We start from the raw sequence: 72,089 nt of genomic DNA on the forward strand, positions 1-72,089 counted from the left end.
AGGTATTGGAGGTATTGAAGGTGACTAGTATGGCCAATCTAGGATAGTTAAATACGGTATGCGTACCGTTTTATCTTTGAATGTAAAGTTCTAAATATGGTATGCGTACCATTGAAGTTTTGATGTAATTAAGTTATTATTTCAAGTTCTTCTAGAATATTTAGAAATTTAAGTTAGATTTTGAATGAAGTTCAAGACGATGCCAAGCTAAGAAGGTGCCGGAAGATTGGATGCTTCAAGACCAAGTTTTGGGCCACACTAGTTCACCGAAGTTATTTATGCTTTTATATATTAGTATATGTATATTATGCATGAATGCGTTCACTACTACAAAAACACCTTATGGAGTCGGGCTTTTCGAGTCGGCTCAAACAAATAGGCGACACATAAGCTTTTGGAGTCGCCTTTTATTTAGTAGGCGACTCTAAATATAAACGTTTACGAGTCCCCTCCACTATAAAGTGGGACGCGTATACTTTACGTGTCACCTTGTACATTGCATGGGACACATATAGTTTACGTGTCGCCTCTTATATTATAGGCGACACTATATAGTTTACCTTATGTGTCGCCTTCTATTTATAGGCGACTTGTTAGATTTAAATTAATTTCTTTATTATATTCTCGCCTTAAAGAGACTATTGAGCGCCTACTTAAAAAAATTATTAAAAATACTTAAAACCAAAAAAGAGTTTCCCTCGAAAAACTTTCCCTCAACAAAAAGTCCTACTCCTAAATTGATTCTAAGTAGGAAAGCCTTCCCTTAAAAAAAACTCCTTACAAAAAATTTAAAGAAACTAAATCAACCTAAACCCTCGATCTCCGCAAAAAACCTCCATCAGCGAAAACCTTCAGAAATTGAAACCCGGCCTCCATTAGCGAAAACCTCCACCCACGAAATATTCCAGAAATTGAAACTTGACAAAGCCGAAAACCTCCATTAACAAATTGCTACGAAAGTTTCTGACACAATCGGCACCGCACGAAGCCGACGGCGAACCTCCAAAACCGTCTTCGGTTCGTCCTCTTCCTCTTCTCTATTTGTAATTTGATTTAGTGATTTGCTTTTATTGTGTTAGTTTGTTCATTATTGCTTCTTATAGATTACAATGAGGAGCAATTTTATGATTTGTTGCTTAAAACTTCAAATTTTAAATTTGAATGGATTAATGATAGTTGAGGAGTTGCTATATTGTGTACCTTATTAACATTGTTGGTGATTTAGGCTTTAAATATATGTTATGTGTTTTAATGTAATTGGTATTTTAGTTTGAGCTTAATTAATCGGTGATTGTTATTTCTGTATCCAAAGAACCTTATTAGTTGTTTATTTGTTATTTGTTTTATTATGAATGAAGTGTGTGAAATTTGGATTTTATGTAACGTTGTTGCAGTAGCGTTTGAATACCGGAAACAATCTCTGAGATTTATCGAATTTGCTTCACTCGAGCAGTCGATCTTGCCTTGTGCTTCTAAATTGCTCATGTCTATATTTGCTTGCTGGAATGTGGGTTCAATGGGGAGAACGAACATGACCTTGTTTTTCTAAGTTGCTCATAGAGGTCTGCTTAAAGGTGAAGCCAATCAAGCCATCTCATTTACAAAATAGTAGTATACTTAATTTACTTTAGCTCTTGTTGTGCTAGTAGTTGTCATCTCATAGGGGTCTGCTTGTTGTGGACTGGAAATTACTATAGCTCTTGCTGATGCTGTCTGATGTTAATCTAAAATAAAGATCTTGTAAGATGGACTTCAAATTATCGAGAAAGGTTATGTTTTACATGTCATAATCTGAAGCTTTAGAGGTCCATTTTTTTGTTTGGAGTACTGTGAAGTACTGATGTTAATCTATGCATTTGATTTTGTGTATGTAGCATTTCGCTCTAGAGGCATATACTCAAGAAGTTATCGATGATGTTCGTGAAAGATGGTGTAGATTTTTCATTGATAATTGTTTATAGTTAATTAATTTCAGTTTGACACTTAGTTGACATAAGCTTCTTAAATTCGTGTCCAGGTTTTTCTAATATGTAAAAATACAAAAGTATTATGTATGAATTTTATCAATTTTGGATATTATATTGCAGTGGTCCGAATGTGGCCCATTTAAAAAAAATGTGGCGCATCTACAACATCGTCGACGTCCATTTTCGTCGCTTCTCAGCTATATAGGAAAAACCGTAAATCACTATATGAGTCGCGTCTTAAAAAACAGGCATCACCTCAAATGAAGTAGGCGACACTATAGAGTATCATATACATCGCCTCGAACAATGGAGGCGACACCATAGAGTATCATATACATCGCCTAGAACAATGGAGTTGACACCATAGAGTATCATATACATCGCCTCGATGAAGGAGGCGACTCTAAATAGTACCATATACGTTGCCTCTAAACAAACAGGCGACATCATAGAGTACAATTTGAATCGCCTCAACATAAGCAGGCGACACCATAGCATACCCTTTGAATCGCCTCAAATGAAGCAGGCGACACGATAGAGCACCATATGCGTCGCCTTAAACGAATTAGGCGACTCAGAAAAGTACACACAAATCGATAGATTTCCTCTTCGGAGTCGCCTCCAACATAAGAGGCGACACATAAACCGACCTACAGTGTCGGGTCACAGGCGACACGTAAAGGGGGTACCTATAGAATCGCCCCCTGTGGAGTCGCCCATGAGGCGACTCTATAGGTGGTTAAGAGACGAATCCAAAAGGGTATTTTGTAGTAGTGGTTGTTTGTATGTTTGATTAAGATTTAGTTCACTAAATAATCAAACCAACATAGAAACAACTAGGTCCAAATTAATATTGAGTTTATAATTGCCTTCCAAATCAAGCACTTACAAAAATCTAAGGACCTAAGATAGTAGGTTTCCGCTAAAGTGAGGTGTTTTTTTAGTAGACTTAGATGGTAAGGCATCCCAAAGGAGCACGTTGATTGTGGTTGCATCTCAAGCAATATTGGTACATATTGTGGCAAAGGAATAAATTATGATATTAGTTTATTAACCAAGAGTAATGTGGAATTACTAGCATAGGTTTGCTTACCTAGAATATTAAAAGACTTAATACAAGCCAAAGCATGCTTAAGGATTTAAGACTTTTAGGGTGTTGGAATCGTTTCATTCATTATGGACCTTGTTTTATTGCATGAATAAAATGTTTAATAGCTTTAATGATTGCATGAATTCTTTTATTTCAAGTTATTAAAGTATGATAAATGTTTTCTTTGCTATTTCATTTTGTAGAATTTGAATGCATATAATTGTAAATCTCCGACTTTATTGCGTTCGGATAATAGAACTGCGATATTTCCTCGATCATTTGGTAACTAATTTTGAGAGAAATTCTCAAAGAAAAGGAGAATGAGAGCTTATCTTGGATGTTATTTTCTTATAATGATCTTCATGGTTGTTTTCAAACTAGAATTTGAATGGTAGACCAATTGGACCTCATATATTCACAATACTAGGTAGTTCTGGAATAATGAAGTATTGAGTTAAAGGCTCATGTATAACCAAATGTTAACAACCAATTTTCTTTTGATTCAATAATGAACTAGAATCATTCGATGTGGTCAATCAAAGTGAATAAAATAAAGGGACTTTGTAAACATAACAAAGTAAGAAGATCAAGCAAAGAGTAATATCTTTTGGCCTTTAAGAAAACGTGTTAGAAAGGATAGGAAACGGGAACAAAAGAAATGAATTCAGAAATTCTATTTCTACCTTGAAATTTATGTTAAAGAGAAACGACTTAACAAATAAACTCCTGTGGTATTAGATTACCGCTTGAGGTTCTAGCTTTCGTTAGGAACTCAAAATCCAGGACCTAAGTCTGGTTATTGACCTACAAGTGGGAAATTAAGCAAACTCGTGCTACATTAGCTGTAGGGTCATCATGTTTGTTTTAAAGTCCTTCTAAAGGCTTGAACTTAATGGAATTATATTCCATTAATCATCATACACAATTTATGTTTGGACAACAGAAAGACTCACATTCAAAGTAAACAAAAACATTCGTTGAGTGTTTATTTGAATAAGATGGTCATTTAAGGGTTGAGTCATATGATTGAGTAATAAACAAATAAATCTCTTCACACTCAAACTTTAGAAGGTTCAAATCAAGTATTTTGATTTGCGTTCCACATATCTTTGGCAATGTCATACGACCATATCAACAAGACAACATTCTAAGATTCCATGGCATGGATTTTTTAAAGTTGGTTAATTTAAGACACGTGGATCTTGCTTTTGAACATGAGATCGAAATGGACTATTCTTAGAAGAGTCTAGACAATTATGTTCATGGGCCAAATATGGATTTTATGACTTATCTATTTCACAAGGACTTGAGAAAATATGGCTATATTTACTCAAAGTGAAATGTGTGAAATGCTTAAATGTAATTCACAAAAGGGTATAAAATCAACTTGGCAAGAATTTTGGAACATCTTGATTGGTTCAAGATGATGTTTGCATGAGCCAAGAAAGATTATCTAGATTGTTTATATGGAATTATAACAATCGAAGCTCCATAAGAATATGGTATGTCCAAATGGAGAAATCGGAATCTATTCGATTAACGATAATCACGACTATTTTCCTATATGGTTTCGAAATGATACTCTAAAGTGACTATCACACTAAAAAAAGTTGTCAAAGCTAAGGAAAAGATGTCACAAGGATTGAACTTCGGTTCAGTACATATTTTCAGTATATATATCTAGGGTTGTCAAACCCAGTTGGAGTTAGTGTTTACATCAAACAAAGTCAAGAATAGATATATGTTTCTGTATGAGCAACTCATAGAAACACATGGTATTGATTCTACCACAAATCTGAGAACATATGCTTGTTTCTCTAGATAATTTCTTTTAGGAAACCATCTTATTTCCAATAAGGCAAGTGGGAGAAAAATGACCTCGAAGTGACCTCAAAAGAACTTCGAGTCAAGCAACAAACAAATGTAGGATACTTAGGAGTCTTTGGAAAAGCTCCGTACTGAGAAGCCTTTGGAAGAGCTTCAGGAAGACTATGGAAGTGCTTCAAGAGAATCCTAATACTCAAAGGACTTGAGTAATGTCTTTATAGACAGTAAAGTTTGATGTTCAATACCTAGGTAAATCGTATAAGGCATAGAATTCGACCAAGATAGATACACATATATCTTGAGGAATAAAGACTATGAAGACTTTGGAAGTGCTTCAAGAATATACGAGTTACAGGTTAGCTACGACGAATTAAAAATTCCCAAGTATGGTTTGAGGCCATCAGAAACATTATTATGGTTCGAGGCCATATAAAATGGTTTAAGGCCATTAATCCGAAATATCTTCATCTTAAGAATCAAATCTTTGATTTGGTTGATTTTCATAAAGGGTTCACTCCCAGTGGTTACAAACATGTTTTCAAAACATACAAAGATGATATTGTATTTACACACAAAAGAAAAGCTAGATTGGTGGTTAAAGATTATAAACAACTTCACGGAGTTGATAATGTTGAAATCTTTTTCACCAAGTCGGAATGCTTGAACTATTTTGGATAAATCTAGCAATCATTGCAGATGGCAATATGGCAATTGGAAAATAAAACACCTTCCTCAATTGGACTTGTAGAAAGGAATTATGTACATCACAAAATGTAAATGTTTTGGATACTAGATAAAAGAACAAGCTTAAGAAATCTATTCGTAGATTTAAGCATGCAAGTGGGAATTGGACCATATTTTTCAACAAGGCTATTGAGAAATCATACTTCATGAAAATATGGATCATCTTGTAGATGAGGAGTTTAGTGGGAGCTAAGTCAAGTTTATTGGTTCTACATATGAGATACATATCTCTCTATTGAAAATGACATTCAAATTCTAAATGGATAGATTTGAAAGTATTTGTCAATATTAGAACCATGGCGAAACTTAGAAAATAGTGGGTTTAAGATCTATTGGATAGGATCTAAGCGTTGTTTGGGTACTATAAAAGTCATTACTAAATCAAAAACAAATGGGAGACTCAAAAGAGACTCTCAACCCATATGAGTAAGTCTAGGTAATGAATGTTATAACTAAGTATAAAGCTAGGTTGTTATTACTAAAGTTAAAACATGAAGGACCTTGAAGAGGAACCTTCGCCTTATGTCACATGGGAATGCCAAAGATTTTAGCAAGATTCAGTATCTCTTGAAACAGAATAAGCTAAAAGTTACATGGATAGATTTCAAAATGCGAATGGTTTTTGCATTACAATCAATCATATATAGTGTGATATATGGATCGCCAAGATAACTCCCAAATGTTAGATCGTGACGAATTTATACCAATATCTGTTAATCTAGATCAAATATCATTAGAATAATATCAAGAACATACAATATATTTGGACATGTAGGATGAGCACTTGATACGAGGAAGTGAAGATGAACTAAAGTTTTGATGCTACATGCATAGCCTAAACAAAAGTTGGATCTTGTTATTAGGCAAACTACAAACATACACGAGCAATTAGGCGTCGTGATTAAAAGGTGGTAACATAGGTTCTAAACCATATGTGATGCATGGGAAACTGAATCAATGATTAGTTTCCAAGTTCTCAGTTGAAAGTTGTATCTCCCACATCTCTGTGAACTGGTTGGAATATTCCAAAAGGGAAGCATCTTTTGCAACTCTACATAATTGAAATTAATTGCCTAAGAAGCAATAAAAGGGAATTGTTTCTAGTGGGAGTTGTTCAATGAACTCAGGTTGATCACAAGTCTACTATCTGGATGATTTTCTATTTTGAATATGAGAATCATTCTAACAGCAATGAAAGACTAGATTATTCTATAAACATATTCAAAGATCTTTTCATCTTACATCGAAAGGCTTTCGATAGAAAGGATGCTAAGAATAGCAAAATATGATAAACTAAACCTCTGCAACAAATGAGATACAACACTCATATGCAGAAATGGAATCAAGTTTGAGTTCCATGAATGTTTTAAGTATTGGGTGAAAGGCCCACATCTTTAAAACATTAAATGTTTTAATTTTGGGTTCGAGGCCCACAAATTGGTAAGCATTTGGTTTAAAAATTTATCATTTATGAATTATATTTCATATTTCATTTAATCTTGGTTTAGTATTAAATGATGAAGTCCAAGTGATTCAAAACATTCGAATTGGATATCAAGATGGATTCTTTAACAAAGAAACACCCATAAGTGAACTTGAATATAGAAATCACAAAAGGATCCCTAATCCAGGTCATTGAAAGTTTGGACGACCAATGACTAATGAAGATTAGATTGCAAGTTGATTTATAGTTCAGTTTCTTGAACTAGATGGACTGTATGTCAGAAATCATTTGCATAGATACTTATTGGATTTTGTATCGGATTGACCATGAGAACACTTTAAGAGTAAAGTCATGTCATAAGTAATTCTAATTAATGGTGATTGGAACCTATTCCTCATAACCTGAGTAGTTATGGCTGCTTGTTTGAGAATTAGTCCACTTTGATGCTCGCTAAACGTCACACCGTATAAGGAGACTATAAAAGCAGTTATTGGGAGTACTATGAATCAAAGTAAGTTGTTCATAAGTTACAAGAAGGGATTGTCCTCCTATCTTTGATAGGATATGTTATTGTAGTTGTACAAGGCCTCTCGAAGAGTTAGATACTGTGAAAATGCATGGCCGTGCTCAGAATGGTTAAGGCTCAACCTTCTGTAAAAGTTTAACAGTTGAACTCAGTAATTCGAGAAACACTTATGGACATAATAAGGATGGCTTGGATCTTACCTTATGTTCAGTAAGTAACACCAAGAGACAAAGGAATCGGAAGGCACACTTGTCTGAATGACAAGTGGGAGACTGAAGGAAATATGTCCTTCACCAAAGGTGCATTAGTCCAATACCAAGGTTCAGATTAATTACGAACAATTAATTCAGTGAGATCAAGTGATCGGAACAGCTGGCTGGAGCAATGCTTCCGATCAATGAGTTATAATCTATAGGCTCACAACTTACTCTTGACTGAACCTATAAGGTCACACCATTGGCATGTTACAGATCACCGGATTAAATGAATAGGAAATTCATTTAAAAGCTTTTCGGGAAATTAGTTCGGAAAACATAATTATACGATTTAACATTGGATCGTGAAATTGTATATCGTGTTGCGTATATTCTTAAGCAAAGCGAAACGAATAATTGTATCGTCAAGTACGAAACGATAAATAAATTGTAGAAGGATAATTTAATCGCAATACGAAAGCAACCCACGAGCCGGAGCGCACAAGCGCAAGGCCCATGGGCGCAACGTGCATGGCAATGCAGCGTTGGCCCATAGGCCTCGCTGCTGTGTGGCGCGCACGGATAAAGCACAAGGCAGGCCACAACAGCTAGCGACCCGCGGCCCAGCTAGTTGTGTGCGCATGTAATGCTCTTCGTAGGCTTGCTGGCCGGCTAATGGCTTTAGGCCTTGGTCGATTGGCTTGCTTACGGTTTAGGTTATATTAATAACCTATGTACATGTTTTTTCCACACACTTTTACGTAATCAGTTTTAACCTAAACAAAAGAGAAAACCCTAAACTCTCTTTGTGCCTTCGTTACAAACTGTTCTTCCCAAAAGCAAATATCTTGAGTGACTTCTAAGCCATCGATCTCAAGACGGATCTGAACGTGTCGGTGAACCAAGTAGAGGAACGACATCTGGAGTTCGTGTTCATGATGGTGATGTTAGGTTATGATATATATGAATAAACATAAATCATGCGGAAAAACCATAAAGCCAGGAAACATATTATTTACACATAATCATTTAGCATAATTCAGATGCATACACTTTGTAGCGTGCCCTCCCTAGCTGCGCCCGAACCGAACAAGAACAAGTCTTTAGGAATCCAAGTGTCGTCCCTCCGTAGATAGTCCACAGCACGTCTGGATCCGCCTTAAGATTGACCAACTAGAATCGCCCTTACGGTACTATATATTTTCGGCTAATAGGGCAAGAATATGGCTGATTTTTCTACTTAAAAATCGTAGCTTTTTATTGTTTGAATACTTGAAATTGTACGTGTCTTATAAATTGTGACCCTAGGCACCTATTTATAGAGTTATGGAAAAGGACTTGGAATCCTATTAGGATACTAATTTATTTAATTAAAATCCTACTAGGACTCTAATTAAATAAAATAAATCTTTTAGGATTAGATTTAATCATATGACGAATCCCGGTAGCCTTCGGATTCGAGTAACACACTTCGAGTGATACGCTAGCACCGCACGCAGGCCTTACGGCCCATGCACAGCGCCAGCCCACTCGTCGCAGCCCATGTCGCAGCTTCGCGCGCGCGCCAAGGCCATTTGATGGGCCTGGCCTTGCGCTGGGCCTCGCGTGGCTTGGCAGCGTGTGTTTGGGTGCTTGGGATTTCTGGGCGTAGGCATGGCTTCGTGTTGGGCATTCGTCTAGCAAGTCTCGTCCAAGGCTAATTCGTACGACGCGCTTCCAATTAAATTCCCGATTCCGGAATTCATTTCCGATACAAACAATATTTAATATTTTCGATTCCGGAATTAATTTTCGTTTTGAACAAATATTTAATATTTCCGTTTCCAGAATTTTTTTCCGATTCCGATAATATTTCCGATTCTGACAATATTTCCGTTTCCGGTAATATTTCCGATTCCGGCAATATTTCCATTTCCGATAATATTTTCCGATACGTACCATGTTTTCGTTTCCAGCAACATCTACGACTTGGATAATATTTATATTTCCGATACGATCCATATTTCCGTTTCCGGCAATATCATCGTTTCGGGAGTATTCATTTCTTGCCTTTGACGATCTCAGCTCCCACTGAAACCAAGATCCGTCGATTTCAAATATCCTCTGATGGAGTATTTAATTCCATTAAATACTTGATCCGTTTGCGTACTATTTGTGTGACCCTACGAGTTCAGTCAAGAGTAAGTTGTGGATTAATATCATTAATTCCACTTGAATTGAAGCGGCCTCTAGCTAGGCATTCAACTCACTTGATCTCACTGAATTATTAACTTGTTAATTAATACTGAACCGCATTTATTAGACTTAACATTAAATGCATACTTGGACCAAGGGCATTATTTCCTTCAGTCTCCCATTTGTCCTTAGGGACAAGTGTGCATTTCCTAATTCCTTTGTCGCTCGATGCTTGCTCTTGAACATAAGGTAAGAGTTGTCATCCTCATTACGTCCAGAGGTGTTTCTCGGTTTCAGAGTTCAACTGATCAAATAAACAGATAATCATAACCTATGATTCATCCGAGCACGGCCATGCATTTTACAGTTTCTAGCTCTCCGAGTGGCCTTGTACAACTTTTAGCATCTCATCCCGATTTATGGGAGGACAATCCCAATCTTGCGATCTTGAGATTAGACTTCGTTTGATAGGTGATTACCGAAGCGTTGCCTTTGTAGCCTCCTTTTACGGTGTGACGGTTGACAACGTCAAAGTAAGCAGTTCTCAAACAAGTAATCTCAAATCACTCAGGTATTGAGGATTTAGTGTCTAATAATGTTAATGAAATTTACTTATGACAGATTTTCATCTCTTACAGTAAAGTTTCATAGGTCTGTCCGATACTAGTCTTCCCAAAGTAAGTATCTATGCAAATCATTATGACATTGCCATGTGCACATAGTTCAAGAAACAGAACTACTAGTCATCTTGCATTCTAGTCGTCTAACGTTTTCTATGCGTCCATCTTTATAGAAAACTCCGACCAGGGACCATTTTCAACTTTTGACATTCAAGTTAACTTGATAGACATTTCTTAGTCACAGGACTGGTCCTAACAGTCTATCTTGAATATATCGTCAAACTGAAGGGACTCATCATTTAATAAACCACAAATTAAATGGAAAAATGAATTCTATTCATTTATTGTGAATGATTAACCAATAATGTTTTACAAAGTATTAAACTCTAAAACTTTAAAACATTAAACAAGGACATCAAAGCTATTCTCCAATATGCTTGATTCCCATAGCTGCAGTGAGCGAGTTGTGCTTCGCCTGCGGCAGAGGTTTAGTCGATGGATCTGATATGTTGTCATCAGTTCCAATCTTGCTTATCTCGACTTATTTTCTTTCAACGAACTCTCGTAGAAGGTGAAATCTACGAAGTACATGCTTGACTCTTTGGTGGTGTCTAGGCTCCTTTGCCTGTGCAATAGCTCCGTTATTATCACAATATAGGGCTACTGGTCCTTTAATGGAGGGGACTACACCAAGTTCACCTAGGAACTTCCTTAGCCATATAGCTTCCTTTGCTGCTTCATGTGCAGCAATGTACTCCGCTTCAGTTGTAGAATCCGCAATGGTGCTTTGCTTAGCACTTTTCCAGCTTACTGCACCTCCGTTGAGGCAGAAGACAAACCCAGACTGTGATCTGAAATCATCTTTGTCGGTTTGGAAACTTGCGTCCGTATAGCCTTTAACAATTAATTCATCATCTCCACCATAGACCAGGAAGTCATCTTAGTGCCTTTTCAGTTCTTGGCAGTAGTCCAATGTGCCTCTCCTGGTTCTGACTGGTATCTTCTCGTAGCACTGAGTGCGTACGCAACATCCGGGCGTGTACATTTCATAGCATACATTATTAAACCAATCAATGATGCATATGGAATCCCACTCATTCATCTACGCTCATCAAGTGTTTTTGGGCACTAAGTCTTGCTTAGAGTCATTCCATGAGACATGGGTAGGTAGCCTCGCTTGGAGTCTGCCATCTTGAACCTCTCAAGCACCTTATTGATATAAGTGCTTTGACTAAGTCCAATCATTCTTTTAGATCTATCTCTGTAAATCTTGATGCCCAATATGTACTGTGCTTCTCCTAGATCCTTCATCGAAAAACATTTCCCAAGCCAAATCTTGACAGAGTTCAACATAGGAATGTCATTTCCGATAAGTAATATGTCGTCGACATATAATACTAGAAAAGAAATTTTGCTCCCACTGACCTTCTTGTATACACAAGATTCGTCTGCGTTCTTGATAAAACCAAAGTCACTGACTGCTTCATCTAAACGTATATTCCAGCTCCTGGATGCCTACGTCAATCCGTAGATTGATTTCTTTATCTTGCATACCTTTTTAGCATTCTTTGGATCCTCAAAACCCTCCGGTTGTGTCATAAACACAGTTTCTGTTAAAACGCCGTTTAAGAAAGCGGTTTTGACATTCATCTTCCATATTTCGTAAGCGTAATATGCAGCGATTGCTAACATTATCCGAATAGACTTTAGCCTTGCAACTGGTGAAAAGGTTTCATCGTAATCCACACCATGGACTTGCCTGTAACCTTTTGCAACCAATCTAGCTTTGAAAAATTCAAGTTTCCCATCCTTGTCCTTTTTTAGTTTGAAAACCCATTTGCTTCCAATGGCTTGGTAGCTACCTGGCAAATCGACCAAATCCCATACTTGGTTTTCAGACATGGAGTCTAATTCAGATTGCATGGCTTCATGCCATTGTTTGGATCTAGGGCTCGTCATAGCTTGTTTGTAAGTCGCAGGTTCATCACTTTCAAGTAATAGAACGTAATAGCTCTCGTTCGTCAAAATACCTAACTACCTTTCCGGTTGAGATCTATATCTCTGCGATCTACGCGGGGTTACATTTCTAGATTGACCATGATTCTCACCAGATACTTCTAAAGATCTCTGAGTTTCATCATGAATGTCATCTTGAGCTTTCTCTAGAGTTTGTTGTTCGACTCGAATTTCTTCGAGGTCTACTTTTCTCCCACTTGTCATTTTGGAAATGTGATTCTTTTCCAAAAAGATACCATCTCGAGCAACAAACACCTTGTTCTCAGATGTATTGTAGAAGTAATACCCCTTTGTTTCCTTTGGATAGCCCACAAGGATACATTTGTCAGATTTTGGATGAAGTTTTTCTGAAATTAATCGTTTGACGTATACTTCACATCCCCAAATCTTAAGAAAAGACACATTTGGAGGCTTTCCAAACCATAACTCATATGGAGTCTTTTCAACAGCTTTAGACGGAGCTCTATTTATAGTGAGTGCAGCTGTATTTAGTGCATGTCCCCAAAATTCTATTGGAAGTTCGGCTTGACCCATCATTGATCTAACCATGTCTAGCAAGGTTATGTTCCTCCGTTCCGACACACCGTTCCATTGTGGTGTTCCAGGAGGTGTCAATTCTGATAGAATTCCACATTCTTTCAGATGGTCATCAAATTCATAGCTTAGATATTCACCGCCTCTATCAGACCGCAGTGCCCTAATCTTCTTGCCTAATTGATTCTCTACTTCACTATGAAATTCCTTGAATTTGTCAAAGGATTCCGACTTATGCTTCATTAGGTAGACATAACCATATCTACTGAAGTCATCAGTGAAAGTGATAAAGTAGCTGAAACCACCCCTAGCATTTGTACTCATTGGTCCACCTACATCTGTATGGATTAAACCCAATAGTTCAGTTGCTCTTTGTCCAACTTTAGAGAAAGGTTGCTTTGTCATTTTTCCAAGTAAACATGATTCGCACTTTCCATAATCCTCTAAGTCAAATGGTTCTAGAATTCCTTCCTTTTGAAGTCTTTCCATGCGTTTCATGTTAATATGGCCTAATCGACAATGCCACATATAGGTGAGATCTGAATCATCCTTTTTGGCCTTTTTGGTATTTATGTTATAAACTTGTTTGTCGTGATCTAATAAATAAAGTCCATTGACTAATCTAGCAGATCCATAAAACATCTCTTTAAAATAAAACGAACAATTATTGTCTTTTATTAAAAAGGAAAATCCCTTAGCATCTAAGCAAGAAACAGAAATGATGTTTTTAGTAAGACTTGGAACATGGAAACACTCTTCCAGTTCCAAAACTAGCCCAGAGGGCAACGACAAATAATAAGTTCCTACAGCTAATGCAGCAATACGTGCTCCATTTCCCACTCGTAGGTCGACTTCACCCTTGCTTAACCTTCTACTTCTTCTTAGTCCCTGTGGATTCGAACATAAGTGTGAGCCACAACCTGTATCTAATACCCAAGAAGTTGAATTAGCAAATATACAGTCTATAACGAAAATACCTGAAGATGGAACGACTGTTCCGTTCTTCTGATCTTCCTTTAGCTTCAAGCAATCTCTCTTCCAATGCCCCTTCTTCTAGCAGTAGAAGCATTCGGATTCGGAAGTGGGTTGACTGACCTTCCTCTTTTCAGACTTGGCGCCAGTTTTCTTAGTTGGGATGGCCTTCTTGCCACCTTTCTTCGCATTCCTCTTCATTCCAGATTTCTTGAACTTGCCCCCACGCACCATAAGCACATCTTGCTTATCACTTTTGAGCGTCTTTTCAGCGGTCTTCATCATACCGTGAAGCTCAGTGAACGTTTTGTCCAGACTATTAATACTGTAGTTCAGCTTAAACTGATCATACCCGTTATGAAGAGAATGGAGGATGGTGTCTACATCCATTTCCTGAGAGAACTGCTGATCCAGCCGACTCAAATTCTCAATGAGTCCAATCATTTTGAGAACATGTTGACTTACGGGCTCGCCTTTCTTAAGCTTGGTCTCAAGAATTTGCCTATGAGTCTCGAATCTTTCGACCCGAGCCAGATCTTAGAATATGTTCTTTAACTCACTGATGATCGTGAAAGCATCTGAGTTGATGAATGTTTTCTGTAGATCTGCACTCATGGTTGCAAGCATTAGACATTTCACATCCTTGTTGGCATCAATCCAACGATTGAGGGCTGCTTGAGTGACCCCTTCGCCTGCGGCTTCGGGTATCGCCTCTTCCAGGACATACTCCTTTTCTTCCTGCATAAGAACTATTTGCAAGTTCCTTTGCCAGTCAAGGAAGTTTTTCCGGTTCAACTTCTCCTTTTCGAGAATTGATCGAATGTTGAATGAATTGTTGTTTTCCATAATGAAAACTACAATTGAAAAAGAATAAACAAATAAATAATCATTCACAGTTTCTCTTAATAAACTTAAATTCTAGCACACATGCATAATTTAATGTTCATTAAGCATTTTATTCAAGTTATGTGTTCCGGCAGGTGTGAATAAAATGATTCCAAGATCCTAAAACCCATTGAAGAATTAAGCACATTATGTATTTAGACTCAATTCTAAAATCTTTTAGGTAAGCAAAAGCCTTTTAGAAACTACTCTTGGTTAATAGGTACGTCTAAGATCTTATTAGGTAAACCTATCAATTTTGCCACGACATAAAAGTACTCCTTACTTATATCGTTGTGTTTCACCAAAACTAACATGTACTCACAATTATTTGTGTACCTTACCCCTTTAGCATCAATAAGTAACACCTCGCTGAGCGTAATCTATTACTAGATTGATGTAAAGGTTATCCAAGTAAGTGTTACTTTGGCATGGCACCTTTTAACTCAATTTTTAAGTTTGGAACTTAAGGCTCTTACTATGTTGGTTAGATTTTAAGTGAACTAAAATCCTTAATCATGCAACATAATCAAGCTTCGATCTCATGCATATTTAAGACATATTTAAAAGAAATAAATAACTTAAAGCATGCATAAGATAAATGTGATCTAGTATGGCCCGACTTCATCTTGAAGCTTCAACTTCAAAGTCCGTCTTGAAAATGGATGGAAACTTCGTCTTGAATTTCACCGTGGGAGGCTCCATTTTCTTCAAACAGGATCATCTATAATTAAACTAATTACAACTATTTGATGGTACGCAGACCATATTTGAATTGAAAAACAAATTTGGTGCATTAGACCAATTACATTCAAATTAATGGTACGCAGACCATATTTTCTATCCTATTTGGGCCATACTAGTCACTTCATAACCTGCAAAACAGTACATATACAATATATACCATTCACCCATTCATTATCATGAATGGCCCACATAGTTGGTTAGTAAAAACACATTGTATGCATCACATAAATATTTGCAGCAATTAATCAAGGGCACCAATAATCTACCAATTATTCAGTCCTTTTTAATTCTAATTAAGTTGTTTAACCTTAAAGGATTTGTAGACCTAATCAAGAGTTTATGACTAAAATTGCTCCCACTTAAACCAATAAATTCATATGCTTTACTAATTTTAAACATAAAAATGTATTTCTAGTCTAACCGGAAACATACAAATTTAATTAAAATTTAAAGCTCATATAAATTTATAATTGAATCCATTTTATTTAATTTATTTTTCAGTTGAATTAAATGAATTTAAATTAATTCAAGGTTTAATTTTAGTAAAATAATTAGTATAAATAAAATTTATAATAATTATAATATTCAAAATTAAAATCCGAGAAAACAATTTAAATTATTAACTTTAAAATTAATTAAAATTATTTCTGAACTGAAAATCTCAAATTAAATTCAAAACGCGTCAATCGTAACACGACGAGGCACTTGGGCTTGCGCCCAAGCCCCATCATGCGCACGACCAATCGCTGGCCCATGGCACATCGCAGCAGCAACCACGCGCAAACGCAGCAAGCCAAGCCACGCTTGCGCGCAGCCTGCTTGCCCGCATGCATCGCAGCAGCTACGGAAGGAGCGCTCGCTCGCTCGCGCGCAAGCAAGCCCTCGAGGCATCGCATGTTGGTGCGCTGAGCAGCGATCGCTGGGCGACCCAGCTCTCGCCCTCGCGCGCGCGCCTCTCAATGTGCCACGCCATCGCCCTTCGCCCATCGCCCATAGAGTCGCACACGCCCAGCTCCCTTGCTTCGCGCGCGCGCCTCTTGCTTGTTGCTCGTTGCATTCGTACCGCATGGGCGACGAGCTCCCTTGCTCGTCGTCGCATGCTCGCACTATACAACATCCCTTAAGGGTAACACGTAGCTTCCTTTGCTTTGTGCGTGCAACATTTATGAGCGTTTTCATAAAAATTTAAAATTTTTAATTTAAAATTAACGACAAATTAATAAATCATATTAATTTCATAATTTTAGGGCGAAAAATCGAAAATTTTTTAATTAATTAATTTCCGATTAACATGGATTCAAATCTAGGTCATAAAAATTTAAAATTTAACATAAATTAACAATTTTTATGGTGGATTTTAATCATGGATACCTAATTAAATTATTAATTAATTATGAAAAACAAATCAATTCTAAATTATTCGAATTTCAACAAATTAATCATAATTACAAATTAGGTTGTATAATTAACAAGTCTAGGCATTCATAATTGTTAAACATATACTGTAGGTCAATAAAAAACTCAAGATTTATCAACAAGAATCGCAAATATTCAATTTAACATCTTAAATTTACAAACTTTTGCGTTCGAAAAACTTAAACCTCCGAAAAGTCATAGTTAGGCTTCGAATTCGGGAATTCTGGGTTCGGCCGAAAAATAATGTTTTTGTCAAAATTTTAGAATGCCTTTTACATGCGAAATTGACACAAAAATCACTCGATTTGGTTGAGTAACGAATATTCTGCCGAAAAACTGTGTACATATAATTAAATAAAGGAAAATTTGGTAATATTAATCCAACCTTTGGCCGATTTTCTCTTATTAAGTCCACCTACGACATATTTTTTAATAATCCCACCTTTACTACCCAACGACTTTTATTGGGCCTAACAGGTAATAAAATTGTTGTAGACGGTAATATGTCTCTACGTGGAAGTACCCTCTCTCGATATATTCAGTCATTATCATCAATTCATCACCATCTCGTTGACTTTTTCACCGATTTTCGATCACTTAAGCCCAATAAAAGTTGTTGGGTAGTAAAGGTGAGATTATTAAAAAATATGTCGTAGGTGGGATTAATAAAAGAAAATCGGCCAAAGGTTGGATTAATATTACCAAATTTTCCTTAAATAAACGCAATTTGCAATTAATTACGAAAACTAATCACCCCTCTAATTCCTTGCAAATTTGTAAAATTTAACCATGTTCATGCAATTTAGATTATGAAAATAATAAGAGGCTCGTGCTACCACTGTTAGGTTATGATACATATGAATAAACATAAATCATGCGGAAAAACCATAAAGCCAGGAAACATATTATTTACACCTAATCATTTAGCATAATTCAGATGCATACACTTTGTAGCGTGCCCTCCCTAGCTGCGCCCGAACCGAACAAGAACAATTCTTTAGGACTCCAAGTGTCGTCCCTCCGTAGATAGTCCACAGCACGTCCGGATCCGCCTTAAGATTGACCAACTAGAATCGCCCTTAAGGTACTATATATTTTCGGCTAATAGGCCAAGAATATGGCTGATTTTTCAACTTAAAAATCTTAGCTTTTTATTGTTTGAATACTTGAAATTGTGTCTTACAAATTGTGACCCTAGGCACCTATTTATAGAGTTATGGAAAAGGACTTGGAATCCATACTAATTTATTTAATTATAATCCTACTAGGACTCTAATTAAATAAACTAAATCTTTTAGGATTAGATTTAATCATATGACGAATCCCGGTAGCCCGAGGATTCGAGTAACACACTTCGAATGATACGCTAGCACCGCACGCAGGCCTTACGGCCCACGCACAGCGCCAGCCCACTCGTCGCAGCCCATGTCGCAGCTCCGCGCGCGCGCCAAGACCATTTGTTGGGCCTGGCCTTGCGTTGGGCCTTGCGTGGCTTGGCAGCGTGTGTTTAGGCGCTTGGGCTTGCTGGGCTCAGGCCTGGCTTCGTGCTGGGCCTTCGTCTAGCAAGTCTCGTCCGATGCTAAATCGTACGACGCGTTTCCGATTAAATTCCAGATTCCGGAATTCATTTCCGATACGAACAATATTTAATATTTTCGATTCCGGAATTAATTTCCGTTTCCGGAATTATTTTCCGATTCCGATAATCTTTCCGATTCTGACAATATTTCCGTTTCCGGTAATATTCCCGATTCCGGCAATATTTCCATTTCCGATAATATTTTCCGATACGTACCATGTTTCCGTTTCCCGCAACATCTACGACTTGGATAATATTTATATTTCCGATACGATCCATATTTCCGTTTCCGGCAATATCATCGTTTCCGGAGTATTCATTTCTTGCCTTTGACGATCTCAGCTCCCACTGAAACCAAGATCCGTCGATTCCGAATATTCATAGATGGAGTATTTAATTCCATTAAATACTTGATCCGTTTACGTACTATTTGTGTGACCCTACGGGTTCAGTCTAAAGTAAGCTGTGGATTAATATCATTAATTCCACTTGAACTGAAGCGGCCTCTAGCTAGGCATTCAGCTCACTTGATCTCACTGAATTATTAACTTGTTAATTAATACTGAACCGCATTTATTAGACTTAATATTAAATGCATACTTGGACCAAGGGCATTATTTCCATCAGGTGATACGTTGAGTCTAAGGAAAACACGCTACAAACGTAAGTCTGCTTGATTTGTACTTTATACATGGTTCCTGGCTTTGGGGATTATTCCGCTACGTTAATATGTATTTAACTGTAAACCCCTATAGGAAAAACCCCGGTAGAAAAGACCAAGGATAGAACGTGATAAAGTTCTGGAAGGTCTGCTTCAGTTGACCTACTTGACAACTAAATTTCAACTTTTTGCATGATAACTTATATGTTGTTAAATATTTCCATGAATCTAGGAAGTTTTACCCATTTATTTTAATTAATGGTGGTTTGCATGGCTAGCTACTTTCCTGGAAGGAAGGATCTTAGACAAGGGGATCCACTTTCTTCCCTTCTGTTTGTGACTTCCTTCAAGAGTCAGAGCGCATTCGAGGTCTAATGAACAGATTGAGTTCTAACCCATACCGAGAAGGATATAGAAATAGAAATGGACAAAGAGTTGTTAGAAGGGCTTGTTCATGACATTTAGAAGGAATCATTGGACAAAATGAGGAAAAAATATCGGTCGTCCCCTTCTTCGAAAGACAATCCCTATATATATATATATATATATATATATATATATATATATATATATATATATATATATATAGTTATATATATATATATATATATATATATAGTTATATATATATATATATATATATATATATATATATATATCTATATATATATATAGTATCAATTTCACAAAGGGGGTACCAAAGAGCATCTAAACGATCACGAGCGTCGAAATGTCGAAGTGAAAGCCGTCAGGATTATTGAACGTAAGTCTGTGCACGGGACGACAATCTTTTTTTAAAATGAAAATACTAAAAGCAGCCAAAAAATATATTATACAGAAATTCATAAATTCACTTTTTTTTCTCTGAAAGGAAAGAAGGTACGTACATCATCAAGGTATGAAGAAATGATGGGTTGAAATTTCTCCTTGATTTAGGTACTATTTTTTAACTGAATTGATCTAAACTGAGATGAATTGAATTTATTGGACCTAAAATCAACTAAATTTTTAGTAATTTAATAGGTAATATAGTACCCGTAGTAATGAATGATGATGATAATGATGATGATGATCATCATCATCATCATCATCATATAATAATAATAATAATAATAATAATAATAATAAAAATAATAATAATAATAAATAATAATAATAAATAAATAAATAAACGTAATTTGCATTGTCTAAGAAAAAAAAAGGAATCTCAATCCACACTAATTCATCGTTAAATCACGTGCATAATATCAAACGTAAAGTTTAGAAATAAATGGCAGATGGAGTCGTTGACATCCACATAATAAAGTGGATGTTTTAAATATCTAAACTAGGTTCACTTTGATGGAATTTGAATGCTTCATTTCAAGAAAAGAATCCTGGAAACACTTGACTAATAATTCAGGGTCGGGGATGACATCTTTAGCCACCATCACTTGTAGACTGATCTTTCCTGCATAGCTAACCATCTGCATTGTAATCGCCTGCGCACTCAAAAGAAATCAACAAATTGTATTCCGTATCATGTATGAAACTTTAATTAGTAGGGATTTAGAGAGAGAGAGAGAGAGAGAGAGAGAGAGAGAGAGAGAGAGAGAGAGAGAGAGAGAGAGAGAGAGAGAGATGTACATGGGGTAGGCTTGAAACATTCACATTTATATACGTTACAGGGTTATCAGCAATCATTATCTCCTCCGAAGGACCTATAATGTTTGAGATGGCCAAGGTTGTATGACTAAACAATCTGTGAATGCACCATCCAACAACCTGCATTTTTTTCATTAGGAACTGATTGTTTGTCTTAGGTAGGGATGAAACTAGAACCTCATACCGAGATGGCGAAGTAAAATTAAAGTAATTATTATTGAGGGAGAAGTGTGCTAATAAAAAAAATGTGAGAAATAGCCTTATAAAAAACTAGTGTCAAATTTGATTCCTATATAAACTCATTAACATGATGTATCGGCTCCAATAAAAGAATAATGGAACAATTAAGATTTTGATTTAAAAAATAGATGATTATAGTATGACGATGGATGGACAAAGATGATGAAAAATAAAATAATAAAACAATATAAAATAACCAGTGCTTAAATATATTTTGAATATACAACTAATAATCAACGCACAGGTGAGTTTTTTTTTTTTTAATTCTTCGTATATGTTAACACTCCCCTCATATAGTCCAACATTTTGGGGGGCCAGTGACATTTAAAGAGGCCTCAATGTACTTATATTGTTATACATACTTAAACTCAAGCCCATGGCGCTGGAGTTTAGCTACATAGCCATTTACTACATACTACTACCTCTGTTTCAAAATGATCTTTACACTTTTCATTTTAATCGGTTTTATAATGTTCTGCACACTTGTGGGTTTCTTGATTTCGATGATTCAGACCCAGTTGGTTGGGAGGATTACATGCGTGTGAAGGTCCTTACTAACATTGAGAAACCGCTTCGTCGTCGGAGCAAGATCCAACACGGCTCTACTACGAAGTGGATTGGCTTCAAGTATGGGCGGTTGGGTGACTTTTGCTACTTTTGTGGAAGAATAGGGGATACTGATCGTGATTGTTCTTTTCATTGAACAATGAAGGCAGGTGAAGAGATTCTCTATCAATACGACCCATTTCTAGTAGCTTCACTGAAGGAAATATGTCCTTCACCCAAGGTGCATTAAGTCTAATACCAAGGTTCGGATTAATTGCGAACAATTAATTCAGTGAGATCAAGTGATCGGAACAGCTAGCTGGAGCAATGCTTCCGATCAGTGAGTTCTAATGGATATTGAACTCACAGCTTACTCTTGACTGAACCTACTATACAAGGTCACACCAATGACACGTAACAGATCACCGGATTAAATGAATCGGAAATTCATTTAATAGCTTTTCGGGAATTAGATGGAAAACGTATTATACGATACGACCTTGCATCGGAATCGTATATCATATCGCGAATATTCGTAAGCTAGGAGAAACGAATAAATCGTATCGTACGACGGTGATTCGTCGTATACGAAACGATAAATAATATATCGGAAATATATTAAACGCGAATACGAAGAGCGGCCCACGAGCCGAGTGCATGAGGCACTCAAGGCCCATGGGCGCACGCGCTAGGCAAGCAAGCAAAGGCGACGACACAGCAGCACTGGCCCATGGCCGAGGAGCTGTGTGCGCGCGGGCCAAGGCCACGATACAGCAGCAGCAGCGCGACCCATGGCCCAGCTCGCTGTGCGTGTCCGTGTGGTGTTTCGCGGGCTTGCTAGCCGGCCTTGCCTTATGGCTTGGTCGGTTAGTAAGGTTATGTAAATAACCTTCTAACCACTTTCCAACATAACACAATTCAGTTTACACACAACCCTAGGAGAAAACAGAGAACCCTAATTCTCTCTGTGCCTCCAAAGTGTGTTCATCCCAAAAGCACAAACTCTTGATAGATTTTCTAAGCTACGATAATCAAGACAGATCTGATCGTGTCGATGAACCAAGTAGAGGAACGACAACTGGAGTTCTAAGTTCGTGTTTGTTGATAATTTTTGGAAAACACGCTTCAAACGTAAGTCTGCTTAATTTGTGCTTTATACATGCTTCCTGGCTTTGGGGATTGTTTCCGCACATGTTATTATGTTTAACTGTATTCCCCTACATTCACCACATCGATGTGTTCGTAGACCGGTTGGTAGTCGGGAGAAAGAGAGGAAATGGATGAAGAAACCAATAGGGAAACAGGGTTACAATTATCCAGGAGTCATCCGGCTAGGCCCTCCTAGTGCAGACCTTAAGCTCCTTTTTTTCTCCCCTGAAACTTCATCTCCAAGGTTTCTTGATGATCTTGTTAAAACCCATATGAGGGGTACTGAGAAATCAACCCCTAAATCTCCACCTGGTTTTGAGAATAAGGTGATCCGGACTCCCCAACGAGTTAGCGAGCTTTTAGCAAATGTTGGCGATATCTCTTGGGCGCCAGAGAAACCTACAGTAAAGGCCAAAGTTGATTGTCACATAGATGGGGGGAAATAATAGGTGCATTTGGTTTCTCATGAACCTATTCTAGCCTCACAGCTACCCCAGTGAATCTTTGTTTGGGTGAAAATTTGAAGGGAGCCAGGAAGTGGAAGAGGACTGTCCAAGTGAAGGTTGGTGAAGGGAATTCATCCTACCAGGTACACCTACAAAAAAGTGTTAGGTTATGATACATATGATATTACATAAATCATGCGGAAACAACCATTAACCCAGGATTACATATTATTTACACATAATCATATAGCATAATTTAGATGCATACTCTTTGTTGCGTGCCCTCCCTAGCTGCGCCCGAACCGAACAAGAACAAGTCTTTAGGACTCCAAGTGTCGTCCCTCCGTAGATAGTCCACAGCACGTCCGGATCCGCCTTAAGATTGACCAACTAGAATCGCCCTTAAGGTACTAGAATTTTCGGCACTTTTGAGCAAGATGTGTGGCTGAATTTTTCTCTCAAAAACTCACTTTGAATACTTTTAAAACTCGTTATAAATTGTGAACCCAGGCCACATATTTATAGGGTTATGGAAAGGGAATTGGAATCCTATTCAGATACAAATTAATTAAACCTAGAATCCTACAAGAACTCTAATTTAATTAATTTATCAAATAGAATTAGGAATTTAATCATTAACCGAACTCTGCACGTTTTAGGAAACGTGCACGAACACAAACACTTACGCACACACACACGGCAGCCTCGATGGGCCGCCCATGCGTGCGTGCGAGCAGCAGCCCACGCAGCGAGGCCTGCGCGAGCCATAAGCCCACGCAAGCACCCGCGCGCGCTGCGCGCGCTGTGCGCGCTGCCACGGCCTGCTGGGCCTGGCGTGGCTGTTTGTGTGGCGCGCTTGGCTTGCTGGGCGATGGCCTGGCTTCGTGCTGGGCCCTCGTCCGGCAGGCCTCGTCCGATGCTTTATTCGTACGATACGCTTCCGATTAAATTTCCGATTCCGGAATTCATTTCCGATACGAACAATATTTAACATTTCCGATTCCGGAATTAATTTCCGTTTCGAACAAATATTTAATATTTCCGTTTCCGGAATTATTTTCCGATTCCGGTAATATTTCCGATTCTGACAATATTTCCGTTTCCGGCAATATTTCCGATTCTGGTAATATTTCCATTTCCGATAATATTTTCCGATACGTACCATGTTTCCGTTTCTGGCAACATCTACGACTTGGATAATATTTATATTTCCGATACGATCCATATTTTCGTTTCCGGTAATATCATCGTTTCCGGAGTATTCATTTCTTGCCTGTGACGATCTCAGCTCCCACTGAAACCAAGATCCGTCGGTTCCGAATATCCATAGATAGAGTATTTAATGCCATTAAATACTTGATCCGTTTACGTACTATTTGTGTGACCCTACGGGTTCAGTCAAGAGTAAGCTGTGGATTAAAATCATTAATTCCACTTGAACTGAAGCGGCCTCTAGCTAGGCATTCAGCTCACTTGATCTCACTGAATTATTAACTTGTTAATTAATACTGAACCGCATTTATTAGACTTATCATAGAATGCATACTTGGACCAAGGGCATTATTTCCTTCAGTCTCCCACTTGTCCTTAGGGACAAGTGTGCATTTTCCTAATTCCTTTGTCGCTCGATGCTTGCTCTTGAACATAAGGTAAGAGTTGTCATCCTTATTATGTCCAGAGGTGTTCCTCGGTTTCAGAGTTCAACTGATCAAATAAACAGATAATCATAGCCTATGATTCATCCGAGCACGGCCATGCATTTCACAGTTTCTAGCTCTCCGAGTGGCCTTGTACAACTTTTAAGCATCTCATCCCGATTTATGGGAGGACAATCCCAATCTTGCGATCTTGAGATTAGACTTCGTTTGATAGGTGATTACCTGAGCGTTGCCTTTATAGCCTCCTTTTACGGTGCGACGGTTGGTCAACGTCAAAGCAACCAGTTCTCAAACAAGTAATCTCAAATCACTCAGGTATTGAGGATTTAGTGTCTAATAATTTAATGAAATTTACTTATGACAGACTTTCATCTCTTACAGTTAAGTTTCATAGGTCTTGTCCGATACTAGTCTTCCCAAAGTAAGTATCTATGCAAATGATTATGACATTGCCATGTCCACATAGTTCAAGAAACAGAACTACTAGTCATCTTGCATTCTAATCGTCTAACGTTTTCTATGCGTCCAATTTTATAGAAAACTCCGATTAGGGACCATTTTCAACCTTTGACATTCAAGTTCACTTGATAGACATTTCTTAGTCACAGGACTGGTCCTGACAGTTTATCTTGAATATATCGTCAAATTGAAGGGACTCATCATTTAATAAACCACAAATTAAATGGAAAAATGAATTCTTTTCATTTATTGTGAATGATTAACCAATAATGTTTTACAAAGATTTAAACTCTAAAACTTTAAAACATTAAACAGAGACATCAAAGCCATTCTCCAATATGCTTGATTCCCATAGCTGCAGTGTGCGAGTTGTGTTTCGCTTGCCGCAGAGGTTTAGTTAATGGATCTGATATGTTGTCATCAGTTCCAATTTTGCTTATCTCGACTTCTTTTCTTTCAACGAACTCTCGTAGAAGGTGAAATCTACGAAGTACATGCTTGGCTCTCTGGTGGTGTCTAGGCTCTTTTGCCTGTGCAATAGCTCCGTTATTATCACAATACAGGGCTATTGGTCCTTTAATGGAGGGGACTACACCAAGTTCACCTATGAACTTCCTTAGCCATATAGCTTCCTTTGCTGCTTCATGTGCAGCAATGTACTCCGCTTCAGTTGTAGAATCCGCAATGGTTCTTTGCTTAGCACTTTTCCAGCTTACTGCTCCTCCGTTGAGGCAGAAGACAAACCCAGACTGTGATCTGAAATCATCTTTGTCGGTTTGAAAACTTGCGTCCGTATAGCCTTTAACAATTAATTCATCATCTCCACCATAGACCAGGAAGTCATCTTTGTGCCTTTTCAGGTACTTCAGAATATTCTTGGCAGCAGTCCAATGCGCCTCTCCTGGGTCTGACTGGTATCTGCTCGTAGCACTGAGTGCGTACGCAACATCCGGGCGTGTACATATCATAGCATACATTATTGAACCAATCAATGATGCATATGGAATCCCATTCATTCGTCTACGGTCATCAAGTGTTTTTGGGCACTGAGTTTTGCTTAGAGTCATTCCATGAGACATGGGTAGGTAGCCTCGCTTGGAGTCCGCCATCTTGAACCTATCAAGCACCTTATTGATATAAGTGCTTTGACTAAGTCCAATCATCTTTTTAGATCTATCTCTGTAAATCTTGATGCCCAATATGTACTGTGCTTCTCCTAGATCCTTCATCGAAAAACATTTCCCAAGCCAAATCTTGACAGAGTTCAACATAGGAATGTCATTTCCGATAAGTAATATGTCGTCGACATATAATACTAGGAAAGCAATTTTGCTCCCACTGACCTTCTTGTATACACAAGATTCGTCTGCGTTCTTGATGAAACCAAAGTCACTGACTGCTTCATCAAAACGTATATTCCAGCTCCTGGATGCCTGCTTCAATCCGTAGATTGACTTCTTTAGCTTGCATACCTTTTTAGCATTCTTTGGATCCTCAAAACCTTCAGGCTGTGTCATAAACACAGTTTCTGTTAAAACGCCGTTTAAGAAAGCAGTTTTGACATCCATCTGCCATATTTCGTAATCGTAATATGCAGCGATTGCTAACATTATCCGAATAGACTTTAGCATTGCAACTGGCGAAAAGGTTTCATCGTAATCCACACCGTGGACTTGCCTGTAACCTTTTGCAACCAATCTAGCTTTGAAAACTTCAAGTTTCCCATCCTTGTCCTTTTTCAGTTTGAAAACCCATTTGCTTCCTAGGCTTGGTAGCCATCTGGCAAATCGACCAAATCCCATACTTGGTTTTCAGACATGGAGTCTAATTCAGATTGCATGGCTTCTTGCCACTGCTTGGAGCTAGGGCTCGTCATAGCTTGTTTGTAAGTCGCAGGTTCATCACTTTCAAGTAACAGAACGTCATAGCTCTCTTTCGTCAAAATACCTAAGTACCTTTCCGGTTGAGATCTATATCTTTGCGATCTACGCGGGGTAACATTTCTAGATTGACCATGATTCTCACCAGATTCTTCTAAAGATCTCTGAGTTTCATCCTGAATGTCATCTTGAGCATTCTCTAGAGTTTGTTGTTCGACTCAAATTTCTTCGAGGTCTATTTTTCTCCCACTTGTCATTTTGGAAATGTGATCTTTCTCCAAAAAGACACCATCTCGAGCAACAAACACTTTGTTCTCAGATGTATTGTAGAAGTAATACCCCTTTGTTTCCTTTGGATAGCCCACAAGGATACATTTGTCAGATTTTGGATGAAGTTTGTCTGAAATTAATCGTTTGACGTATACTTCACATCCCCAAATCTTAAGAAAAGACACATTTGGAGGCTTTCCAAACCATAATTCGTATGGAGTCTTTTCGACAGCTTTAGACGGAGCTCTATTTATAGTGAGTGCAGCTGTATTTAGTGCATGTCCCCAAAATTCTAATGGAAGTTCGGCCTGACCCATCATTGACCTGACCATGTCTAGCAAGGTTCTGTTCCTCCGTTCCGACACACCATTCCATTGTGGTGTTCCAGGAGGAGTCAATTCTGATAGAATTCCACATTCTTTCAGATGGTCATCAAATTCATAGCTCAGATATTCACCGCCTCTATCAGACCGCAGTGCCTTAATCTTCTTGCCTAATTGATTCTCTACTTCACTCTGAAATTCCTTGAATTTGTCAAAGGATTCAGACTTATGCTTCATTAGGTAGACATAACCATACCTACTGAAGTCATCAGTGAAAGTGATAAAGTAGCTGAAACCACCTCTAGCATTTGTACTCATTGGTCCACATACATCTGTATGGATTAAACCCAATAGTTCATTTGCTCTTTCTCCAACTTTAGAGAAAGGTTGCTTTGTCATTTTGCCAAGTAAACATGATTCGCATTTACCATAATCCTCTAAGTCAAATGGTTCTAGAATTCCTTCCTTTTGAAGACTTTCTTAGCGTTTCAAGTTTATATGGCCTAATCGACAATGCCACAGATAGGTGAGATCTGAATCATTCTTTTTGGCCTTTTTGGTATTTATGTTATATAATTGTTTGTCGTGATCTAATAAATAAAGTCCATTGACTAATCTAGCAGATCCATAAAACATCTCTTTAAAATAAAACGAACAACTATTGTCTTTTATTAAAAAAGAAAATCCCTTAGCATCTAAGCAAGAAACTGAAATGATGTTTTTAGTAAGACTTGGAACATGGAAACATTCTTCCAGTTCCAAAACTAGCCCGGAGGGCAACGACAAATAGTAAGTTCCTACAGCTAATGCAGCAATCCGTGCTCCATTTCCCACTCGTAGGTCGACTTCACCCTTGCTTAACTTTCTACTTCTTCTTAGTCCCTGTGGATTGGAACATAAGTGTGAGCCACAACCTGTATCTAATACCCAAGAAGTTGAATTAGCAAGTATACAGTCTATAACGAAAATACCTGAAGATGGAACGACTGTTCTGTTCTTCTGATCTTCCTTTAGCTTCAAGCAATCTCTCTTCCAATGCCCCTTCTTCTTGCAGTAGAAGCATTCGGATTCAGAAGTGGGTTGACTGACCTTCCTCTGTGCAGATTTGGCGCCAGTTTGCTTAGTTGGGCTGGCCTTGTTGCCACCTTTCTTAGCATTCCTCTTCTTTCCAGATTTCTTGAACTTACCCCCACGCACCATAAGCACATCCTGCTTATCACTTTTGAGCGTCTTTATAGCGGTCTTCAGCATACCGTGAAGCTTAGTGAGCGTTTTGTCCAGACTATTCATACTGTAGTTCAGTTTGAACTGATCATACCCGCTATGAAGAGAATGGAGGATGGTGTCTATAGCCATTTCCTGAGAAAATTGCTGATCCAGCCGACTCATATTCTCAATGAGTCCAATCATTTTGAGAACATGTGGACTTACGGGCTCGCCTTTCTTAAGTTTGGTCTCAAGAATTTGCCTATGAGTCTCGAATCTTTCGACTCGAGCCAGATCTTGGAACATGTTCTTCAACTCACTGATGATTGTGAAAGCATCTGAGTTGATGAACGTTTTCTGCAGATCCGCACTCATGGTGGCGAGCATTAGACATTTCACATCCTTGTTGGCATCAATCCAACGATTGAGGGCTGCCTGAGTGACCCCGTCGCCTGCAGCTTCGGGCATCGCCTCATCTAGGACATACTCCTTTTCTTCCTGCATAAGAACTATTTGCAAGTTCCTTTGCCAGTCAAGGAAGTTTTTCCCGTTCAACTTCTCCTTTTCGAGAATTGATCGAATGTTGAATGAATTGTTGTTTGCCATATTAAAAACTACAATTGAAAAGAATAAACAAATAAATAAGCATTCACAGTTTCTCTTAATAAACTTAAATTCTAGCATACATGCATAATTCAATGTTTATTAAGCATTTTATTCAAGTTATGTGTTCCGGCAGGTGTGAATAAAATGATTCCAAGATCCTAAAATCATTGAAGAACTAAGCACAGTTTGTCGACTTAATCCTAGAACATCTTAGGTAAGCAAAAGCCTTTTGCTAATAGTCTAGAAACTATTCTTGGTTGATAGGTACGTCTAAGAACTTATTAGGTAAACCTATCGAATTTGCCACGACATAAAAGGACTCCTTACTTATATCGTTGAGTTTCACCAAAACTAACATGTACTCACAATTATTTGTGTACCTTGCCCCTTTAGGACCAATAAGTAACACCTCGCTGAGCGAAAACTATTACTAGATTGATGTAAAGGATATCCAAGCAAGTGTATATTTTGGCATGGCACCTTTTAACTCAATTTTTAAGTTTGGAACTTAAGGCTCTTACTATGTTGGTTAGATTTTAAGTGAACTAAAATCCTTAATCATGCAACATAATCAAGCTTTTGATCTCATGCATTTTAAGACATATTTAAAAGCAATAAATAACTTAAAACATGCATAAGATATTTGTGATCTAGTATGGCCCGACTTCATCTTGAAGCTTTAACTTCAAAGTCCGTCTTGAAAATCTCCGTGGGAGGCACCATTTTCTTCAAATAGGATAAGCTATAACTAATTACAACTATTTGATGGTACGCAGACTATATTTGAATTGAAAAATAACTTTGGTACTTCAGACCAATTACATTCAAATTAATGGTACGCAGACCATATTTTCTATCCTATTTGGGCCATACTAGTCACTTCATAACCTGCAAAACAGTACATATACAATATATACCATTCACCCATTCATTATCATGAATGGCCCACATAGCTGGTTAGTAAAACACATTATGCATCACGTAAACATTTGCAGCAATTAATCAAGGGCACCAATAATCTACCAATTATTCAGTCCTTATTAATTCTAATCAAGTTGTTTTAACCTTAAGGATTTGTAGACCTAATCAAGAGTTTATGACTAAAAGGCGCTCCCACTTAAACCAATAAATTCATATGCTTTACCAATTTTAAACATAAAAATGTATTTCTAGTCTAACCGGAAACATACAAATTTAATTAAAATTTAAAGCTCATATAAATTTATAATTGAATCCAAAAAGTTTAAGTTAATTTCAGTCGTTATTTAAATTAATTCATGATTTTAATTTTAGTAAAATAATTAGAATAAATAACATTTATTATAATTACAATATTCAAAATTAAAATCCAAGAAAATAATTCAAATTATTAATTTTAAAAATTAATTAAAATTACGTGAACTGAAATTTTCAAATTAAACATTCAAAACGATCTAATCGTAACGCAAACACCCTACGCATTGCACGCCCATGGGCCGCACGCACACAGCCATCGCTGGCCATGTGCGCGCAGCCCATGCGCTCGTCGCATAGCTGCTGCATCTCCATCGCAAGCCATCGCACGCTGCGCGCGCGCCAGCGCTCGTCGCACGCGAGCCATCGCTCGCAGTGCGCGCGAGCCATCGCTCGCTGTGCGCGCGACATCGCTTGGGCGCCAGAGAAACCTACAGTAAAGGCCAAAGTTGATTGTCACATAGATGGGGGGAAATAATAGGTGCATTTGGTTTCTCATGAACCTATTCTAGCCTCACAGCTACCCCAGTGAATCTTTGTTTGGGTGAAAATTTGAAGGGAGCCAGGAAGTGGAAGAGGACTGTCCAAGTGAAGGTTGGTGAAGGGAATTCATCCTACCAGGTACACCTACAAAAAAGTGTTAGGTTATGATACATATGATATTACATAAATCATGCGGAAACAACCATTAACCCAGGATTACATATTATTTACACATAATCATATAGCATAATTTAGATGCATACTCTTTGTTGCGTGCCCTCCCTAGCTGCGCCCGAACCGAACAAGAACAAGTCTTTAGGACTCCAAGTGTCGTCCCTCCGTAGATAGTCCACAGCACGTCCGGATCCGCCTTAAGATTGACCAACTAGAATCGCCCTTAAGGTACTAGAATTTTCGGCACTTTTGAGCAAGATGTGTGGCTGAATTTTTCTCTCAAAAACTCACTTTGAATACTTTTAAAACTCGTTATAAATTGTGAACCCAGGCCACATATTTATAGGGTTATGGAAAGGGAATTGGAATCCTATTCAGATACAAATTAATTAAACCTAGAATCCTACAAGAACTCTAATTTAATTAATTTATCAAATAGAATTAGGAATTTAATCATTAACCGAACTCTGCACGTTTTAGGAAACGTGCACGAACACAAACACTTACGCACACACACACGGCAGCCTCGATGGGCCGCCCATGCGTGCGTGCGAGCAGCAGCCCACGCAGCGAGGCCTGCGCGAGCCATAAGCCCACGCAAGCACCCGCGCGCGCTGCGCGCGCTGTGCGCGCTGCCACGGCCTGCTGGGCCTGGCCTTGCGCTGGGCCTGGCGTGGCTGTTTGTGTGGCGCGCTTGGCTTGCTGGGCGATGGCCTGGCTTCGTGCTGGGCCCTCGTCCGGCAGGCCTCGTCCGATGCTTTATTCGTACGATACGCTTCCGATTAAATTTCCGATTCCGGAATTCATTTCCGATACGAACAATATTTAACATTTCCGATTCCGGAATTAATTTCCGTTTCGAACAAATATTTAATATTTCCGTTTCCGGAATTATTTTCCGATTCCGGTAATATTTCCGATTCTGACAATATTTCCGTTTCCGGCAATATTTCCGATTCTGGTAATATTTCCATTTCCGATAATATTTTCCGATACGTACCATGTTTCCGTTTCTGGCAACATCTACGACTTGGATAATATTTATATTTCTGATACGATCCATATTTCCGTTTCCGGTAATATCATCGTTTCCGGAGTATTCATTTCTTGCCTGTGACGATCTCAGCTCCCACTGAAACCAAGATCCGTCGGTTCCGAATATCCATAGATAGAGTATTTAATGCCATTAAATACTTGATCCGTTTACGTACTATTTGTGTGACCCTACGGGTTCAGTCAAGAGTAAGCTGTGGATTAATATCATTAATTCCACTTGAACTGAAGCGGCCTCTAGCTAGGCATTCAGCTCACTTGATCTCACTGAATTATTAACTTGTTAATTAATACTGAACCGCATTTATTAGACTTATCATAGAATGCATACTTGGACCAAGGGCATTATTTCCTTCAAAAAGGACCTTAAACTTGTGGAAATGGAGGTTGACCCAGCAGATGAATCTTTAGGGAAGCGGTTGAAAGTTGCACCCTTGGAGACGTCCGATTTTTTGCTTGAGGTGACGATTGGCACGAACCAATCCTGATAATCCGTATGAGTACCTTATGTTGGAAATTTCGAGGGCTTGGAAATCCTCGTTCACTGTCCAGGGCTTGAAAACCCCCGTCCTAAAATGGTGTGTATCTTTCGCCCCTGAGCTTTTATTTCTTTCAAAAACCATGATTAAAAAGTGGTGTTGGAGTTAGTAGTGTTGGGAAAGCTAGTGATCTGTGTTTGTATTGGAATAGTGAGAAGACTTCCTTTACCCTTATATCGTATTCTCCAAACCACATTTGTGGAGAGGTGATTTGGGAGAGAGGAGTCAAATGGTTTTTCATGGGGATTTCTGGTTGGCCGGAAGAAACCAAAAAATTCAAGACTTGGGACCTAATTCGCACCTTGAGTTTCTCGTACAATGACCCCATGTTATTTGGTGGTGACTTTAATAAAATCCTCAATTATGAAGAGAAGGAAGGGGGGGGATATGGAGAGACATCCCATTCCGGAGTTTAGGGAGGTCTTGGATGACTGTGATTTTCGTGATTCTGGCTATACTGGAAGCTGGTATACATGGGAGAGAGGATTAACAATACAGATCTGTGTTCAAGAGCCATTGGACCGCTTTGTAGGAAATATCTCATGGTGTGCGTTGCACCCGCAAGCCTCGGTCCAACACTTAGTTCGTTTCAAGTCTGACCACACTCCAATATTGTTGCATTAGGGTACTATGAGGAAAAAAAAAGGAAGAAGAAAAAATTCAGATTCGAGATAAATTGGTTGCTTGATGATGGTTGTGATGGGGTTGTTAGGGCGTTCGTGGGAGGAGTCAGATGGAGGGACGTTTCCGAGCGGATTCATATGATGGTAGGCTCATTCTCCAGTTGGAGCTCTTCAACATTTGGTGACTTTGGTAAGAAAATTAATGAGGCGGAGAGGGATCTTAAGGCTACACAAGCCCACCCAATGTCTAAGGAGACCATTGATGAGTGAAATGCATGGGAGGAAAAATTGGATGAGCTCTACTATCAACAAGAATCCCATTGGTATATTCTCTCTCGATTTTCTAAAATAAAGGATGACGATCGTAATTCTGAATATTTTCACCATGAGGCCTCCCAATGAAAGAAAAAGAATGAAATCAATTGCCTCTTTAATAATATCAACGTGTGGAAATCAGAGGAGGAAGAAGTGGAATTAATTGTTGAGGATTATTGATGATTTATTTTCATCAAATAATCCTTTTGATGGTTCTTGCTTGGGAGTTATTGATGCAGTTGTTCAAATCATCGCTCCAGAAATTAATGATGAGCTCATGTGGCCTTACACGAAGGAGGAGGTTTTTGTGGATTTAAGTCAAATGCACCCTTGTAAAGCCCCGGATCCGGATAGTTTGCATGCTATTTTTTGTAAAATGTTTTGGCATATTATAGGTGAAGATGTCTCTAAATATGTTTGTAGAATTTTGAATGGCTCCCGATCTCTAAGCCAAGTGAATGGCACAAATGTAGATTCTAAAAGTAAAGTTGTTTACCCGTATGATTGAATTCAGGCCAATCTCACTTTGTAATATCATCTACAAACTTTCTTCTAACGTAATTGTTATGAGACTGAAGTCTATTCTCCCTGGTGTAATTCAAAAAATCAAAGTGCCTTTGTTCCTGGTAAGCGCATCACACATAATTCCCTTATCACTCTTGAGCTCTTTCACACAGTGAAGAAAAGGAGAAAGAGTAAGAAGGGTACGATTGCGTTGAAGCTTGATATGAGTAAGGCCTATGATAGGGTAGAGTGGGTGTTTTTACGGAAATTATTGACCAAACATGGTTTCGCAAGAGCTTAGGTTGATGTTATTATAAGTTGTGTAACGACAGTGTCGTATGATTTTCTTGTGAATGGAACCCCTAGCGGTGTTGTCACTCTGTCCCATGGGCTGAGACAGGGAGATCCTTCAGTATGATACCTCTTTATCTTGGTAGCCGATGCTTTCTCAAGCCTTCTCAATAAATCTAACTCGGAGGGCACCCTTCATGTTGCACGTGCAAGCAGACAAGGGCCAACAATCTTTCATCTCCTCTTCACTGACGATAGTCTCCTCTTTGCTAGAGCAAAATCACAAGAATGCACAAAAATAGTTAAAATTCATAAACTATATGAAGCGGCTTCCAGTCAAAAAATTAATTATGATAAAAGTGAGTCTGCTCTTCTCGGTAAAACCCCTTTTGGACATTTTAAATATGAATTTGGTGGATAAACACGAGAAATACCTTGGCATACCTACCATTATATGGAGGTCAAGGAAAGCAGTGTTCATGGCCCTAAAAGATCGAGTGTGGAAAAATTTGCAAGGGTGGAAAGAGAAACTTCTCTCAAGATCCGGTAAAGGAGGTCCTAATCAAGTTCGTGATCCAAGAAATCCCAACCAAACTCATGGGTTTTTAAAAACTTCCTTTTGGCATTATAAATGATATTCATGATATTGAAGCTCATTTTTGATGGGGTAGCTCATCGAGTCGCCGTAAAGTCCACTGGAAAAACTGAGAGGATATTTGTGCCCCCAAATGCTTTGGTGGCTTTGGGTTTCATGACATGACAGTATTAAACGATGTCCTTCTTGGAAAGCAATCATGGAGACTTGTCCATGACCCGGAGTCACTTCTTGGTCGTGTTATGAGGGAGAAGTATTATCCCAACAAATAATATTTGGATGCCTCACTTGGTGTAGGAGGGAGTTATTCATGTAAAATTTTATTGTCAACTAAATATTTACTCAAGCAGGGTTTAACTTGGAGGATTGTCAACGGAGCTAAGATGAGTGTGTGGGACGATACTTAAGTGGTTGATGCCCAAGGAAGTTGTATCATTACACCAAGAGTGGACGACATTGATAGGGTATGCGACCTGATAGTTCCAGACATGATGGAGTGGGTTTACAACCTTCTATCATCACATTTCATTTCTAGAGATGTCGATGCATCCTCATTATCCCTATCGGCGAAAGATCTCCAGATGATGTGTTAACATGGGCCTTCTCCATGGACGGAAGCTACTAGGTCAAATCTGCTTATCATCTAGGGAAATCTTTCAATTATGATGCTTTTCATAAGACTTGGGTTGATATATTGAAGGTGGATGCAACTCAAAAGGCCAGGCAATTTCTGTGGAGGTTTTGCACCAAAACTCTCCCCGTACGTACCCTCCTCAAATACCTCCATATAACTGAAGATGAGAGCTTCCCTTGGTGCTCTACGGAACCTGAAACGATCTACCACACTTTCTTTGAGTGTGCTTGTGTGCGTGACTTGATTATGGGTAGAGTTGGACTGTGAAGTCATGGCATGTAGCTATGAAGGTAAAGGAGTGTTGGAGCTAGTGGAATCATGTCTGGTTTTTCTCCTTTGGCACATTTGGAACCGAAGAAATGACAAGGTTTTTAATGACAATGGGGTTCCTCGTGGTATTATTGTTGACCGAGTACGATGTCTGGTGGATGATTTTAACACTTACACGACTCGCGTTTACGGGGTGGTGTGCAGACCTCCTTCGAGCCCGAATATTTGGAATGCCCCTCCTCCCAACATGATCAAGATCAACTATGATACATCGCTCCGCACGGAAGGATGGGTAGGGATGGGAGTAGTTTCTCGCGACCACAATGGCGATGTTATATTTGCTGCCAGTAGAAGAGTGATTATGAGCTCTTGGTGAATAGATTAACAAAGGCTTTTATTTTTCTATCCGATCTTGATGGCATTTTGGAGGACATTATTTCAATTAACCCAGTACTTATTTTGATTTTATTTCTTGGAATCATGTTAAAAGGGATGACAACTTTGTGGCCCATCACCTTGCATGTTTAGTGCCTTTTGAAACTCAACAAGTGTTGGAAAATCATTACCCTTGTGGGATATCCCCGCATGTCATCATGGACAAATTGTCCTTAAATTAATGCACTAAATTATTTTCCCCTAAAAAAAAGATTGTTCTATACACTTTGCTTTATTTTATTTGTGGACATGAAAATTTACTCTCTTGCCTTTTCTACCCCACAATATTCACAATTTTTCACTCCCTTTCTCTTACTTTATTCATTTTTTTGTTACACCCACCCACTTTTTTACACATTTCTCTTACTTTATCCATAATTTATTGGAGTATATTCAACATACTTTTCTAATTTTGTCTTAATATTTGTGCAAATAGTAACCGTAAAAATCTTATAAAACGGAGGTAGTACGTACTAATAAGCTAAGTCATGGAGATCATAAAATCAATTCGTAATAGCTAGGTGAATTAACTTATTAAACTACTACAGAACTTAATTACAAGTTAGTCATTGATTCCCCCTCTTATTCTAAAACTAGATTAGATATCATGTAAGCACGGATATCTTAAATTATTATTTAATCACTTATAAATTGTTTAATTGATATACTTTTCCCATTAAGCAAATGCACAATTAATAAAATCTTGAACATACTCATTTAATATGAAATTTTCGTCCTACTATGTAATACGTATTTTATATGCTTAATATGCTAATTTAACCAAAATATTAAGTAAATAATTTTCCATTTGATATACCTATAACCTAGCTATTTGACTAAAATATTATCAAAATCAATTTAAGCAAATTATTATTATGTGGTATCTATTAATTTTCATATTCTATATTCCAATATTTTTTTCATACAATAAAAATTTTATAAAATAGGAAAAAAAAATAAAGAAATAAAGTAGCTATATTTTTAGAAAAATATTTTTGACGGGAAATTTTACACCATGAAGTGACATGTGTAACTCCTAGCGTCTGTTTTAGTATAATGTAATAAATATTGGCTATTAGTTACAACATTGGGTGATACGAGTTAGTTATTTAGTTTCAATTCATAGTGTGTGAGTTATACTTCCTCCATTTGGAAATACTCGCAACATTTGAAATTTAAACACTATTCACATATTATACTTTGATTATTGCTGGTGATTTATATGCCAGATATAACATAGTCATGTGAGATCTTGTTAGATTCGTCTCAATGTATATTTGCAAAATATCAACTTTTTTTAATTTTTGTTTGATGAAAAATTAAAACACTATCGATCAAAATTGTGCATTGACATGCGTGAAAGTGACCAATATTACGAGGATATCCAAACGGAGGAAGTATTTTTTATTAAGACTGACGGTGGCGAAACTCTTAACACATGGCCTTAACATTATTTCTTAAAAATAAAATTGAAAAAAGCAAAGGGAATAACTTTACCTTGGGGCCAAAATAGGAAACAAGAAAGTTGATAACTCCATAAGTAAAGTAAGCCTCAAATGATTGCTTCTTTTTTTCCATAATTGCCTTCATTGCCCTTACATGCTCCAAAGGATGAAGCCCCTTGTAGCAATTAATTGGCACAAGTAGTCCGCTCGATTTGTTTCCCCAACCACATAACCCAGGCTTTGATCTCGTCATCATCAAATCTGAAGTTTCCTGCTTGTCAACAAAAATAAAAACGTATCCAACAATTATTCTAATCGTAGTTCTAAATATTTTTGATGAGTAGTTGATTATTTCTAATTAAGATGTTACAATCATTTAGTCAATTGGCTCGGATCGGATTAGGATCGGATCCATTCGGGTCGGATCATTTCAGGTAATTTTTTTTCGGGTATGGATAGAGTCCATTCGGGTTTCGAGTAACTTCAGTTTTTTTATAATTGGGTCGGGTGTGGTTCGGGTCAGGATTTTGGGTCAATATCGGATCGGGTCATATCAGATCGGTTCGTATCAGATCAGTTCATATCCGATCAAATTTTCCGGATTAGATCGATTTTTTAGGGTTGAATCATATTTTTCGGGTTTCAAGTTTTGATTAGGCTATTTCTCTTTAGATTTGGTGGTCACTATTATAATATTATCAAAACTTTTTCCTATAACACAAAAGAGTATAGATTAATAAAAAAAAATAATAACAATAATAATAATATAAAAAGCTAAGAAAAACTTGTATTTAAAAAATTTGGTATATTCGAGTTTCTTTTCAGATCGGATCGGTTCGGGTTGACTTAAATTTTACATTTATTTTCGGTTCAGGTTAATTAAGTTTCGGGTTAAGATCGGTTCGGGTACTTCGGTTCAGGTCGATCGGTATCGGGTCATTTTAGGTCAAATCACTTTCGGGTAGGTTTCGGTTTCGGGTCGGTTATTTTTGGTTTTCAGGTTAATTTCGGGTCATTGCTTCGGATCAATTTTGGGTTATAGATCGGGTCAATAGGGTGGGTATTTCGGGTCTGAGTCATTTTTTCCAAGTCTAATGGATATAGTACTCTCTCCGTCCCTAATTATTTGCCTCATGTGCCAAAAGTGCATTATTAAGAGTTGATTGTGTAGATTTGAAAAAGACAAAAGTGGTGGGCCAAATGTATTTTATTTGAGAGACTAAGAGTAAAATTGTGGTTCCATTATTTTTTATGTAGTGGCGGATCCAAGGAGGTCTATTGGGCCTTGGCCTACCCATAGATCAATTACTCCCTCCGTGTTTTTTAGGAGTCGCAATTACTACCTCGACCATACTTTTTTAGGAGTCACAATTCCATTTATGGTAACTTTTACAACTACTCCTCAATTGTTAATTATTTTTCACTTTCCTACGAGCTCACTTCAATCATAAATAATTCCATTTTTGGTAACTTTTACAATCCACTTGTTTTTTATATTTCTTTATTGTTAACTACCCCACTTATCATTATTATATCAAATGCAACTATGTTTTCTTAATACTTGTGTCGTTTAACATGTGACTCATACGAAAATACGAATAGAGTATCTTTTATATACAGTAATAAATGATGCATATTTAACCTTTAAAATTTTAGCCCAGTTGGTTTGTTGTTTGGCAACCTTGCGGAGTTGCAGATCTGGTGAAGGATTCACCATTCAATTCAACCTTGTTTTTTCCCATTTTTTTTCTACGTATGTTTTTTTTTCATTCCAATTGCAAACATTTTCTTATATTTATTTTAATTTGTGAACGATTCACCATTCAATTCAAACTTGTTAATTTTTTTTTTCTATGTATGTTTTTATTTTCATTCCTTTTTTTTTTTTTACAGGTAAAACAACCTAAAACAAAAACTATGGCTCTTTCTTTCTTGCTGGGCAAGAATATGAGACTTCTAACTTGGTTCCTACAAACATTAATGCATACAGAGTACTTAATCTTTGAGGCAGTAGCCCGAATATCAGCAACTATTGATGCAATGTTCATTGTCGCCTTCGTCGGATCCTTCAACGCTTCAACCGCTTCTCTACAATCAGATTTGATAATGAGATTTTGCCCGATATGAGAGGCATACTGCAGACCCCACCATATGGCATAACACTCTGCTTGCAACGGGTCTTGAGCGAAGATCCTTCGGGCTAGCTCCTTTCAGTCTTGGGGGCTGGTTGGTGTCTTCCTCCCATCCCACCGCAGCTTTCCATTGATTCTTGTTCCCGTTTCTTTCTCACTTCCACGCAGCATCCACTACTATGGAGATAAAGTTTCTAGAAGAGCAGACTCCCATTCGAAAGATGCAGATCCTCGAGTAATTCACATTTCTAGTTCTAACTTGAAGGTTGTTTAAAGTAGCCTCCTTGAACTCCTTAGCACGATGTCATCCATGGACGTGTGTCTGTGCAACATCCAGAATGCTCTCCGGAGTTCCACTCACGCCTCTAAAAGTGATATCATTTCTATGTAGCCAAAGTGACCACAAAATTGCAGTAAATTGTACCAACCTTCCCTCATTTCTTCCATGTTGCTTAAAAAAATAACTTAGAAAATTCATTAACAAATCCTCCATGTTAACATTCTCTGGAGTGGTAGAGATAATAACCAAGGATCTATCCTTCCACACCCACTGTGCCACCTTACAAAAACGAAATATATGGGATTGAGTATCCTCCCCCTCATGACAAACTAAGCATTCTTCCCCTTCATTCCTTCCTCTCTTTCTCAAATTCTGAGATGTGGGTAAAGCTCTGTGAAGAATACGCCAAAGAAAGTATTTCCATTTTGGGAACAAGGACTTTGCATCCTTTTGAAATTCACAACTGGCCTCAAGTTCGCAATGTTAGCCAAGAACTAGTACCCCGTCTTGAAAGTGTAGCATCCACGTTTTGACTTCAACCAAAAAACTTCATCCTCGGTATCTTCCAACGGAATGTGCGTTGCTAAGATATTCTTTTCATCCTCCCTACTAAAACTTTTCCAAATAATGCTGGCATTCCACGTTCTTTGTGAGGTCATAAGGTCTGAAACAGTATCTTGTGGAGACAACCGAGGCTTGAGGCTTGCAGTCCAAGGTAGAGTTACACACCTATATATCTTGGTTTATTCTTGTTGTCACTCTGTTGCCCACTTTCATCTTCAGACCTCCTTTTATTGCTATGGCATCCTGAATTAGCCTTCTAGCTCCCCACGAACATTTCACAGGAGCATTACCCGAGCTCCCCATCGTAATGGGATCTTGGCCATACATGCCCTTGAAAAGTCGACTAGCCAATAAGTGTGGTAATGATTTCAATCTCCAGCTTTGTCTCGCCAAAAGGGCTTTGTTCAAAATTCTGACATCTTTTATTCCCATACCGCCATCTTCCTTGTGCGCAAAGATAACCTCCTTCTTTCTCCAGTAGATAGGTTTAGAAGCTAGCCATGGATGACCCCCACCAGAATTTTGTAAGGGTAGATGTAACTTTCCTTGGGATAGAATCTGGGCACATGTAGGTTGAAAGAATATGTGACGCCATCGCAATAAGAACGACATTGTTCAAAATCAATTTCCCTGACGCACCTAAGTTAAAAAACTTCTAGGAGCTTATTTTGTTATTAATCTTTTCAAGAATTTCCAAAAATTTTAACGTAGACCTCCCATCCACCTCCATCGGGCATCCTAAATATGAACCCATAACAACCCTACTTTGCACCCCTAACGGTTTTCTCATCAAACGGATAAACCTGGAAGGGGTGTTAGGACTAAATATTATTGAGGACTTTGCAAAGTTAATCATCTCACTTGACATATCACAGAACTCATCAATGCATCCCCTTACTGCTCTGCAAGCGTCCGGCGTGGCCTTAAAGAAAAATAGAGCGTCATCGGCAAATAATAGATGACTAATTGGAGGTGCACGCCTCGCAATTTTGATGCCCTGGATGGTACCCGCGTTCTCTAGCCTTGAAATGCCCCTCGAAAGGGTTTCCATAAGGAAAATGAACAAGTAAGGAGAAAGCAGATCCCCTTGACGAAGTCCCCTTTTTGGAGTGATGCTTTCTGTTGGTTCGCCATTTACTAATATGGAATAGGAGACGGTGGAAATACATTGATTTATCCTTTCGATCCACGATGATGGAAACTCCATAGATTCCAAAATTTGAATAAGGAAGTCCCATCGAAATCTATCATATGACTTAATTAAATAAACCTTAAGGAATCCCTCGAATCTACCTCCCTTCTTTCTCTTCTTGACATGGTTAATGATCTCATGCGCCATAAAGCAGTTGTCCACCATCATTTGCCCAGGAAAAAAAGCATTTTGAGTTTCCCCCACCAAGTCTAGAATTAATTGCTTTATGCGCCCCACCAAGCACTTGGAAATGATCTTATACATTGAGTTACAAAGACTTATGGGACGAAACTCCCCCAATAAGGAGGCACGCTGCAGCTTTGGTATTAATGCAACAAAGGTCTTATTCGTTTCTTTGAGTAAATGCCCATTCTTGAAAAAATCCTGGACCGCTTGGCAAACATCATTGCCTACTGTGCTCCAATATTTCTGAACAAATATTGGTGGAACTCCGTCTAGACCTGGAGATTTGAGAGGCTTCGAACTAAACACGGCTGATTTGATATCATCATCTAAGAAAGGATGGGGAAGAATTTCCTTGTGGGCACTAGTTAGCGACGGCAAGTCTTCAAGCCAATTTTGAGAAATTATATTTCTCTGAGCATTCGTATTTATTTGATGAGACTCACCTGCAAAAAGAAAATTATAAAAGTCAAAGAATTCTGATTTTATTTCATCTTTGGAAGTGGTCCAAAGTCCCCCTTCTTTCTTTATGGATTTTATATCATTTCGGCATCCTCTACTCTTAACACTCTTAAAGAAAAAAGCCGTCGATTGATCCCCAAAGGCATCCCATTTTGACTTAGCCCTTTGCTTCCAGTACCACCATTGCTCTTCTTCTTTCTCTTTCACAATCTTTCTTGCTCCTACTTCCCTGAGTATAGACTCATTGTCCTTAATAGCACTCTAAAGTTGTCCTAGTTCATCCTCTAACTTACTCCAAGTAATACCCACTTCCTTCTTATGGTCCAAACATCATTTTCTAGAGTCCCCTACTATGCACTCAAGTCTTCTTTGTATTCGAAATAGATGTGAGCCAGGCGCAAATTTCTTCCAATTTTGAGAAATATTGGCCTCAATATCTGCCTTAAACAGGCACCATGCTTCTAACTTATAAGGAGAGCTCCTTCTTGACTTTTTTGGCATACACTCTAGAATAATAGGGCTATGGTCGGAGAGCATAATTGGGAGCCTCCAAACAACTGCTTCCGGGAACAAAATGCGCCAGTTAGAACAGTGCATAAGCTCTATCTAAGTTCTCAAAGATTTCTTCATATCCACTTCTGTTATTTGTCCAAGTATAGTTAACACCATGAGATGGTATTTTTGATAGACCACAATCAATTTTCCAATCATCAAATTCTTATGCACCTCTCAGACAAGAAGACCCCCCCCCCCCAACTTGTGAGAACTATTCTCTACCTGGTTTATATCTCCTATAATCACAGTGTTCCCCGGGTTGATGTTCATTAAATAACGAATTTTATCCCAAACCGCGGCCCTCCCAGCTAAATAGGGACAACCATACACAAACACGATATAATACAAAATGCTTAGTTCCGAGGTAACATTACAAAATATTACATTAACATCTACTGAGATAATATTATCTAAAATACTACTCGACCATGCTAAGAAGAGGCCGCCTGCACTACCATTAGCATCACTACCCGAATACCCTAACAGCCCCATCTTAGCAAAGGGGGCTATCAAGCTATCTACTGAGCACTTAGTTTCAGACAGAAATACAAAGTCTACGTTACACTTAGCCCAAATTTTAGAGATGAACGTGAAAATGGGGGACTCGATCTTTTTCGCCCCACGACAGTTCCAACTAAGACACTTCATTTATCGAACAGAGGCTGAGATGGGCCAGCCGCACCACATGGTTTCAGAATTTTGATCCTCACTTTCTTGTTTTGTTTCTCATTATCTTATTCAGCCTCATAATCTTGTGCTCCATCGTCATTCATCTTTTCCCACAAGTCATCGCTACGGCTCAGACCAAATTTCAGCTTTCCCTTTCCTGTATACTTTAGTTGAGCTTTCCCTTTTTTTTCTCACATGAGTTGATGGAGTGTGAGAGGCAGCACCCCTCTTCAAATCCTCATTACCTGCATCCCTACTCTGTAGCTCCCTGAACAGGGATGACCTCCACTATTGCCTTCGAGGCCTGTCTTCCTCATCTAGCCTATTTCCCCTTCTTTTTCTGTAAATTTCCTTTTTTGTTTCATGTTCATAGAAATCAGGTTCGATCTCCGAACCAAAAGATTTTGAAGATTCTGAGCCTAACCCCAACACTTTGAAGTTAAGCGATGACTCCAGGTCGTCAGATAGCAGGGATGATTTAGCAGTAGCAAAGGAGTTAATGGACTCCGGTGAGTTTGGATGAGTAGTGTAATGGACATACAGGGATGAGTTGGAGGCCATTGCGTGGACTACATGCTGAATTTCATGGTCCGAGTTTTGATGAACTGAATTGTTTTCCAAAAGGATGGGAGATGGGGACTAAGAGTTTGGTTCCAGTAGGTTGTGACTGATGGTGCCCAGATTTTTGTTTGTGTCAGCAAGAAATACAGACCTTGGAATAGTCCCAATTTGTAACTCTACTAGGTGAGCCCATGGAGCTGATTCATAAGATTTGTGGCGAAATGGGTCTAAGAGGGGGTTTTGTGGAGTTGAGATTCTATTAGATTCAATGATTTGGACTGGCCCATATAGGTTGGGTAAATTGGAAGAGGACAAGATGGAAGAGAGTTCCATAATTGGTGGTTGACTGAGAAGAATTTGAGCTTGTGGGGTTAAGAGAGCAACTAGGGTTTCCTATATTGGGTTGTGTTTGTGGATAGGATGATGAAGATAAGTCCTTAAGTGGGGGTATATATTGGGGATTTATTGAATTTTTTGGATGGGCAGAGGAAATATGGTTGGGGACTTGCCATAAACGGAGTCAAGGAAAGGACAGAATTGGAGCGAATAAATCAAACACAAGAATAACTCTACAGAGCTAGCAGCATTACAATTGGAGTTTAAACTATGAAAATTCAATGCTGAACTACAAGAGAGAGGGAGTGATAAAACTTTGGGGAGCAACAATTCAGACACATAACCAGCTGTAGTACTAGAGTTTCCATGACCAAGAGTTTCACTGCCATCATAAATATAATCTGAAAAGCTGATCTTGGGGTGTTAAAAGTCTTACTTCCACAGTGTTTTTGACTTGGAGTCAATGGGTGCATCTCAAAGGCTATTAATGCTTGGCCGTTGAACAAATTGGTCCCACTGTTGATCTCACTATCTTCGACGAACCTCCGATCATCGGAAATTGGATGTATTTGCTGATGTTGATAAAACATGGCCATTTGGACAGGAGGAATAGAGAGATGTTGAAGATGGGGCATACCTCGCCTAGATAAGAGAGATTGATTCTGATTTTTGATGTGGTTGGACTGGCTCGACTCTGCTCTTTTCCTCTTTTTTCCTTCATCAATTTTCTTTCCTCTCCCTAGGTCATCTGGAGAGAGATCTGACCCACCATTTTCCCCCTCTTTATGTGGTCTGCTATCATCTCCATCATTATTATTAGACGAAGTGTCAGATTGGAACTCCGGGAACATTCGCAGGTTCATACGAGACGTCCTAAATCTTTCGATATCCCCCAACCCCATGATTCTCTTCTTTTAAAGAGCTGGACCTACAATCTCCCTGATGAACTCCTGATTGTGTTCACCTATTGATCTAATTCCAGCATTAACTTCCCTTCGGGCTACTTTCGGCAGAATACGGTAAGTTGGCCTTTTATGACCGATTCGACCACAAGCTTGGCAGAAGTTGAAGACGCCCTCGTAATGCAGATACACCCATTTTAGTTGATTGGGACTAAACTCATAGTAGTAGCCCGACAGTATAACTCTATCAACATGGACCACTACTTTAGCTCTCACATGAAGCTTTGACCCTTCATGTTTCGACTCATTATCAAACTTGATTATTCTTCCTACTCTTTCCAAGGCCCTCCCAACCACATGCAAGTTATTTTCTGTAGTTGGCAACCCCTCCACTTTAATCCAGAAGTAAGCCTCAGAGAAGTCCATTGACGAGATCGACCCCCCTTTCAACCACCCTTTAAAAATGACAAGGGCTCCTTTATATGAAGCCGTACCAATTGATAGCAGATTAACCCTATCATAAATGTTGTTACAAAAGAAGAATAAGTATTCCCTTGATTGACCCACCTTCTCCACTGAAATTGGGCCATTGGAAATCCAGAATTGGTTCACCCAAGCTTGAAGTTGCCTTTCTGAAAAGGACATGTAGTCTTTAATTTTCCCTACCACCGACATATTGTATTTCTCCGACCTAGGTGGGGTGTCATGCTCAGTATATGAGATAGAGATCCTCATTCTAGTTGGTGAGTGAGGTTGGAGATTCTCTTCCATAGTAGAAACAGAAATCTAACTAAGAATATGTTGGAGTGGTAATATTGATGGTGACAGAAGAACTGAAGAAACAAAGAAGGAGACGAAGAAAGTTTGGAGGCTCTAGAGTGCTAGAGAGAAAAAGGTGCTCTAATTTTTTAGAGAGAGAAATTTTTTAGAGAAATTAACAAATACTCTAGGTGTCACGAAAGTTTTTTTTTAATTTAATTTTAATTTCAATTCCACTCTTTATTTCGCTTCCTTTCAACTATCTTGATGATTTTATCTTGATGTTTATAAAATCCGTTATTTCATAAAATAAGATTTTTTTCAATTAAACAACATTATTATTATTTGGAAGTTTTGTTAGAAATGACCTTTTATAGTCAAAAAATTATGACATAAAACCATTTAAAAAAAAGTTATGACATAGGACCCATATCAGATTTTTTTTTTGTGAATAGGAACAATTTGACAAAGACCCATTTTCTGGCAGTCAATCACAATTCTTCGGTGTTGACCAGTACATGCACTGCATGTGACACGTAAAAACAAATATTTTTTTAAAATGTTTTCCATCCAATATTTCCCCCTTTAACTAACTTCAGAAAACATTAAAAAAATTCCCTTTTTGTCTCTCCTCTTTGCACTATCTTCCTCGACATTTCCTATTCAAGCTTCTTCATGTTCTTCAAAAATTGGTTGCCTACATTTTTTGAAAAAAATCGTAACTTCCCCCTTGATTATCGTTGTAATTCATACCAGGTAAGAGTAAAAGCCCCCAATTTTTTGGTCCAATTCCTCCAATTTCTTAACGGCCAAAATTAGGGTTCGTAAGCTAAATTTTTTGGGATATAGTACGAACCTCCCCTTGAGTTGAAGACTACATCCATATATTGTTCAGGCCGCACGGGCAGGGTTGGCATGTGATGTTGCTACATGTTCTTAAAGGAGTTCGTCCTAACCACAATTCTGTTGGCCGGCCTGGACCATTGTCGGGTTTGACCAAATGTTTGAGCGTGGATGTGATGTACGAAATAATGAAAATTTTGTGGCCACGATTGAATTGATGGATGAAGACCATTGATAAGTTGAGCTACGTTTTAAGCCCTAGGATTGAGTTCGGCGTTGATGAAGATGAGGATGGACAGTGAGGATGATTGATGATGATGGAGGAGGGAGCACGAGAAGTTGCAAAGGAGGGAGAAAAATCTCCTTTGAATAGGAGAGCAGGAGAGGGGGAAAACAAAGAGGGAAGGACCGAAGCAGGGGTCTGGCTGCTTTCATTTTTCTTTTCTTTTTCCTTTTTTCTTTTCCTCTTTTAATTCTTTCTTTTGATTTATTTTTAGGTTTTCTGAATTTATAGGAGGGGAATATTGGAGGGAAAAAATTTATTCGTTTTTGCGTGTCACGTGCAGTGCACGTGCTGGTCAACGCCGGAGAATTGAGTTTGACTGTCGGAAAATGGGTCTTGGTCCCTATTCACAACAAAAAATTTGATTTGAGTCCTATCTCACAACGTTTTTTTTAAAAGGTTTTTGTCACAATTTTTTAACTATAAAAGGTCCTTTTTGACAACAATTCCTTAGTTTTTGATGGAAAACAAATTTCAAAAATTAAATAATGTACACAATTTGGCCCATCCAATAAAATTATCCTGGATTAGCCGTTGCTTTTACGGATTAGAAAGATAAATGGGGCAAACAAAAAGGGACAGCGGGAGCTAGTATATATAAAGGGTCATAATATTATTGTATAACAGTGTAACTTTTACCGAGTTTTTTGATAACATTTATCGTGTTATAACTAACTTTTTATATTGTGATAAAAAAAATTACTGTAGGGGTAAGCGGGACTGGATATCCGGTCAAAAACTAAGCAATCGGTACCAGAACCGATCAATACCGTTCTCGATTTTTGGAACCAGTGAAACCAAGTCCAAACATTTTTGGAACCAATACCAAAACCAGTGGGAACCGGTTCCGGGACAGGGTACCCGGTTAGCCTTCACTTTTTTTATGTTTGTTTTAATTAATTAAGTTAAGGATCTAGGTATACTTCTACTTTTTTCTAATAAACTATCAGCTTGACGATTTTTAAGTTACTTTTTTCTAGACTTCTTAACCCAAAACAACAACTAATTATCATATTTTTTGAACTATTTGTGTTGTTTGGTACCGGGTACCCGGTCCATGAATCGGTCTGTTTGGGTATCCGGTCACGAAATCGGTACCAACGTGTACCCACCTGGTCCTAGAAATCTAGATCTGGAAGCGGTTATGGCCGATTCCTAAAATTTGGAACCGAAACCAGTCCCGCCATACTGGCTCAGGATCCGAACCCGCCGGGTCCTTTGCGGTTCTGGGTTCGAGACTGGGTACCCGGTATTTCAGCTCACCTATGGTTACCTTTATAAGGAGTACATTATTAGTCATTTTATAGGGATGCTTTTTATTAAAGAGAAAAAATTTGTCACAAAAAATAGATAACTTTAAAGCATTTTAAATTAACTTTAACTTCACCTTTTAATATTTATTGTCCACCAAACTTAAATAAGATTGAATTTGTGTGGTGAATATAATCCAGTTTCGAAACTAGGCTAACGCTGTTTATCCTTACTTCTTTGGATTATTGTTACAAAGAGCCAATGAGTAAAGAAACTTGGTTACCTGTAAGCAAAAGTGTTTGCGTAGATTCATTGGTGTGATAGCAGTGAGTTGAAGGGCATGTTGCAGACCTAAAACAAAAATAAATTATTTCTAATAAAGTTTAGATAGTTAATTCATGTAAAGAAAATTATCTATATATAAAATCAAAGTTTAGAGTGTACTGTGTATTAATTAGCAGTAGTTGCATACAAACCAATGGCGGAGCCAAAAATTCTTTCACTTTGGGTTCGATCAATAGTAACTTTTGTTCCGCTGTTTTAGCCTTTTAGGTTGTGCAGTTTGGCAATTCCCTTAAATGATAGAGTGCTTAATATTTAAGACACCTATAATAATTACTCCGTGGATCTCTATGTCTAACACCTTAAAAGAAACAAAAAACAAGTTGAAGGTGAATACAAGGACTAGAATTAAGATTTGAATCCCAAATTCAAGTTAAGGTAAATTTTTTTTAATGTAACGTACTTAAATACGGAGTATCACTACAAGAAATTGTACCATTAGCGACGGGAAATCCCGTCGTTAAAGGTCAATAATCGTTGATTAATGACGGGATTTTCGGTCGCAAGGGGCCGTCGTTAATGGAAAAGTCCGTCGTTAATCCGTCGTAAAAGACATTTGCGACGGTTGTTACCGTCTTTGTTTGGTTGTTAGCCCCGTCGCAAAAAGCTTTTTCGATGGAATTTCCAACCTGTCGTAATTATGTTGTCATTAAAGATACAAATTCTTGTAGTGTATGTATCTCTCTTTATTTTTTATTTTTAAAATAAAATAAAATAAAAAACATTATTTAAAAATGTGTGGTTCCTTAAACAATTCATTCAATCAAGCATGTAAAAAGCTACTCCTTCCGTCCCTTAATACTCGCACCGATTTGACCGATGCGGAGTTTAAGATACTTGAATTGACTTATTAATTTAATGGGTGTTAGTTGATAGTGGGGTATTTTTTTTAGGAAAATTTGTAATTATTAATCCAACCTTTACCCGATTTTCTTTAATTAAGCCTACATATGCGATATTTCTAAATAATCCAACCTTTATGACCGAACTACTATTATTAAGCCTAGATGACCGGTTACCTGCTACAAAGTCAAGGAAAGATTGTAAGTATTAATCCAACCTTTGCCCGATTTTCTTTAATTAAGCCTACCTATGCGATATTTCTAAATAATCCAACCTTTATGACCCAACTACTATTATTAAGTCTGGATGACCGGTTACCTGCTACAAAGTCAACGCTAAAAAACGTTGACAACCTAATGTTGGTTTTCCTCCTAAAATATTGGATACGTCATCATCACTTGCCACCTAAACAATGATTTCATTTTTTTCTTCAAAAAACCCTTAACCCTTCTCTTCTCTGTACCGTGTTTCAATTCCTCTCTCCTCCATTACTGCTGCTTCAACCACAATTGTACTGGTTCATGACATCATCAGCAATTTTCTTGTGGAAATAGGTGACTTCATCCACGCGCATTCAAATTTCGTCTCCAAAATCGTAGAATTGAAGGTGAACTTACGAACCTTAGCGTTTTTGTTTCTTTTTTGGTAAATTTTGAATTTTGGGCTTCCTTGATGGTCAGTTCGTAAAAACCCGAGCTGTTGCAATAATATAGTTTTTTTTAATGTTGTGGGATGTTGGTTATTGTGGTCTTGTTGAAAATTTAGAAAGAAAAAAAAACCTTGAATTTAAAGAAGATCCAGATCCAACAGGCAATTGCTTTACCCCGGCCATAGCAATTGTTGATTATTTTTGATGAACTTCGAATGGAGAGGTATGAGGGATCGACAATGGTGGAGAAGAGGTAGAAGAGAAATAATGGAGAGGAGTGCAGAGATGAAGCAGAAAATCGCAGAGGAGAGAGGAACGAAAATTAAAATAGCAATTAAAGAAAATAAGGGGAAAAAAATATAAAAAATATAATTGTTATATGCCACGTAAGGGTGAATACCGCCTATAGCAGGTTAGTAATTTGTTAGGCTTAATAATAGTAGTTGGGTCATAAAGGTTGGATTATTTAGAAATATCGCATAGGTAGGCTTAATTAAAGAAAATCGGGCAAAGGTTGGATTAATAATTACAAATTTTCCTTTTTTTTAATATAGTTAATGGGAAATGTGTAAGGGGTGGGGAGTGGTGAGTGGGGGTGTGAATTTTTAAAGTGGAGCGCTAAAAGCCGCCCCATATTACTCAAAACCGCCCCATTATTTTCCCTTATTTTCCATTAGTACCCTTAGTTAATCTTACTTTCTAAATCTCTCCGGCCACCACCTCCAGCCACCATCACCGGCCACTACCTCCGGCCACCACCATCACATCGTAGGCGACAAAATGACCGAGTCTTCACAAGAGTTTTTTTTTTGTCCGAATTTTTTTTAGAAACTTATGCATTTTTAGCTTGTACAATGGTACAGGCTTATGAATTTTAAGCTTGTACCATGGTACAGACTTTTGAGTTTTTAGCTTCGACCATGATATAGACTTATGCAATTTAAGCTTGTACGTAGTACCATGGAAGGAGCTTAAAATTCATAAGTCCGTACCATGGAAGGAGCTAAAAATTCATAAGTTTTTAATTTTTTTTTCCCGATGACATTAAATCAAATGCAACAACAAATCAAAATCTTAAATAATATAGACTTATGAATATTTAGCTTATACCATGGTACAAGGCTATGAATTTTTAGCTTATTCCATGGTACAAGCTTAAACTGCATAAGTCAATACCATGGTCGAAGCTAAAAACTTATAAGTCTGTACCATGGTACAAGCTTAAAATTCATAAGTCAGTACCATGGTACAAGCTAAAAATGCATAAGTTTCTAAAAAAAATTCCGGACAAAAAAAAATTCTTGTGAAGACTCGGCCATTTTGTCACCTACGACATGATGGTAGTGGCCGGCGATGGTGGTCGGAGGTGGTGGTCGGCGGTGGTGGTTAGATTTGGGGCGGGTATATGGGTAAATGTTAAATGAGGGGATAAATAAAGAAGGGTATATGAGTAAATGAATGGGGCTGGCGGTAAATAATAAGCCCCTTTTTAAATGATTTTTTGTATGGAGTAAGGGTGTAGGTGGGTTAGTAGGTAAGTGTGAGAATTAATATAATATTGATAAAATTTTCATTTATAGAAGCGGTGCAAATATTAAGGGACGTACCGAAAAGAAAAGTGGTGCGAGTATTAAGGGACGGAGGGAGTACCTTATAAAATTGGATTTTTGCCAAAAACTACCTTATAAAAAACGTTGCAATTAACTACCTTATAAAAAATTTACGTTGAAAGATGGAGTACTACATTTGGATGAATTATAATTAAGCGTTGATCAAACATTTCGGGGTTGCTTTTACTAGGTGCATCTTACGTGACATCTCACGGAAATGGGTAATTAAATGACACGTGAGATACATATGTTAAAGTCAATACCGAAATTTCGATTCAACCTTCATAATTCAGAAAAATGTAGTATCTTACAACATATTTTGTTTTATAAGTTAGTTAATTACAACATTTTTGTTATAATGTAGTTTTTCGCAAAAAAATCAAATATATAAAGTAATTTTTGACAAATTTGTCACCAATCAACTATCTTTTCAATTTTAGCTAACTTATCGTCATTTTCTACTCTTTTACTATTAGTGTTTTTAAAATGGAGCCTTAATTAATATACGAGTACTTGCCAGAGTTGAAGTTTTGAATCATCTCCTGATTGGATAAATGTCCCAAAAATAAAAAGAAGAACATTGTTGCTTACCATTTGATGATTTGATATCTAGGTACTTGGAAAGCCCGGACGCTATGACCCCTAAAAGCACATCGTTACAAGTCTGCAATAAGTAATACGGTCAAAGATAAATCATGTTTGTAATTAGCATTAGTGAAAAACACACACCAACATACGATATAAAATAACAAAAGAGTAACAAACGTAACTTGGTCAAATAACATAAAAAAAAAAAAAGAATATTAATTAAGGATTGGAGGAAGTAGTAGAAATATAGATAACCTACAACTTTCGGGATGGCGAATTTGATAGATTTGAAATCTTGAAGCAAAAACTTGGCGGTAGTGAGTTTCCTAGGCAAAAGTTGGACCCCATGACCTCCAGTTATGACACTAACTTGGTCTTTGACCCAAAGTAGCCTTCCCAAAACCCTAATAAGAAACACAAATGTAAACCAAATACTTTTCACTAACGCCCATATATATATATTCCTTGTTCTCTCATGTGTAGGTTCTTGTTTGCATGGTTATGATTATTATGGCCACCATCTTCGACTTCAAGTGTAGTTTGGGTTTTACCAAAACAAGCCGAAAGCATAGACATTAAGGAAACCCCATCTCCAATTGCATGGTGAACCCTTAACACTACACATTTCAAGTCCATCAATACATGTACTTCCCACAAAGGCTTGTTTTCGCTTAGTGGTGTTGACACTGAAATATCAGCTAAGAATGAATTGATTGCGGCTTCTTTCTCATCATCATCATCATAATCATCAACATCAGCATCATCATCATCATCATCATCATCATTATTATCATCAGCAGCAGCATCATCATCATCTTCTTCGCTTATTGTGGTTTGATGAACAATGATGTGATCATCAATGTTAACTTGAGTTCTTTTCCAATGATCTCTACCACTACTATGATCTCTTACTACGAGGCTACGAAACCTTGGGTGTTTGATCATAATAGAGTTTGAGATCGCGTTCTTAACGCTTTCCACATCGATTGAGTCCCTTACGCCCATGGCGCAGTTGATTATTTGCTCTGATGTCGGCCTGTACAGCCGGAGATATATTTGGCTAAGGGGTGATTTTGGTGCCTCAACCTCATTTTCAAACTCAATATCAACCTCATCATCACACATTTTTAGCGATATGAATATGATATGATAACCTTGATTTGTGGATTCGATTGTTTTTATTTATCAAAATGTCATCTCATCATCTGATATGGATGGGTGCAAAATTAATACTCGATACGTACACACCAGGCCAGTCCATTATTGGTAATTTCCTCATTTATTGACTACACCATAGTATTTACTACACCGTATTTGTCGCTTTCTGCCCTAAATTCTTTTATCACCTAATACTTTCTCCATTTCTTAAATATTGCACCATTTATATTAGATTGATTTTTTGCATGCAATATTTGCGTGATATTTTAAAATGAAAATGTTCACTACAAGAAATTGTACTATTAACGACGGGAAATCCCGTCGCTAAAGGTCAATAATTGGGGATTAACGACGGGATTTTCCGTCGCAAACCCGTCATAAAAGGGGGCCGTTGTTAATGGAAAATCCCGTCGTAAAAGACATTTGCAACGGTTGTTCCCGTCTTTGTTGGGTTGTTATCCCCGTCACTAAAGCCCTTCTGCGACGGGATTTTTACCCGTCGTTATTAGGTTGTCATAAAAGATACAAGTTTTGTAATGGTTGTATTTTTTTTGTTTGAAATGATTTTTTTAGATATAGATAAATTAGTTTCTTTTAAATAAATTTAACACGTTAGTAAGGATCTAATTGGTATTTTCACAAACGGACGCCTAAAAATACACTTGTTGTCTTATAAAATTGTGATATTTTTAATATGAAAATCATATATTCTTTCACGCTCTTAGATTTTTATTTCATATTTTTTTTTAATATTAAGATATTTGTTGTGTCTTCCCATGGTTCTATGATACTATCTATCATTTCGTTTTTTTTTTTTTTTTTTTTTGAAAAAAATACTAAAAAATAATTTCATTTCCCTTCAACTTCTTCATCAACGAATATCCCCTATAAGAAATTGTACCATTAACGACGGAAAATTCCGTCGCTAACGTTGATTAACAGCGAAATTAATTTTCTGTCGCGAACCCGTCATAAAAGAGGGCCGTCATTAATGGAAAGTTTTGTCGTTAACCCGTCGTAAAAGAAATTTGCGACGGTTATTCCCGTCTTTATTTGATTGTTAGCCGCATCGCAAAAGGCTTTTGCAACGGAATTTTTGACCCGTTGTTATTATTTTATCATTAAAGATACAAATTCTTGTAGTGATGATAACTTTCTCCTAACTGTATAAAATACTTTATAATATAAATCTAGATGCTATGTAACCGTAAAAACAATATAACACATACTTAGCTCGATCTAGAAATTAGTTTAACTTAGTACGAAGTTGTTAAAATATTATTGATAGGGAAAATATAATGTTGTGTTGTGTGTTTATGTTGTGTATGTGCCTTTATTTATAATACAAACTAGATCTTCTACTTTTCGTAGGTTTCCTATTTCATATAGACTTCTATCTTATATCATATAGCTCAGTTATAACATAACTCTACTACATACGATATTCTATCATCTAGGATAACTACATTATCCTCAATACCCTCCCGCAATCGGAACGGAAGTTTCACGAATGTTGCGATTGGAGAAATAAAAAAAATATGTCATATGTTTGTGTTGTCGTGTCAAAGAGTCCTCACGTTACTGTCGTTTCAAAGAGTCATGTCGTTTCGTACAAGAAAAAAAATGTTATATGTCTGTCTTGTCGTGTCAAGGAGTCATGTCGTTACTATCGTTTCAAGGAGGCATGTCGTTTCGTACAAGGAAAAAATATTATATATATGCATGTCTTGTTGTGTCAAGGATCCCTGTTGTTACTGTCGTTTCCAGGAGTCATGTCGTTTCGTACAAGGAAAAAATGTCATATGCATTTCTTGTCTTGTCAAGGAGTCATGTCGTTACTGTTGTTTCAATGAGTCCTGTCGTTTCGTACAAGGAAAAAAATGCGACATGAATGTCTTGTCGTGTCAAGGAGTCATGTCGTTACTGTCTTTTCAAGGAGTCCTGCCGTTTCGTACAAGGAAAAAAATGCCATATGTCTGTCTTGTCGTGTCAAGGAGTCATGTCGATACTGTCGTTTCATAATGCACAACGGAAGTAATTAATTGAAATTTTTTTAAAATAAATCTTACTTTTAGATAAAGACTTATAAATCCCGCCGGTGGGTTTAATTTTCCAACCCACCGACATGAGAAAACTTTTGAGATAATCCTAAACTTATCACTAATACTTATTGCACAGCGGAAGTAATTAATTATAAACTTTAAAAAAAAAAAAATTACTTTTGGATAAAGACTTATAAATCCTGCCTAATGTGGCCTAAACTAAAGAGTGCCACATGGCTTTACTATGATAGCCCAAAGAGGAGGCCCAAAGGCCCTCCAATAGGCATACCTCGAATCCTTACAGAGCCAATACCCGCATCAGGTCCAAACCCCATCACTTAGGCCATGAGGCCTATTTGCTTGGTAGGATCCCTAATCAATCATGTCTAAAAGCCCAAAGCTTGCAGGCAAGCGCAAAAATTCAAAAGGTCCAACAGGTCTAATGAGACCTCCTACTATCGGACACATGTCCCGATCTCAGAAAGCATCCAATCATGCAGCCAGAGTTTAGGGATCAATACCCAAAAAACCCTAGCACTATAAATAGTGTAGATCCCTAGGTAAAAGGGGGTATTCAATACATAACCACCTACCTTAAACACTAGAGGAAAAATTGTCAGGTGCTTCCCTTCAAGTGCGGCTCATTTGATAAATTGGCAGCACTTGAGAGTACAAAAAAAAAGAAAAAATATATTTTCACAAGTGCGGGCTCATTTTAGAAAATTGGCAGCACTTGAGTTCAAGTGCGGGCTATTTTACGAAAGAGCTGCACAAAATATTTCCAAAAAAAAAATCATTCCCCCTTCTCTCTCCTTCCTCTCCTCTGGTTCAACCTAACTCTATTTTCCCGGCTCTCTCTCTTCCCCTCTCTGGTTTCTCTCCTTCACCTCTCTGGTTCTTCTCTGGGCGCGAAATTCAAACTTCCTGCCACACCGCACTGTTGTTCCCCCACCGCCGCATCGCCGCAGATGTTCCCTCACCGCTCACCGCTGTTGTTCCCCCACTGTTGCGTCCCTGCTGTTCCACACCGCCGCGTCGCTCCTCCTTGTATCTTATAGGTTTGTAATTTAAAATTAATTACTTGTTTTTGATAATCTTGTTACTGTAATGATGAATTAGTTTTTTTTGGTTAATTTGAAAGATTTAGGTTTTATTTTTGTTATTTTGTAATAGATTTATGAGAAATTACGTGAATTCGGTCTCTACTTCCCTATAAATTGGAACTACTAGGATCAAATGTGTTGTAATTTCTGATTTAGGCTTTTAGTTGATTGTTTTGGAATTGGATTTTCAGGAGCTCAGGAACAATATTGCTTCCACTATGAAACCTAATGATTCTCTTCTTAGATTCGGTTCCAGTAATGCTGAGGTAATATTGAAATTAATGTCCATGTGATTTCAATTTTTCTTTCTTTGTTTGTGTATTATTATAGGGTTCTTATCGATTGAAGGGTGTGGTGTATCAAAATTTACTAGATTTATTTTTATTTGTCATTTGCCTTTGGAAAATTTTATGTATTTGGATTTTCATTTTATTTTAAACTTGCTATTTATTGTTCTTGGATTTCTGCTGTGAGTTTACTAATTTGGGGATTATTAGATTATGTGATAAAATCATAGTGTGATATATGAAAGGTTCTATATTGGAGGATAAATTTTGATCTAATTCCTTTTCCTAGCTTTCTTTATTGATTGATGTACTATATAGTTTTGTTGTTGGTATAGTTAACTTAAAAGATGTGGTTGATCATTAATCCACAGCCATGACAGGGGTTTTTGCTTATAATGGGTTGTCTTAGCTAGTTTTCATCAAAGGCTTAAATTGGTTAGGATACCGTTTGAGTGAGATAAAAAAAAACAGTAGTCAATTCTGCTTGGAAGACATTATTGTTCAAGTCATACGACCAGATCTATCTTAGGCCAGTTAGACATCAGTTTGCATCAGTTCTGGTAGGTTGCAGTTTCAAGTGAGAACTATCACTATGGTCTTGCTAGTGTCAATAGCTTATTGGTTCCACCTGCAATCAATTATGTTCCCTTTTTACATACATTACTATATATGTTTCATTCTGTTGAAGTTTTCTGCGTACTATCTTTTTGTGAAATTCATAATTTACTTCTTATAGGGATCTTAATACAAGTGAGAACTGATATTTTCTAGCTGAATTTTCTCTTATGTTTTCTAGTTGAATTTGCCGTTCATGTCAGTTAGATTGCTAAGTTTGGAGTTTCTTTTAGAAGCCTCTTTTTACCGTTTGAAAAGTATCTGAGTACATACAACAAATAGTTATTTATTGAAATGAATTTTTCTTTACAATTTGATTTTTCTTACTATCCATGTGATTCTAACTTTTTGGTGGTTACAACTCAGTTTTTGGATAAAGGTAGTGCATGTTAAGATAATCAAGCTAGCGCTACGACTTGCGTACATCAATCTCAATGGCTTCAGTCTACTATCTCAGGTACACATTCTGATTTTCTGTTAGTCTTGCTATTTAGTTTTGATGATTCAATGACTCCTTCCTTGATGTGTTGTATGGAGTCTATGTAAGCCTGGTAACATCTGTATCTTTCATTGTTGCAAGAGCTTTGCTTTTACAGAGGAAATCCACGCTTTGCACAGGCTATCAGTTCCGTGTTCGGGTTGCTTTATTCTGGCAATCTGCCTTGTTCCTGGGTCAAGGTTCAATGTGGTTTATCACTACCAGCCCTGAACACGAGTATAGTTCTGAACTCTGTCTATATATACTATACGATGCAATATTAATTATTTTTAAGATGAAGTTGTTTCAATCAGAGTTGGTTTTTATGATGTAAAATCTGATATAGACAGTAATACCTTGTACAGAATTTAAATAGTGGTCTACTGCCTGAGAATATAAAATAAGGGAGGAGTAACTGTTTATCTACGAGACTACGGGTATTATAACAATCTATAGAAGGTAGTCTGTCTTAGAACCCCAAGGATAACTTTTGGTTTGTGGGAATTGTTTTACATTTATCCTTGTCTGTCTGCAATTGCGCGTAGGTATTAGAGCCCCAAGGATAACTATTGGTTTTTGGGTATAGTTGATTATGACTGGTTGCAATAGGTATTAGGTACTTGAATTGAGTCATGATTTTCTCCCATATTTCTCCTCTGAAGCTTTGATTGTAACATATAGAAAACATTATATATGACTTCTATATCATATTATTGAACAGTAAAAACTGGTGGAAAGTTTTGAGTAAACTTTCAGATAATATTGTGTAAAGACTAAATATATAACTTCAATTCTAGATTTAGAAGAGCTTGATTAGCCAGTTGATGCTTGGAAGTACTCACTAATTGATTCATCTTTAAATTATTAAATAACTAGATTTGATTAAGAAAGGGAATTATCATATCAGAGTTTGCTAGAGTTTTTGTCTACTTTAATTTGATATTTGCTGTTAGGTGAAGGAAATAATGCCCTTGGTCCAAGTATGCATTCTATGTTAAGTCTAATAAATGCGGTTCAGTATTAATTAACAAGTTAATAATTCAGTGAGATCAAGTGAGCTGAATGCCTAGCTAGAGGCCGCTTCAGTTCAAGTGGAATTAATGATATTAATCCACAGCTTACTCTTGACTGAACCCGTAGGGTCACACAAATAGTACGTAAACGGATCAAGTATTTAATGGCATTAAATACTCTATCTATGGATATTCGGAACCGACGGATCTTGGTTTCAGTGGGAGCTAAGATCGTCACAGGCAAGAAATGAATACTCCGGAAACGATGATATTGCCGGAAACGGAAATATGGATCGTATCGGAAATATAAATATTATCCAAGTCGTAGATGTTGCCGGAAACGGAAACATGGTACGTATCGGAAAATATTATCGGAAATGGAAATATTGCCAGAATCGGAAATATTGCCGGAAACGGAAATATTGTCAGAATCGGAAATATTACCGGAATCGGAAAATAAATCCGGAAACGGAAATATTAAATATTTGTTCGAAACGGAAATTAATTCCGGAATCGGAAATATTAAATATTGTTCGTATCGGAAATGAATTCCGGAATCGGAAAATTTAATCGGAAGCGCATCGTACGAATAAGCATCGGACGAGGCCTGCCGGACGAGGCCCAGCACGAAGCCAGGCCATCGCCCAGCAAGCCAAGCGCGCCGCACAAACAGCCACGCCAGGCCCAGCGCAAGGCCAGGCCCAGCAGGCTGCGCAGCGCGCACAGCGCGCACAGCACGCGCAGCGCGCAGCGCGCGCGGGCGCTGCGTGGGCTGCTGCTCACGCGCACGCATGGGGCCCATCGAGGCAGCCGTGCGTGTGTGTGCAAGTGTTTGTGTTCGTGCACGTTTCCTAAAACATGCAGAGTTCGGTTAATGATTAAATTCCTAATTCTATTTGATAAATTAATTAAATTAGAGTTCTTGTAGGATTCTAGGTTTAATTAATTTGTATCTGAATAGGATTTCGATTCCCTTTCCATACCCCTATAAATATGAGGCTAGGGCTCACAATTTATAACAAGTTTCAAAGTATTCAAAAGTGAGTTTTTTGAGAGAAAATTAAAACACACATCTTGCTCATAAAGTGCCGAAATTTTCTAGTACCTTAAGGGCGATTCTAGTTGGTCAATCTTAAGGCGGATCCGGACGTGCTGTGGACTATCTACGGAGGGACGACACTTGGAGTCCTAAAGACTTGTTCTTGTTCGGTTCGGGCGCAGCTAGGGAGGGCACGCAACAAAGAGTATGCATCTAAATTATGCTATATGATTATGTGTAAATAATATGTTGTCCTGGGTTAATGGTTGTTTCCGCATGATCTATGTAATGTCATATGTATCATAACCTAACAGTGGTATCACGAGCCCCTTATTATTTTCATAATCTAAATTGCATGAACATGGTTAAATATTACAAATTTGCAAGAATTAAAAGGGGTGATTAATTTTCGTAATTGTTAATTAATTGCAAATTGCGTTTATTTAATTATACGTACGCAGTTTTTCGGCAGTTTCTTCGTTACTCATCCGAATTGAGTGATTTTTGTGTCAATTCCGCAAGCTCGCGTGCCACGAGCGCTGCTCCCAGCATTGCTCGCGCGCACAACGAGCGATGTCGCCCGCCCAGCGAGCGATGTCGCGCGCCCAGCGAGCGATGGCTCGCGCGCCCAGCGAGCGATGTCGCGCGCGCACTGCGAGCGATAGCTCGCGTGCGATGAGCGCTGGCGCGCGCAGCGAGCACCAATGCGTGCGGAGGCTTGCGATGGGGATGCAGCAGCTATGCGACAAGCGCATGGGCTGCGCGCACATGGCCAGCAATGGCTGTGTGCGTGCGGCCCATGGGCGTGCAACGCGTAGGGTGTTTGCGTTACGATTAAAGATCGTTTTGAATGTTTAATTTGAAAATTTCAGTTCACGTAATTTTAATTAATTTTAAAATTAATAATTTAAATTATTTTCTTGGATTTTAATTTTGAATATTGTAATTATAATAAATTTTATTTATTCTAATTATTTTACTAAAATTAAAATCATGAATTAATTTAAATACGACTGAATTAAATTAAACTTTTGGATTCAATTATAAATTGATATGAGCTTTAAATTTTAATTAAATTTGTATGTTTCCGGTTGGACTAGAAATACATTTTTATGTTTAAAATTAGTAAAGCATATAAATTTATTGGTTTAAGTGGGAGCGTTTTTAGTCATAAACTCTTGATTAGGTCTACAAATCCTTAAGGTTAAAACAACTTGATTAGAATTAATAAGGACTGAATAATTGGTAGATTATTGGTGCCCTTGATTAATTGCTGCAAATGTTTACGTGATGCATAATGTGTTTTACTAACCAGCTATGTGGGCCATTCATGATAATGAATGGGTGAATGGTATATATTGTATATGTACTGTTTTGCAGGTTATGAAGTGACTAGTATGGCCCAAATAGGATAGAAAATATGGTCTGCGTACCATTAATTTGAATGTAATTGGTCTAAAGTACCAAAGTTATTTTTCAATTCAAATATGGTCTGCGAACCATCAAATAGTTGTAATTAGTTATAGCTTATCCTATTTGAAGAAAATGGTGCCTCCCACGGAGATTTTCAAGACGGACTTTGAAGTCAAAGCTTCAAGATGAAGTCGGGCCATACTAGATCACAAATATCTTATGCAGGCTTTAAATTATTTATTGTTTTAAATATGTCTTAAAATGCATGAGATCAAAAGCTTGATTATGTTGCATGATTAAGGATTTTAGTTCACTTAAAATCTAACCAACATAGTAAGAGCCTTAAGTTCCAAACTTAAAAATTGAGTTAAAAGGTGCCATGCCAAAATATACACTTGCTTGGATATCCTTTACATCAATCTAGTAATAGTTTTCGCTCAGCGAGGTGTTACTTATTGGTCCTAAAGGGGCAAGGTACACAAATAATTGTGAGTACATGTTAGTTTTGGTGAAACTCAACGATATAAGTAAGGAGTCATTTTATGTCGTGGCAAATTCGATAGGTTTACCTAATAAGTTCTTAGACGTACCTATCAACCAAGAATAGTTTCTAGACTATTAGCAAAAGGCTTTTGCTTACCTAAGATGTTCTAGGATTAAGTCGACAAACTGTGCTTAGTTCTTCAATGATTTTAGGATCTTGGAATCATTTTATTCACACCTGCCGGAACACATAATTTGAATAAAATGCTTAATAAACATTGAATTATGCATGTATGCTAGAATTTAAGTTTATTAAGAGAAACTGTGAATGGTTATTTATTTGTTTATTCTTTTCAATTGTAGTTTTTAATATGGCAAACAACAATTCATTCAACATTCGATCAATTCTCGAAAAGGAGAAGTTGAACGGGAAAAACTTTCTTGACTGGCAAAGGAACTTGCAAATAGTTCTTATGCAGGAAGAAAAGGAGTATGTCCTAGATGAGGCGATGCCCGAAGCTGCAGGCGACGGGGTCACTCAGGCAGCCCTCAATCGTTGGATTGATGCCAACAAGGATGTGAAATGTCTAATGCTCGCCACCATGAGTGCGGATCTGCAGAAAACGTTCATCAACTCAGATGCTTTCACAATCATCAGTGAGTTGAAGAACATGTTCCAAGATCTGGCTCGAGTCGAAAGATTCGAGACTCATAGGCAAATTCTTGAGACCAAGCTTAAGAAAGGCGAGCCCGTAAGTCCACATGTTCTCAAAATGATTGGACTCATTGAGAATATGAGTCGGCTGGATCAGCAATTTTCTCAGGAAATGGCTATAGACACCATCCTCCATTCTCTTCATAGCGGGTATGATCAGTTCAAACTGAACTACAGTATGAATAGTCTGGACAAAACGCTCACTGAGCTTCACGATATGCTGAAGACCGCTGAAAAGACGCTCAAAAGTGATAAGCAGGATGTGCTTATGGTGCGTGGGGGCAAGTTCAAGAAATCTGGAAAGAAGAGGAATGCTAAGAAAGGTGGCAACAAGGCCAGCCCAACTAAGCAAACTGGCGCCAAATCTGCAAAGAGGAAGGTCAGTCAACCCACTTCTGAATCCGAATGCTTCTACTGCAAGAAGAAGGGGCATTGGAAGAGAGATTGCTTGAAGCTAAAGGAAGATCAGAAGAACGGAACAGTCGTTCCATCTTCAGGTATTTTCGTTATAGACTGTATACTTGCTAATTCAACTTCTTGGGTATTAGATACAGGTTGTGGCTCACACTTATGTTCCAATCCACAGGGACTAAGAAGAAGTAGAAAGTTAAGCAAGGGTGAAGTCGACCTACGAGTGGGAAATGGAGCACGGATTGCTGCATTAGCCGTAGGAACTTACTATTTGTCGTTGCCCTCCGGGCTAGTTTTGGAACTGGAAGAATGTTTCCATGTTCCAAGTCTTACTAAAAACATCATTTCAGTTTCTTGCTTAGATGCTAAGGGATTTTCCTTTTTAATAAAAGACAATAGTTGTTCGTTTTATTTTAAAGAGATGTTTTATGGATCTGCTAGATTAGTCAATGGACTTTATTTATTAGATCACGACAAACAAGTATATAACATAAATACCAAAAAGGCCAAAAAGGATGATTCAGATCTCACCTATCTGTGGCATTGTCGATTAGGCCATATAAACTTGAAACGCTTAGAAAGACTTCAAAGGGAAGGAATTCTAGAACCATTTGACTTAGAGGATTATGGTAAATGCGAATCATGTTTACTTGGCAAAATGACAAAGCAACCTTTCTCTAAAGTTGGAGAAAGAGCAAATGAACTATTGGGTTTAATCCATACAGATGTATGTGGACCAATGAGTACAAATGCTAGAGGTGGTTTCAGCTACTTTATCACTTTCACTGATGACTTCAGTAGGTATGGTTATGTCTACCTAATGAAGCATAAGTCTGAATCCTTTGACAAATTCAAGGAATTTCAGAGTGAAGTAGAGAATCAATTAGGCAAGAAGATTAAGGCACTGCGGTCTGATAGAGGCGGTGAATATCTGAGCTATGAATTTGATGACCATCTGAAAGAATGTGGAATTCTATCAGAATTGACTCCTCCTGGAACATCACAATGGAACGGTGTGTCAGAACGGAGGAACAGAACCTTGCTAGACATGGTCAGGTCAATGATGGGTCAGGCCGAACTTCCATTAGAATTTTGGGGACATGCACTAAATACAGCTGCACTCACTATAAATAGAGCTCCGTCTAAAGCTGTCGAAAAGACTCCATACGAATTATGGTTTGGAAAGCCTCCAAATGTGTCTTTTCTTAAGATTTGGGGATGTGAAGTATACGTCAAACGATTAATTTCAGACAAACTTCATCCAAAATCTGACAAATGTATCCTTGTGGGCTATCCAAAGGAAACAAAGGGGTATTACTTCTACAATACATCTGAGAACAAAGTGTTTGTTGCTCGAGATGGTGTCTTTTTGGAGAAGGATCACATTTCCAAAATGACAAGTGGGAGAAAAGTAGACCTCGAAGAAATTCGAGTCGAACAACAAACTCTAGAGAATGCTCAAGATGACATTCAGGATGAAACTCAGAGATCTTTAGAAGAATCTGGTGAGAATCATGGTCAATCTAGAAATGTTACCCCGCGTAGATCGCAAAGATATAGATCTCAACCGGAAAGGTACTTAGGTATTTTGACGAACGAGAGCTATGACGTTCTATTACTTGAAAGTGATGAACCTGCGACTTACAAACAAGCTATGACGAGCCCTAGCTCCAAGCAATGGCAAGAAGCCATGCAATCTGAATTAGACTCCATGTCTGAAAACCAAGTATGGGATTTGGTCGATTTGCCAGATGGCTACCAAGCCATTGGAAGCAAATGGGTTTTCAAACTGAAAAAGGACAAGGATGGGAAACTTGAAGTTTTCAAAGCTAGATTGGTCGCAAAAGGTTACAGGCAAGTCCACGGTGTGGATTACGATGAAACCTTTTCACCAGTTGCAATGCTAAAGTCTATTCGAATAATGTTAGCAATCGCTGCATATTACGATTACGAAATATGGCAGATGGATGTCAAAACTGCTTTCTTAAACGGCGTTTTAACAGAAACTGTGTTTATGACACAACCTGAAGGTTTTGAGGATCCAAAGAATGCTAAAAAGGTATGCAAGCTAAAGAAGTCAATCTACGGATTGAAGCAGGCATCCAGGAGCTGGAATATACGTTTTGATGAAGCAGTCAGTGACTTTGGTTTCATCAAGAACGCGGACGAATCTTGTGTATACAAGAAGGTCAGTGGGAGCAAAATTGCTTTCCTAGTATTATATGTCGACGACATATTGCTTATCGGAAATGACATTCCTATGTTGAACTCTGTCAAGATTTGGCTTGGGAAATGTTTTTCGATGAAGGATCTAGGAGAAGCACAGTACATATTGGGCATCAAGATTTACAGAGATAGATCTAAAAAAGATGATTGGACTTAGTCAAAGCACTTATATCAATAAGGTGCTTGATAGGTTCAAGATGGCGGACTCCAAGCGAGGCTACCTACCCATGTCTCATGGAATGACTCTAAGCAAGACTCAGTGCCCAAAAACACTTGATGAGCGTAGACGAATGAATGGGATTCCATATGCATCATTGACTGGTTCAATAATGTATGCTATGATATGTACACGCCCGGATGTTGCGTACGCACTCAGTGCTACGAGCAGATACCAGTCAGACCCAGGAGAGGCGCATTGGATTGCTGCCAAGAATATTCCGAAGTACCTGAAAAGGCACAAAGATGACTTCCTGGTCTATGGTGGAGATGATGAATTAATTGTTAAAGGCTATACGGACGCAAGTTTCCAAACCGACAAAGATGATTTTAGATCACAGTCTGGGTTTGTCTTCTGCCTCAACGGAGGAGCAGTAAGCTGGAAAAGTGCTAAGCAAAGCACCATTGCGGATTCTACAACTGAAGCGGAGTACATTGCTGCACATGAAGCAGCAAAGGAAGCTATATGGCTAAGGAAGTTCATAGGAGAACTTGGTGTAGTCCCCTCCATTAAAGGACCAATAGCCCTGTATTGTGATAATAACGGAGCTATTGCACAGGAAAAAGAGCCTAGACACCACCAGAGAGTCAAGCATGTACTTCGTAGATTTCACCTTCTATGAGAGTTCGTTGAAAGAAAAGAAGTCGAGATAAGCAAAATTGGAACTGATGACAACATATCAGATCCATTAACTAAACCTCTGCCGCAGGAGAAGCACAACTCGCACACTGCAGCTATGGGAATCAAGCATATTGGAGAATGGCTTTGATGTCTCTGTTTAATGTTTTAAAGTTTTAGAGTTTAAATCTTTGTAAAACATTATTGGTTAATCATTCACAATAAATGAAAAGAATTCATTTTTCCATTTAATTTGTGGTTTATTAAATGATGAGACCCTTCAATTTGACGATATATTCAAGATAGACTGTCAGGACCAGTCCTGTGACTAAGAAATGTCTATCAAGTGAACTTGAATGTCAAAGGTTGAAAATGGTCCCTAATCGGAGTTTTCTATAAAATTGGACGCATAGAAAACGTTAGACGATTAGAATGCAAGATGACTAGTAGTTCTGTTTCTTGAACTATGTGGACATGGCAATGTCATAATCATTTGCATAGATACTTACTTTGGGAAGACTAGTATCGGACAAGACCTATGAAACTTTACTGTAAGAGATGAAAATCTGTCATAAGTAAATTTCATTAAATTATTAGACACTAAATCCTCAATACCTGAGTGATTTGAGATTACTTGTTTGAGAACTGGTTGCTTTGACGTTGACCAACCGTCGCACCGTAAAAGGAGGCTATAAAGGCAACGCTCAGGTAATCACCTATCAAACGAAGTCTAATCTCAAGATCGCAAGATTGGGATTGTCCTCCCATAAATCGGGATGAGATGCTTAAAAGTTGTACAAGGCCACTCGGAGAGCTAGAAACTGTGAAATGCATGGCCGTGCTCGGATGAATCATAGGCTATGATTATCTGTTTATTTGATCAGTTGAACTCTGAAACCGAGGAACACCTCTGGACATAATAAGGATGACAACTCTTACCTTATGTTCAAGAGCAAGCATCGAGCGACAAAGGAATTAGGAAATGCACACTTGTCCCTAAGGACAAGTGGGAGACTGAAGGAAATAATGCCCTTGGTCCAAGTATGCATTCTATGTTAAGTCTAATAAATGCGGTTCAGTATTAATTAACAAGTTAATAATTCAGTGAGATCAAGTGAGCTGAATGCCTAGCTAGAGGCCGCTTCAGTTCAAGTGGAATTAATGATATTAATCCACAGCTTACTCTTGACTGAACCCGTAGGGTCACACAAATAGTACGTAAACGGATCAAGTATTTAATGGCATTAAATACTCTATCTATGGATATTCGGAACCGACGGATCTTGGTTTCAGTGGGAGCTGAGATCGTCACAGGCAAGAAATGAATACTCCGGAAACGATGATATTGACGGAAACGGAAATATGGATCGTATCGGAAATATAAATATTATCCAAGTCGTAGATGTTGCCGGAAACGGAAACATGGTACGTATCCGGAAAATATTATCGGAAATGGAAATATTGCCAGAATCGGAAATATTGCCGGAAACGGAAATATTGTCAGAATCGGAAATATTACCGGAATCCGAAAATAAATCCGGAAACGGAAATATTAAATATTTGTTCGAAACGGAAATTAATTCCGGAATCGGAAATATTAAATATTGTTCGTATCGGAAATGAATTCCGGAATCGGAAAATTTAATCGGAAGCGCATCGTACGAATAAGCATCGGACGAGGCCTGCCGGACGAGGCCCAGCACGAAGCCAGGCCATCGCCCAGCAAGCCAAGCGCGCCGCACAAACAGCCACGCCAGGCCCAGCGCAAGGCCAGGCCCAGCAGGCTGCGCAGCGCGCACAGCGCGCACAGCACGCGCAGCGCGCAGCGCGCGCGGGCGCTGCGTGGGCTGCTGCTCACGCGCACGCATGGGGCCCATCGAGGCAGCCGTGCGTGTGTGTGCAAGTGTTTGTGTTCGTGCACGTTTCCTAAAACATGCAGAGTTCGGTTAATGATTAAATTCCTAATTCTATTTGATAAATTAATTAAATTAGAGTTCTTGTAGGATTCTAGGTTTAATTAATTTGTATCTGAATAGGATTTCGATTCCCTTTCCATACCCCTATAAATATGAGGCTAGGGCTCACAATTTATAACAAGTTTCAAAGTATTCAAAAGTGAGTTTTTTGAGAGAAAATTAAAACACACATCTTGCTCATAAAGTGCCGAAATTTTCTAGTACCTTAAGGGCGATTCTAGTTGGTCAATCTTAAGGCGGATCCGGACGTGCTGTGGACTATCTACGGAGGGACGACACTTGGAGTCCTAAAGACTTGTTCTTGTTCGGTTCGGGCGCAGCTAGGGAGGGCACGCAACAAAGAGTATGCATCTAAATTATGCTATATGATTATGTGTAAATAATATGTTGTCCTGGGTTAATGGTTGTTTCCGCATGATCTATGTTATGTCATATGTATCATAACCTAACATTAGGCTCAATTTATTATTGGCATTCTTCTTTCCTTTCCTTGTGTACTTAACTAATACATGTACTACTTGTATTTGAAATGAAAATTATCAATGGTTCAAGTCAGTGTGACAAGTTTTGAATACAGGTCAACACGAGGTCTTTTTTCTTAGCTACATGCATGTAAATTATGCCCTTGGACACCTATTTTTCTTCCCAATATAATGATTTTATATTCAGGTTCTCTCCGTTTTACTTCTTTCCCCCCTCTAGATAATCTGGATCTTTCTTCCCTTATGCTGGTTTGCCTCTTTAATTCCAAGTGTGTTGCTAGAAAGCAAGTGGCTCTACTGTGTTGGAAAGTCAGAGGCTTGAACTTGTTGTTTGGTCTGTATTAGACAGCTTGTTGCTTGACATAAATATGATTGCACTATACATGCATTAGTAAGCTGCTATCTTCTGTTTGTTTCTTTTTCGTGCTGCATTATGGCTAAAGTACGTTAATTAATATAAATTTGTTTGCAGACCGAGACTCCACCATAAGAATCCTCCAGCCTTTTCAGGTTTTTTGTATTTCATTCCTTTCCCAAGATTGCCATGTTGCTAGTAAATCGTTTCTCACCTTATCTATTATTGCACCTTTTATCAAACTTTCAGGGGAGTCCAGGGATGTTACAACATTAATGCAGAAAAAACTCGTGAAGAGAACTGGACTTGAAGGGTATCCAGTTGCTTTATAGCCAAGTACATTTTTTATGATGTAAGTTAAGCCTACCCAAAATTTCTATAATTAAATTGATATTCTCTTTCATATTTTACTGCCAAAGAACAATACAATCTGCCAATGATTAGGTGGTTGCAGCCCCATTTTTCTCTGATCTCCTTTCTGAGTATAACGTACATAAATTGTACCTTGAATATTATGTTTATAAAAGTACTTGACTAGTACAAGTTTTACTTAGCTTACTGTCATGGAAAATTATGAAATTATACGTGTTTTCTAAATGCAGTTGTACATTAAAGGGTTGAGCATACAAGTAAAAGAGTTCAACTTGTTGAGTCTTAGGTTCATTAGTTGAAAGTTAGGAACGAAAAAAGACATTTTAGACAAAATATGACCTATAATAATGAAACGAGTCTTAAATGTGCATAACTTGACCAAAGTAGGTGAGAATGAGTATTTGAAATATTAAAATAAGTCTAATAAACATGTAAAGAGTTTAAAATATTTATTTAGGTCCAGTAGTTGGAAGTTGAGGCCGAAATAAGCCACTTTAGTCAAAATGTGACCTATAATGATCAAACGAGCCTTAAATGTGCATAACTTGACCAAAGTAGGTGAGAATGAGTCTTTTAAACATAAAACTAAGTAAATTAAACATGTAAACGACACAAAATACTTATTTAGGTTTATTAGTTGAAAGTTGGGAGCGAAATAAGTCATTTTTAGTCAAAATGTGATCTAAAGTGAACAAACTATCCTTAAATGTTCATAACTTGAACAAAGTAGGTGAGAATGAGTCTTAGAAATATTAAAATAAGTATGATAAACATGTTACGGGTTTAAAATACTCATTAGGTTCATTAGTTGAAAGTTGAGACCGGAATAAACTATTTTAGTTAAAATGTGACCTATAATGAATAAACGAGCCTTAAATGTGCATAACTTGAACAAAGTAGGTGGGAATGAGTCTTTTAAACATAAAACTAAATATGTTAAAATATAAAGGGTTTAAAATAATTAGTTAAGTTCATTAGTTGAAAGTTAGGAGCGAAATAAGCCATTTTTATTGTTATATACTATTTAATTTAAATATCTATATAATTGGATACTTGTTTTATGTGATTTATGGAGGTTAACTAGTGGGCGTGGTCTAATTGTATAGGTATTCAACAATCGGAGGAGAAATCCTTCACTACGGAGGAGATAAATGAAGTTCGAGACAATTTGGCAAACTTCATTACTAGTGATTGTCTTTGATATTTTCTTGTAGTAAATCATAGATTATGAATGCTAGTTTTCCATATGATTGTAGTGTAATCGATTTTTATATTTACAATTATATACTATTTAATTTAATTATCTATATAATTGGATACTTGTTTTATGTGATTTATGGAGGTTAACTAGTGGGCGTGGTCTAATTGTATAATATATGTAGCAGGGATACCAGTTATATAACAAAATTCTAGATCAAGTGCGACTCATTTATATATCAAGTGCGGCTCTTTTTTATGCTTGTGCTGCCATTTTTATGTCAAGTGCGGGCTAATTTCTAAAATTGGCAGCACAAAATTTGTCAAGTGCGGGCTCATTTTCGAAATTGGCAGCACAAACTTTGTCAAGTGCGGGCTCATATTGCAAAATTGGCAGCACCAATTTTGTCAAGTGCGGGGTTATTTTGTAAATTGGCAGCACTTGAAGTATCAAGTGCTGCCAATATTTT

General features: G+C 37.8%; 1 protein-coding gene across 1 annotated transcript; it reads right to left on the minus strand.

Moving 5' to 3' along the window:
• Positions 1–20,513: 20,513 nt before the first annotated feature.
• LOC110795372 (wax ester synthase/diacylglycerol acyltransferase 5-like) lies at positions 20,514–54,598 on the minus strand. The gene is made up of 7 exons (XM_056827122.1): positions 53,938–54,598; positions 53,679–53,905; positions 53,423–53,495; positions 49,671–49,738; positions 38,468–38,686; positions 21,021–21,158; positions 20,514–20,875 (listed from the first exon to the last, which is right to left on the minus strand). Exons 1-7 carry the CDS (start codon positions 54,542–54,544, stop codon positions 20,717–20,719), a joined length of 1,491 nt encoding a protein of 496 aa, XP_056683100.1. The 5' UTR covers positions 54,545–54,598; the 3' UTR covers positions 20,514–20,716.
• Positions 54,599–72,089: the final 17,491 nt, after the last annotated feature.

The sequence above is a fragment of the Spinacia oleracea genome, chromosome 4, assembly GCF_020520425.1.
Source record: "Spinacia oleracea cultivar Varoflay chromosome 4, BTI_SOV_V1, whole genome shotgun sequence".
Lineage (NCBI taxonomy): Eukaryota > Viridiplantae > Streptophyta > Magnoliopsida > Caryophyllales > Amaranthaceae > Spinacia > Spinacia oleracea.

Coding starts and splice junctions, on each gene's coding strand:
- LOC110795372 (XM_056827122.1), bottom strand. CDS start 54,544: ATGTGTGATGATGAGGTTGATATTGAGTTTGAAAATGAGGTTGAGGCA. Junction 53,496..53,678: donor AATTCGCCATCCCGAAAGTT/GTAGGTTATCTA, acceptor TACTTATTGCAG/ACTTGTAACGATGTGCTTTT. Junction 20,876..21,020: donor ATGTTTCAAGCCTACCCCAT/GTACATCTCTCT, acceptor TTGAGTGCGCAG/GCGATTACAATGCAGATGGT.